This window comes from Triturus cristatus, chromosome 1_1 (assembly GCF_964204655.1).
Source record: "Triturus cristatus chromosome 1_1, aTriCri1.1, whole genome shotgun sequence".
In the NCBI taxonomy this organism is placed as follows: domain Eukaryota; kingdom Metazoa; phylum Chordata; class Amphibia; order Caudata; family Salamandridae; genus Triturus; species Triturus cristatus.
This window is the reverse complement of record NC_140579.1, coordinates 709959352-710031440: the sequence shown is the minus strand read 5'-3', so window position 1 is coordinate 710031440 and position 72089 is coordinate 709959352. Positions and strand designations below refer to the sequence as shown.

At 47.1% G+C, this 72089-nt stretch overlaps 1 long non-coding RNA gene across 1 annotated transcript; it reads left to right on the top strand.

The window, feature by feature from the left end:
• Nucleotides 1-35809: 35809 nt before the first annotated feature.
• LOC146870935 (uncharacterized) lies at nt 35810-39892 on the top strand. The gene is made up of 3 exons (XR_014959481.1): nt 35810-35854; nt 36636-36705; nt 36852-39892. It is a non-coding gene; the product is annotated as an uncharacterized LOC146870935 (long non-coding RNA).
• Nucleotides 39893-72089: the final 32197 nt, after the last annotated feature.

Below are 72089 nucleotides of genomic sequence, written 5' to 3'. Positions count from 1 at the left end.
AGTGGCAACCAGGAGGGATTAAAATGCCTCCGGTGCAATCATTACACTCTGTTTTGCATAATCGATGACCACAAACGACGCGCACAAATGAAAATTGCAGGCGGAGCAGAGACACATCTTCTGCAACCGTATAGATTGCAAGAAGCCATCGCATGGCGAAAGCAGCGCATGCGCACTGCTAACGCCAGGCGAGACCTAAAAAGGAGAAAAGAAACCATGTCAGTGGCTGAACGTGATGGTCACATGTCAAGCAGGTTAGTGACCCAGCTCCTTCGCGCTGTTCGTTCCCGTGCAGCAGGTTCTCCTTTTGTGCCTTCACTGCCTCTTGCCCTGTGACTTCTCTGCCTCGTTTCCCCCTTCTTTTTCTCGCCCTTGTGACCTCTCTGCTTGTTTTTTCCCTTCTTTTTCTTGCGCTTGGGACTTATCTGCTTGCCCTTTTACCCGCCATTTTTGCCGCGGTTTTCCTCCACCTTCCCACCTCTCACCAACCCTGCCCACCGCCCCTCCAGGAACCTTCTTTTTTGTTTTAACTGCTTTATGTTCAGGTTTTATCTAGTAATCAGGATATGCCTCCATAATAACATAGTCACTGTTAGTAACATATAACTTGCACCTGTGTCAATGCATTAAAGTTACAATGCGTAGTGCTGATAATTCCAGTCAACTACATACTGGGGCCTGGGGCATCCGCTTCTCCCCATAATGGGGTCTCGTGTGTATCCGTCACGCCCCCAGTGGAGTACATAGTGTCTCAGGCTTGTGCAGCAGGACCATGAGCAGAACCCCATTTAGCACCAACACTCATACTTGCCAAGTACCACGCATCAGGCATTACTCTAACGCATTTCACTGTGGTGGTCCGCATCATCGAGCTGAAATGCAAAATCACGCATTATAGCGCTTCCTCAGCCGTGAAGCTGAGCACTGCTATAATGCATGACTGAGCTGCAGTCTGCAAGAGTGCAGTGCGTGCTGCTACCGGCAGGCTAAGGGGGCTCACTCAAGATCTGCTGGCAGCTCGAGTACTCTGCTGCAAATGTATCATTTGTTAAAAACAGACACACCCGAGGCCCGACACACATGCATTATTGCTTGACCTCACAGGTGCCCTATGGCTTGACTATTTAGAATAGACATGAGTAAGTGAAAGAGACACCATTTAATAGGCTATGGTGGGGGTTAGTCACGGGGTCCTGTCTAGCTGGCTTGTGAGCGGTGCTAGGGGGTGGCATTTCATAAGGCTTTGCACTTTGGCAAGAGACTTGGTAACAGAAGGCTCACCATCTGGAGAGCTACACAAATCACTTCATTCCTGCAACTAAACAACAGAAGTATGGCCATAGCAGTGGTGGCCTTGCAATATATGTATCCACAACCAGTGCTATCCATTCCTGGTAACAAGACACAACACTACAGGGTTAAAAGTAGTGGGCCTATCTCTCAAAATAGCTAATGGCCAGACAAAGAGCATAACCTTGATAAATATTTACATCTGCCCTAACTCAAGTCCAAGGGCAGCTTTTTCCAAGAAGCTGATCAATATTATCCTAAACCTCAGAAAAGAGAATATCAGTATGGGCATAATGATAGACGATTTCAGTGTGTGGCTATTGAGTGCATTACCCCCAAATGAGATAATGGAGGCTGAAGATGGTGTTTGAGTAATCCTAACTCAGCATTCCCCCGGGTGGCAAAAAGAGGACGGGCACTCCAAGGAAACCTGGAACACCTTGGCCTAGGAGCCCTAAATGGTCGAATACTCCCTGACAAACCACCTAGCCTCTTATACTTATCAAACACTGGAGCTGTCTTAATTGACTACACCTTTGTCAGTCTTCCCTTAATGAACAACATCACTTTGTTTGGCTTTGTCGAAAAAATGGACAGTTACCACCGCCCTCAAGAGCTTACTCTCAACATAGGGTTAGACATGTTTGGCACTTGAGAAACGACAGTAGAGGCTTTTGGGTCTTTTCACATCAGTTTATTATTTTTGTAGGGTATAGAAGCACAGTTCTCTCTATCCTTCTTCTGTAACTGGTCCGCTGGGGATGATCCTTCCTGATGTCTGTGATCAGTGCATCCCTCAGGGAAAGAAAAGAGGACTTTGTAAGCGATTTGTCCCTTTAAATCGATAGTGCAGGGATAAGAAGTGAAGGGAGGTTCAATTATCATCCGCGTTTACCATCTCCAGTATCGCTCTGCGAGTGCTTTACGCTGCTGGTCTAGGACAATAGGCTGGTTTACGCAGCAGTATTGTTAACCCCCTCCCTTTTGAAACGGAGGACTGCTAGTGTCCCCGGAGCCCCTCTGGCACACTTTTCTAAACCGAGAATGTACCTCAGAGAGCCATGCACCTCCGGGAGCGTGGCGGGACAGCTATAGTGCTGGATAGGGTCCGGCTCCCTCCTTGTCTCTGCTGCCGGAGGCTTCGGGCTGAGGTGCTACTGCTGTTGGGCTTCTCTCCTGGACATAGGGACGTCTTCACTCCGTGGAATCCTCTTGAGGCTTCTCTCAACGTCGGTCTCGGAATCCTTCATGAAACTCCAGTCGTTGCTGCCATCACTGTGGGGAAAGCCACCTATGAAGTCGGACGCGGCCTCTGTCAGCTCCCTGATTGGCTCCTGTGACCAGGGCACGTGGGATAATCCAGAATCCAGGAAATCCCCTCGCTTAAAGGCACCGTCCTGGTCCTGAGTACTGGGGCCCAGCGCCATTTCAACTTTCCTATGACTCCTCACGTCTTCTCCTGCTCGGCTCCCTAACGATCCAAGTGCTGAATTTACCTGTGACCAATCAGCGGCCCCATTACAAAAGTCAGGCATATGTGTTATCACCTAATTTATGGACGATACATCTGTGAATGTTGTGCAGTCTTGTTTTACAAAGTAACATTACAACCCCCTTAATCGTGAACCAACCTTTTAATTGCATTTTCTAAAATCTTTTCCATTTCAAAGAAAAACAAGCAACTGCAATGCAATAGGTCTTGCATTTACGCAAGTTTGACCTATTCGCATTGTAAATGACATAGGGCCCGATGTAGGTGGCCCAAATACCGGTCGGTAATACCGAAAATCGGTAGATTTCTGCTTTACCGACCGGTATATAGCAATGCCCAATGTAGGAAAGGAATCGGTAATAAGGAATCGGTAAATACTGATTCCTTATTACCGATTTCTAATTTACCAATTCGGATTTACCGAACACCCAAATACCGAATCGATAAATAAGAAATGGTAAAAACGATAAAAGAGATGTCGAGAAATTCGGTAATACCAATTTTCCCAAAATTCGGTATTTAAGAGTCGGAAATTACCACTGATTGGAAGCAGGTGGTAATCAGCTGCAGTGTATTTAAACAGTCCCAAAATGCAACAGTGTGCCCTCTATGTGATAGCAAGGCGGCTATGGCTACAGGCAGCAGGAGTGAGGATCTGGAGACGGAAGGAGCGCATTTACAGACAGCGCATCACACTTTTCCAACTGACTGAGGCAGAGATCCATGAAAGGTACAAGCTACACCCCCAAACCATCCTGGACCTTATAAGGGACCTGCACCCACTCCTGGAGCATCCAACACCAAGGTCGCACGCTATACCACCACATGTGCAGGTGCTCTGTAGCCTACACCTACTTGCATCTGGCAGTTACCAGGGGGTGATAGCTGCGGTAGTTGGGGTGTCACAGAGTTGCCTGTCCCATTTCTTTAACAAATTTCTGGATGCCATGATGCAGAGAATGCATCACTACATAAGCTTCCCAACCACACAGCCGGAACTGCTGAAAGCCAAGACAGACTTTTACCAAAAGGCACAGTTCCTGCATGTGATAGGGTGCATTGATGGGACACACATTCCAATCTGCCAACTTGCAGCCACTGAGTACATCTACCGAAACAGAAAATCAACCCACTCCATTAATGTGCAGGTAATCTGCGATGCAGCCAACTTAATCACCGACATTGTGGCCAAATTTCCTGGGAGCACCCACGACTCATACATTTTCCAGGACAGTGGGATCTACACACGCCTGGATGCGGGAGAATTTGGAGAAGGATACCTGCTAGGTAAATCACTGTGACACACCCTGATGTACACTGCAGATGAATGTGTTGGTGACTGTTATTAATGGCACTGCCTCTCCACCTAGGTGATAGCGCTTATGCTGTGCGGTCATTCATCCTCACACCTTACCTAAACCCATCGACCCCAAGTGAGAGACGATACAATGTGGCGCACAAATCAACATGCAACGTTGTGGAGCGCACGTTTGGACTATTGAAAAGCAGGTTCCGCTGCCTCCACAAATGCGGAGGTGCACGTCAGTACACACCCATCATCTGCTGCAAGATCATCGCAACTTGTGCTATGCTGCATAACCTTGCCACTAAGAAAGGTACAGAAGTTGAATTAACTGACTCTGAGAGCGATGATGATGATTTTGCACAGCCAGAGCCCAACGCAGCAGGAGTGGCACCAGCACCAGATGGGTAGACGGGCTGAGATCACACGCAACGAGTAAGTAAGGAGACACAGCCAGTTGTTGCATTTGAATGACGTAGTTTAATGTATTGGCACTATGCCACTACACAAAGGGCTCAACATGGCAGTCCTATTTGTAACCACCCTACGAGGAAGTCATGGGTTAAGTCACCAAGTCAAGTAGACAAAGTGTGGCTTGAATTAACGCCTGCGGCCACGCACAACACTGCTGGATTCCCTTAGCAGACTGTCGTCACTGTGAATCGATCCAGTGCCAGCCCCATGACGTCTGCTGCTCCTCCTGGTCTCAGTTGCAGGGGGCGTTATACTGTTGCGACTTGTCGTCTCCGCACTGTCCCCCACATCACCTGCACCAGTATTGGCAGCCTGATTAGTTAGGAGCACTTCAAATGCATTTGTAACTTCAACAAGCCCCCTTGAAACATCACGGCTGCAGTGTGCCATCCCTTCCTGCATGGCCACGGAGCGCCTGCAGAGCAGACAAGTGGCTGTGGAGAGGTGGTTCACCGCCTTTATATGATTCTCCATCTTCTGCCTCTCCCTGCGCCGTGCCATCCTGTCCTCATCAAGCTTGCTGCAAAGCAGCATCACTGACTGGAACATGTCCCTCATGCCCTCTGCCATTTCCTTCATGCCCTCAGCCAGCGTCTTGTTCATTGAGCAGATGCCCTTCTCTATGTTCTGCATGTTTGCATTCACTTGTCTCATCTGCCGCTGTACTGATAGGATTGCTTTCCCTTGCAGGCGCTGAACCTTTACCATGCTCACCTCCAGCCCTGAAAACACACCATGCTCCTCACCCTGCAAATGTGGACTGGATTCCATAGCCCTGCGGCATCTGGCACCTGTGTGTGATCGCTCTGTGGGGGACTGCGATCCTGCATTATTGCCATCCAGTGGCACTGTTGACTGTTCGTCACCTCTGCTGTCTTCCAAGGACAACTCCATCTCTTGGGTCTTGTTACTGCCGGTGGTGACACTGCTGCTGCTGATGGCAGTGGTAGTGCTGATGGCAGTGGTGGTGATGCTGGCAGTGGTGGTGATGCTGGCAGTGGTGGTGATGCCGGTGGTGGTGGTGTGGTGTGCCCTGCAGTTGCAATGGCCTCCTCCGATCTCTCCCTCCGGGGTGCCCTTCCTGCCTTGTCATGTGCAGACCTGTGCGATGTCTCGCCTGTGGACACAAATAGTACATTAGCTCACTAGTCTGGCAGGACTACGTACCAATAATACATTTACATTTCTGCCAATCTATCTTTCTGTCCTCTGCTTGCTTATCACTGATGTGTGTCACATGCCTTTGTGTTCAGTGGGATTACTGTCATGATAGGTTTACACTGACTACATCTCCCATCATGCATTGCTGGTGTTTAGTAAAACCTGTACTGGAGTGGGATTCACACTGCCTCATTGGGGAATGGGGTTAGGGAGTGGGGGGCGAAGCTTGGTGTGCATGCTTCTTACCTTGATTATTGGCAGCTCTGGTTGAACTGTCAGCATCCCCGATTCCGCTGACGCTGTCAGGCTCTATGGTGGACTCCACCAGCTGCTCCAGTGCAGTCAGTGAAGGTGCCCAGTTTCTTCCTCCTTGTTGGACCTGTCAGCCCTAGGGTGGTCTCCCCATCTATTTTTGATCGCGCCTCATTTTTTCCACCCTCATTTTGATGTTGGACTTAGGTCTCCGGGCGCCTTTTCATTGCCAACCAATGTTAAGGTGCAGGTGCTCCCTTCTCCCATGATGGCTGCCACAGGCCCCTGCTACTGCAGAGTGGTCTTCATTAATAGCACCCTAGCTGCCAGGAGCTGGCTGGGACCCCACAACAATGTTGCGACACCAGCCCGCCTTTTTTGTCCCATTGGTAGAATGGGGAAGCTCCTGGAATGTGCTGGAACCTTCTAGAAGGGAGGTGTGGTTTTTACTTTTGCCGCCTTGGATAGAGGTCACCTGACCTAGGGCTACTTAAGTGAGGGAGGGAACATTTTCTAGTCAGTTGGCCAGTGGGGTAAAGCAGAGCTGGAGAATCCACGCAGGAGTTTTAGGCGGTAGGGCCTAGCCAGGGACTTATGCCTCTGAGAGTGACAGGATTTAGGTGCTGCCTCTTAAGTGAGTGAGGGATCCTGGAAAGCCCACTGATCTTGCCCAGCAGTAGGAGGACCCAGGGAACCTCTGCCCAGCCTGACTAGGAGGGACCTAGTCGCCAACTCAATCCCTACTCCCCAGGAACAGAACCCCCCAAGGGCGCCAGAGACATCTGCGCCATCACGCCTTCATATAGCAACTAATTGCCGAAACTGCATGCTGAACCCTCATGACACGACCGCATGCTGAAACTGAATGCTGAGACTTCGTGTCAAAACCTGAACACGGAAACCATATGCCAAGCTGATTGTGGAATTGCTGGGGATCGACCAGGTATTAGCGCTGTGACCCCTGCGCTCCCTGACCTGGGATCCCCTGCAGCAAGCTCCGTCGAGCGCTGAACTCTCCGCTTAATTTGACCCCCCCCCCACGGCGCGGGGGCTAGAGCGCGCTCACCGCCGCGGCCCGGAAGCCTGAAGTGTGCCCCCTCATTGTGTCGAGGCCCGCGGAGCAGCCCGGGGCCCCGTCGCTGCCGTCGCAGCTGCGGGAGAAGGAGCGTGAGGCTGTGGCCTGCCCCCGTCGCTGAAGAATCGACTGCGGAGACCGGAGCTGGGGTTGGACACCTCAAGACGTCGAGATCAAGGTAAGCCGGGAGGCTTGGGACGGACCCCGGTGCGCCCCCTACCGACCGGGAGCAGCACCGCACCCTGAGACCCTGGTTCCCCTCCGTGGGAGTTACCCCGTTCACCCCGGACTGTGACACCCCTCCGAGGGATTGCCCCGTCCTACGAGCCTGTCGAGTACTGTTGTGCTCCGTGAACTGCCCTGAAGTGCCGGATGCTTACACCTTACGAGCGGCGCTGTGATTGTAGGCTCTGCTTAGAAGTGCTTCATTCTGGTATATTACGAGCGGCGCTGTGGTTGTAGGCTCTGCTCAGAATTGCTTCATTCTGGTCTATTACGAGCGGCGCTGTGGTTGTAGGCTCTGCTCACAAGTGTTTCAGTCTGATAAATTACGAGTCGCGCTATGTTCGCAGGCTCAGCTCTGAAGTGTCCAATGCTCAGATGTTACGAGTAACGCTATGTTCGCAGGCTCAGATCTAAAGTGTTCACTGCTCAGATGTTACGAGTAACGCTATGTTCGCAGGCTCAGCTCTAAAGTGTTCACTGCTTCGATGTTACGAGTAGCGCTATGTTTGCAGGCTCTGCTCCGAAGTGTTCAATGCTTAGTTATTACGAGTAGCGTTATGATCGTAGGCTTTACTCAGAAGTGTCCACTGCTTAGTTATTACGAGTAATGCTGTGATCGTAGGCTTTGTCCACAGGTGTACCAGGCCCGATTGACGCGTATAGCGCGGAAACCGCCCACTGAGGCGTGAAGGGTACCAGGGGTAGCGGTAAGCCCGCGAATTCGGGCAGGGGATGGGGGTGCCTGGGGTGCGGAGGGCCAAAGGACCAGAACTCCGTACCGCCTTAAGGGCATGGGTACAGGCCCACCCAGATGGGAGAGAGGATGAGGGACAGGAGGCGCCAGATGCACCTCAGGAGGAGAGCGCCCAGGAAGTACTAGACATACTCAATGTGGATATGTCCGAAAATTTGCCCCCAGAGAGACGTTCTGGGGCCAGTAGTAGGACAGGGTCTAGTAGGAGCGATTCTCCAAAGGAGTATGAGGACAGGAGGGAGGAGAGGCAGTTAAAGTGGGAGCTGGCCAAGTTGGAACAAGAGAGAGAAAGGGAATTGGCCAAGTTGGAACAAGAGAGAGAAAACAAGAGATGGGCAATGGAGGAAAAGAAGCTGGCGCACGAGCTTCAGCTGAAGGAGTTGGAGCTGCGCGCCCTCCAGATAAATGCGTCCAATAAGGACAATGGTGGCAGCGTACCAAGAGAGTCCCATGAGTCAAAATTTTATTTACCCAAAGAAGTCATTGCCAGCTACACAGTGGGGGACGATATTGCCAAATGGTTGGAGGCATACGAGGTGGCCTTGACCGCCCATGGGGTACCCGAGAGCAATTTGGGAGGGGGCTTGTATCGCTATATACCTCCCAATGTCAGGGACACCCTGTTATACTTAGCCAAGGCGGATCAGGTCAGGTATGCCCCCATGAAAGAGGCCTTACTCAAGAAATTTGGTCTTAACCCCGAGAGGTACAGGCAGAAGTTCCGTGGCAGCCATAAGCTGTCCACACAGACGTGGGTGGATTTTTTTGACTATGCCCGTAAGGCACTAGATGGTTGGGTGCGTGGCAGCGAGGTGCAGGACTACCAAGGGGTATACAATCTTTTTTTACGGGAGCACCTCTTGGATAAGTGCTTTCCGGAGCTGCGCCAACATCTGGTGGACCGCAAGTTAACGGATCCCCGTGAGCTTGTGGAGGAGGCAGATATTTGGGTGAGCACCCGGGTGTCTCACAAGGGCCCCGGGGGAGATGGCTCGAAAGGCGGACAGGGTTTCCCCCAGAAGAAAGAGGGGGGAGATAAAAAGGTGGAGTTCTCAAAAGGCCCCCAAAATAAGTTTGGGAAAGGAGTAGGAACCCCACCCCCGTCCAATTCCACAAAACCCACTTACCCTGACAGGAGTCAGCAGCCAAGGATTGTGAGGTGCTACGAATGTGGGGAGATTGGACACTACAAAGGAGATCCCAAGTGTCGCAAACGACCCCCAGCCCCAACGGGCGGGAAGAGCCCCAGGGTAAGTAGTGTAGCGCTTGGGGTGGAGCTGCCCTTAGATGGGGAAGGGGAGTGGACAGGCCTGACCCTGGTTTCACTCGGGTATAGAGAGGTGGTCCCCGTAGTGTCCCTGCCCCCGAACACTGCTAAATATCAGCAGAGGGTGAGAGTTAACGGGGAGGAGGTGGAGGCTCTGAGGGACACAGGTGCCAGCATAACCACTGTAGTGAGGCGACTGGTGTCCCCAGACCGAGTAGTCCCCGAGGAGTTCCATACGGCCGTATTGGCTGACGGCAGTGTGAATCACTATCCAGTGGCTCGTGTTCCGTTTGAGTGGGGAGGAGTCAAAGGCCTACTAAGAGTTGCGGTGAGCCCTGCCTTGCCTGTGGGGTGCTTGCTAGGGAACGACCTGGAGCACACCAAGTGGAAAGATGTCGAGTTTCGAGTGCATACCGAGATGCTGGGGTTACCAGGGTGGACTTGCGTAGTCACGCGGTCCATGGCTGCCCGGCATGGAACTCACCCCGGGTTGGAGCCTGGAATCATGGCCCAACCCAACGCCAAGTGTAGAAAGAAGAAGGTGGTAGAGGACACGCCCTGTGAGATGGATGGGGAGGCCGTAGAGGTGCCCCCGGAGTCCGCGGAGGTGGATGTCGTTCCCGTGGGGGACTTGCCGACCCTTGCCGACTGGCATGTGGAAGGAGGACCTACCCGGGAGGAATTTTGTCAGGCACAAAGGGCGTGCCCCACGCTTGAAGGCATGCGGCGACAGGCCGAAGCCCAAGTGGCCAGTCAGGAGATGGGAGGATATCATGTGTATTGGGAGGATGGCCTCCTATACAGTGAGCCCAATGTGCCGGTACATGGATCTTCGAGGGCCATAGTGGTCCCCCAATGTTACCGGGCCTTCCTGCTGGAGTTAGCGCACGAGATACCCTTAGCCGGACATCTGGGCCAGGACAAAACCTTTGCGCGGTTGGTCCCACATTTTTATTGGCCCAGGATGAGGATCGCCTCAGACACCTTTTGTAAGACCTGTAAGTCTTGTCAGGCAAGTGGCAAGACTGGGACTAAATTGAAGGTCCCGTTGGAACCAATCCCGGTGGTCGGGACCCCTTTTGAGAGGGTCGGCATAGACATTTTTGGCCGTTGGACCCTCCGACCGCAGCGGGACACCGGTTCATTCTAGTCTTGGTGGACCACGCCACTAGGTACCCAGAGGCTATTCCTCTGAGGACCATCACTGCACCGGTGGTGGCCCGGGCACTGTTGGGGATTTTTACCCGAGTGGGATTCCCCAAGGTCGTGGTGTCGGACAGAGGCACGAATTTCATGTCGGCCTATATGCAGGCCATGTGGAAGGAGTGTGGAGTAACCTACCGGTTCTCCACTCCTTACCACCCCCAGACTAACGGGCTCGTAGAGCGCTTCAACAAAACCTTGAAGGGAATGATCCGGAGCCTACCAGAGGGCTTGAGGCGTAAATGGGACGTCCTCCTCCCCTGCTTGTTGTTCTCCTACCGGGAGGTACCGCAGAAGGGAGTCGGGTTCTGCCCGTTTGAGTTGCTCTATGGCCATCCCGTTACGGGTCCCCTCAGCTTAGTGAAGGAGGGGTGGGAGAAGACTTCGCAAAAGCTTCCCCGTGACATTGTCAGCTACATGCTGGCGTTCCGCAGCCAGATGGCCAAGCTGTGGAAGGCGGCCTCAGAGAACCTAGAGGCTAGCCAGACCGTTATAAAGGAGTGGTACGACCGCAACGCTCTGACGGTCGAGTTGGACGTTGGACAAAAGGTGTGGGTCATGGAACCTGGGGAGCTTTGTGCCCTCCAGGACCGGTGGACTGGTCCGTATGACATTGTGGAGCGACGAGGCCAGACCACATACGTAGTGGATCTAAAGACCCCCCGACAGCCCCTGAGGGTATTCCACGTCAACCGCCTGAAGCCGCACCATGAGCGATCAGAGCTTGCTCTCCTTATGGTGACGGATGGGAGCGAAGAGGAAGAGAGTGAAGCTCTTCCTGACCTTCTAGCGGTACAGGAGAAGGATGGCTCGGTAGAAGGTGTAGTCCTTTCCTCATCCTTGACCCCAGAGCAACAGAGGGACTGCCGCCATGTCCTGGGACAGTTCGCCTCGTTGTTCTCCCTCACGCCTGGAATCACTCATCTGTGTACCCATGATGTGGACACAGGGGACAGCCCCCCGGTGAAGAACAAGTCTTACCGGCTCTCTGACCGAGTGAAGGATAGCATCCAGCGTGAGGTAGCCAAGATGCTGGAGCTGGGGGGTGATAGAACCTTCCAGCAGCCCGTGGGCTAGTCCGGGGGTGTTGGTGCCGAAAGCGGCCCCACCGGGTACCACACCGGAACTTCGGTTCTGTGTGGACTACAGGGGGTTGAACTCTGTCACGAAGACAGATGCTCACCCCATCCCACGAGCAGACGAGCTGGTGGACCGGCTGGGAGCAGCCCGGTACCTCAGCACCATTGACCTGACATCCGGATATTGGCAGATTGCCATGGCCGATGGAGCAAGGGAGAAGACAGCATTCTCCACTCCCAAGGGCCACTTTCAGTTCCGAGTGATGCCCTTTGGGCTCAAAAATGCTCCGGACACATTCCAGCGGTTAGTGAATCAGGTACTATCTGGCCTGGAGTCCTTCTCAGCGGCATACCTGGATGACATAGCTGTCTTCAGCAGCACCTGGGAGGACCATCTGCAGCACCTCCAGGAGGTATTGCAGGCGCTGCAACGCGCTGGCCTAACAATTAAAGCCAGCAAGTGCCAGATTGGACAGGGATCTGTCGTGTACCTGGGACACCTGGTGGGCGGAGGTAAGGTGCAACTTCTCCAGGCCAAAATAGAAACCATCTTGGCTTGGGAGCCCCCCAAGACCCAAACAGAGGTCCGAGCTTTCCTCGGCCTCACTGGGTATTACCGCCGATTTGTCAAGGGATATGGTACCATCGTAACCCCCTTGACAGAGTTGACCTCAAAGAAACAACCTCGCAAGGTTATATGGACAGCTGCTTGCCAGGAGGCATTTGGCACGCTGAAACATGCGATGTGTACCGCTCCAGTACTCGCAACTCCAGATTTTAGTAAGGAGTTCATTGTACAGACAGACGCCTCAGAGCACGGCATAGGTGCGGTGCTCTCGCAACTCAACGCCGAGGGCCAAGATCAACCAGTGGCCTTCATATCCAGAAGACTCCTCCCTCGGGAACGGCGATGGAGCACCATTGAGAGAGAAGCCTTCGCGGTCGTCTGGGCTCTGAAGAAGTTGAGGCCATATCTCTTTGGGACTCACTTCCTAATCCAGACTGACCACCGCCCCCTTCGCTGGCTCATGCAGATGAGAGGCGAAAACCCCAAGTTGTTGAGGTGGTCCATTTCCCTGCAAGGGATGGACTTTTGGGTGGAACATCGGCCCGGAGTTGACCATGCCAATGCTGACGGTCTCTCCAGGTTTTTCCGCCTTAGCGATGAGAATTCCCTAGAGGTTGGGTAGCTCTCCCCTCTTTCGGCTGGGGGGGGGGACGCGTGTTGGACCTGTCAGCCCTAGGGTGGTCTCCCCATCTATTTTTGATCGCGCCTCATTTTTTCCACCCTCATTTTGATGTTGGACTTAGGTCTCCGGGTGCCTTTTCATTGCCAACCAATGTTAAGGTGCAGGTGCTCCCTTCTCCCAAGATGGCTGCCACAGGCCCCTGCTACTGCAGAGTGGTCTTCATTAGTAGCACCCTAGCTGCCAGGAGCTGGCTGGGACCCCACAACAATGTTGAGACACAAGCCCGCCTTTTTTGTCCCATAGGTAGAATGGGGAAGCTCCTGGAATGTGCTGGAACCTTCTAGAAGGGAGGTGTGGTTTTTACTTTTGCCGCCTTGGATAGAGGTCACCTGACCTAGGGCTACTTAAGTGAGGGAGGGAACATTTTCTAGTCAGTTGGCCAGTGGGGTAAAGCAGAGCTGGAGAATCCACGCAGGAGTTTTAGGCGGTAGGGCCTAGCCAGGGACTTATGCCTCTGAGAGTGACAGGATTTAGGTGCTGCCTCTTAAGTGAGTGAGGGATCCTGTAAAGCCCACTGATCTTGCCCAGCAGTAGGAGGACCCAGGGAACCTCTGCCCAGCCTGACTAGGAGGGACCTAGTCGCCAACTCAATCCCTACCCCCCAGGAACAGAACCCCCCAAGGGCGCCAGAGACATCTGCGCCATCAAGCCTTCATGTAGCAACTAATTGCCGAAACTGCATGCTGAACCCTCATGACACGACCGCATGCTGAAACTGAATGCTGAGACTTCGTGTCAAAACCTGAACACGGAAACCATATGCCAAGCTGATTGTGGAATTGCTGGGGATCGACCAGGTATTAGCGCTGTGACCCCTGCGCTCCCTGACCTGGGATCCCCTGCAGCAAGCTCCGTCGAGCGCTGAACTCTCCGCTTAATTTGACCCCCCCCCCCACGGCGCGGGGGCTAGAGCGCGCTCACCGCCGCGGCCCGGAAGCCTGAAGTGTGCCCCCTCATCGTGTCGGGGCCAGCGGAGAAGCCCGGGGCCCCGTCGCTGCCGTCGCAGCTGCGGGAGAAGGTGCGTGAGGCTGTGGCCTGCCCCCGTCGCTGAAGAATCGACTGCGGAGACCGGAGCTGGGGTTGGACGCCTGAAGACGTCGAGATCAAGGTAAGCCGGGAGGCTTGGGACGGACCCCGGTGCGCCCCCTACCGACCGGGAGCAGCACCGCACCCTGAGACCCTGGTTCCCCTCCGTGGGAGTTACCCTGTTCACCCCGGACTGTGACACCCCTCCGAGGGATTGCCCCGTCCTACGAGACTGTCGAGTACTGTTGTGCTCCGTGAACTGCCCTGAAGTGCCGGATGCTTACACCTTACGAGCAGCGCTGTGGTTGTAGGCTCTGCTCAGAAGTGCTTCATTCTGGTATATTACGAGCGGCGCTGCGGTTGTAGGCTCTGCTCAGAATTGCTTAATTCTGGTCTATTACGAGCGGCGCTGTGGTTGTAGGCTCTGCTCACAAGTGTTTCAGTCTGATAAATTACGAGTCGCGCTATGTTCGCAGGCTCAGCTCTGAAGTGTCCAATGCTCAGATGTTACGAGTTACGCTATGTTCGCAGGCTCAGCTCTAAAGTGTTCACTGCTCAGATGTTACGAGTAACGCTATGTTCGCAGGCTCAGCTCTAAAGTGTTCACTGCTTCGATGTTACGAGTAGCGCTATGTTTGCAGGCTCTGCTCCGAAGTGCTCAATGCTTAGTTATTACGAGTAGCGTTATGATCGTAGGCTTTACTCAGAAGTGTCCACTGCTTAGTTATTACGAGTAATGCTGTGATCGTAGGCTTTGTCCACAGGTGTACCAGGCCCGATTGACGCGTATAGCGCGGAAACCGCCCACTGAGGCGTGAAGGGTACCAGGGGTAGCGGTAAGCCCGCGAAGTCTGCCCCGAGTCCCTGCTTGTCCCCACGGGTGGCGCTACAATCCCCAGTCCTTACAACCAAGGTCAGGATATACCCAGGTGGCCTAGTGAATATGATGCTGGGGAATCCAATGCTATTCTATGTGAGCCATGCCATTGATATCGCATGAACTGCATTTATATCGCATGAACTGCATTTATATCTCATGAACTGCATCTATATATAAGGAACTGCCTTTACATCCACCTGCTGGGATAAACTTGAGTTATTTGCATACATTTTACAGTGTGGCGTCCCTTATTGTGTGCGTTCCTTGCTTCAGAGGATGTGTGTATTGTATGGTCGCTTTACACATAAGCCTTTGGGTGCCCAGCCGCTCGAGTCACGTTACCCCCTTAGGGCTTGGTGACCCCAGGTCTTACACTACTCCTTTCAGGCTGGCTTGTTTTTTGATCGCAGCCATCTTCTTTGTAAGACTCCTGACATCGTACCACCTTTTTTTTAGTTCTTCAATTTCACGGGGGGTCACTCCTACCGCATTCATCTGTGCATGGATTCCAAGCCATATTTTCCGCTTCTCTGATTCTGGCACTTGCAAGGACTGTTTTCCAAACAGCTTTGTGTGATGTTTAACCACCTCCTCAATCAGGATCTGCAGCTCCCTTTCGCTAAATTGTAGCTTTCTTTTCCTTTCTGCACCTTCATTTTCTGTCTCCTTGTTGGCCTAATGGCCAACAAGGAGACAGAAAATGAAGGTGCAGAAAGGCCTGTGCAGGCCTTCTTCTGCGACCGAAATGCCTCTTCTCCTCACCACTATGTCAGTCAGGGCCTACTCTGCCCCCTGCAGTCACAACACGGCCCTCCAGATCAGGCCTAGTTTCACCATCAGGGCCAGCTCTCTTTCAGCGTACCTGCCACACTGTCTGCGCTGTCAGGATGCTGCAAGGCGACCTTCAGTCCCGTTCCAGGGGCCCACACAGGATCACGTTGGGGTCACAGGTGGGATGTGCAATCTCAGTCCAAGACAACCCTGACTCCCCAAGGAAATCATGGAAACAGATCTAGAACTCTTTTGTTTGGTAACTCATGTCTACCTAAAGAGATTCACAAGAAATACACAACATGGTATTTCAATATTTATTGAAGCAATGTGATTCTTGTGTAAAATGTATGCTGCGATTATTACTAGAAGTAAATAAGCAAAGGAATCAGCATCATGAGAATGGCAAAGAAAATTAACAATTCGACCATTGTGCTGTTACATGAATTATATGCTTGCGTAGGAGTACTGTTATATTTTGTACTCATACCTAGCGCTACCTATACTAGTGAATCTGCCAGAATCCCTGTAGGGTGATCTAATTCCCCCGTTACCTGTGGGTAAGTGTCATCAGGGAGCCCGTCTTGATGCAGAGTTGGGCATCATCCCTTGCAGGAGGCAAACAGGAATCAGCTGGCTGGAATTCTGGCATGGAGCGACCTCAACAATGTCAGCGAAATGCTCTCAGTCTAATAAAAAAGTGATGTTGCTTATATAATAAACTTCACTCATATAATCATGTTGAAGCCCCAGTCAGGCTGCTATTGTTGATTCTTTTGTGATAGCTCTGTCGCAAAGTGGACAGTAACAAACAAACGCATTTGGCTTAGTGAACTTGGTCCTTGTACCGAATGTTCAAGGCACTCCTCGATAATTCACCTATAAAGAAGTGTAAATGTAAGCAAAGCCATTTCAAAGAATAGTAGCCTGCTCGGGCATGCAAGCAAATGTGTGTCAAATGTCAGTGGTTAAGAAAAGATTGCAACTTTACAATGGGTTGTACAAAAACACAAAGGCAACCCTATTGAACAAGAACCAGGACAATAAGTGATTACAAATAACTATCAGATTAATAAATGCAATCTGATAGTAATAAATGCAGTGTTTTTAAAGGAAAGTTCTTACTGTTGCTCCTGTGCTCTCCTCTGCACTCTCTGCCTCTCCAGAAGGTTCTGATTCAATGCACCTGCATGGGTGTGGCCACTTCCTGGTTGGGAGGTGGGGTGGATCCACAGGATTGGCTGATTCCTCAATTACTACTATTTTGAAATACCGATTCGGTATTTACCGATTCGGTAACACAGAATCGGTAATTCCGATCAGTATTAAGGATTCGGTATTGTTTTTTCCGAATTTTACCGATTCTGTAAAAATACAGATTCTTTACCTACATCGGAAATAACGAAATCTTAATACCGATTCGGTAATATTCGGTATTAAGAATTCGGTATTTCGCTTTTACCATCATATGGCCCATAGCCTTTTATTTATGTTTTAAAAACCAAAACATAAATAAAAGGCATTGTCATTTACAATAACAGTAGCTCAAAATCGCGCAAATGCGAGACCTATTGCATTGCAAATGCTTGTTACATACAGGAATCGGGAGGTAGTAGACTAGCCTTGACATCGGTAGTCTCCCGGCTGAATCGGGAGGGTTGGCATGTATGGCTGTGAATGCTGTTGGAGCTTGAGTCCTCCAAACGACTGGTGTCCCACATGTGTCGGGTCCTGAGCGAGGACCAGCCGCAGGCCGTCTACTGTGCTCACGATGAGTGGGAGGCGGAAATACCAGAGCCCCTCACTGATGCTGAGTGGAATAAGACCTGTATCTTGGTGAAGGAAGCGTCCTGTGATGCGTGATTCAAATTAGCTCATTTTCATGTCCTGCACCGCACGTACTTGGGCCCCGGCAAGACTTAGTAAATTCTACCCTACCCACATGGACGAGTACCCGAGATGCAGCAAGCTGCCAAGGTTTAAAATTGCTATGTGTGACATTTTCATAATTTCAGTGTAATTATGAGTGATATTTCAACGACTATGAGTGGCACTTTCTCGTGAGCAAAATCAAGTAATTAAGATGAGGGAAACATATAAAAAAAATTACACCCATTTGAGCAACGGGAAACTCCAAGAAGTTAACTGCAACAAAGTGCCAGAAATGGAACGGCACTAACTTAGTGCCGTTGTAATACGATCGAACTGGTAATGGCTGTATTATTTCAAACTAAGACACTCTCTGACTCTCTGTGAGCTGTATAAAAATCATTAATAGGACTGCGGCTGACCGCCTCGGGTCGGCACACCGCTTGCTATAAACTGAGAGTAAAACATTTTCTCGCATTTGCAAGAAGAATTTTGCATTATATTAAGGGCACTGAGGTGATGATTATGCTTCACAATCTTTACTGCCCATAAAACAGCAGCCAATAAAAAAACAGTAAACATATTAATACACACTACAAATCCCATGAGGCTTTGAACCACGCTTCTAATCAACCCACCAATAGTCTTTTAGCATTACATTCAAAATATAGAGGCACCATCTTTCCTGCCTCTTTCTTTGCAAAATACGCAGTCTAAGGATGAGGAAAACCATGTCCATAAAAGAATGAAAAAACAGGTCCAATGACACTCAACTGAAACTTACCACAAGTCAATAACATCAGCTCCCAAACGGAAGGAAATCCGAAAACTGCAACCAAGCATTGAACGCAGTCCACAAGAAACAGTCCTACACTGGCCTTTCTGGTTTGTTTGGACGCAACACTAATGGAAACAGCTGTGCACACGGGTTTCAGTTCTGTTTTGAGTCTGAACCTGACAATAGAAAGAACATGAATCTCATCACGAGAGTGGGTCAAAGAAATCAAACAATCAATTAGGGTTTTTTTAAAGAGCGCTACTCACCGGCGAGGGTCTCAAGGCGCGGGGGGTGCGCAGTTCGGGTCAGTTCGGGTCAGTCGAAAAGCCAGGTCTTGAGGTCCTTCCTGAATGTGTGCAGGGTCGGAGAGCATCTGATGTTCACCGGGAGCTCGTTCCAGGTCTTTGCCACGATGTAGGAGAAAGCTCTCCCGCCTGTTCTGGTCCTGCGGATGCGGGGGACCTCTGCAAGGGCGAGGTTGGCCGATCGGAGTTTCTCTTGGGTGAGTGGAAGGCGACTCTCTCGTATTTAGGTCCGATGTTGTGGAGGGATTTGTAGACGTGAGTGAGGAGTTTGAAGGTGACCCTCTTCTCAACGGGGAGCCAGTGGAGGTCTCGTAGGTGTTGGGTCATGTGCTTGTGACGCGGAGTTCGGAGGACGCAGCGACATTCTGGATGGTTTGGAGTCTTTGTAGAAGCGTTCTGTTGATGCCGGCATATGGGGCATTGCAGTAGTCGAGTCTGCTGGTTATGAGAGCGTGGGTGACGGTCTTCCTGCAGTCGGGGGGGATCCATTTGAAGGTCTTGCAAAGGATGCGCAGGCAGTTGAAACTGGTGGAGGCGACGGCGTTTATCTGGCACTTCATGGAGAGGGCAGAGTCGAGGATGATGCCGAGGTTTGGAGTGTGGTCTGTAGGGGTGGGAGGGTCTCCAAGGGCGGTGGGCCACCAGGTGTTGTTCCATGCGGAGATGCAAGGGCCGAGGATGAGGACCTCGGTCTTCTCCGAGTTGAGCTTCAGGCAGCTGGCAGTCATCCAGTGTGCCACGTTCTTCATTCCTTTCTGGAAGTTGAGTCTGGTGTCTTTGGGGTTCTTTGTGAGTGACAGGATAAGCTGGGTGTCGTCGGCGTAGGATACGATGCTGAGCCCATGCTGTCTGACGATGGCTGCGAGGGGGGCCATGTAGATGTTGAAGAGCGTGGGGCTGAGTGATGATCCTTGAGGTACTCCACAGATGATATCGGTGGGCTCGGAGAGGAAGGGAGGGAGTCTGATCCTCTGGGTGCGGCCGGAGAGGAAGGATTGGATCCATTTAAGGGCGGTGCCACGTATTCCCGCGTCGTGGAGTCTGGCTGTGAGTATGTGCTGTGAGACAGTGTCGAAGGCCGCAGAAAGTTCCAGAAGGAACAGGGCTGTGGTGTGTCCCTGGTCGAGTAGCACGCGGATGTCGTCGGTTGCAGCGAGGAGGGCGGTCTCCGTGCTGTGGTTGCTGTGGAATCCTGACTGGGAGGCGTCCAGGATGGAGTTCTCTTCTATGAATGTGGTCAGCTGAGTGTTTACGAGTCTCTCGGTGACTTTGGCAGGGAAGGGGAGTAGAGAGATAGGTCGGTAGTTCTTCAAGTCTGTCGGGTCAGCCGTGGGCTTCTTGAGGAGGGGTTTAACCTTAGCTTGCTTCCAGACGTCTGGGACGACGCCGGCCATGAAGGAGGTGTTTATGGTTCGGTGGACTTCGAGAGCGATGGCGGCGGCTGCCCTGTGGAAGATGTGAGGCGGGCAGGGGTCTGTTGGGGCTCCTGAGTGGGTCTTCTTCATGGTAGTGACGATGAGTTTGATGGAGGCGGGGTCCCATTTCACTATGGTGGGTAAATCGGTGGGTGTTCGCTGAAGTTGTCGTAGAGGGTCTTGATCTTCAGATGAAAGAAGGCGCTAAGCTTGTCGCAGAGCTCTTGGGAGGGAGTGATGTCCGTGGCCTCGCAGGGGGGTCTCGTGAACTGCTGTATGACGTTGAACAGCTCTTTGGCGTTTGAGGCGTTAGTCTGGACTTTGTCTCTTATGAAGGTCCGTTTGGTGTCTCTTAAGTGTTGGTGGTAACTTTTCAAGGCGTCCCTGTGGTTGTTCCGTGCTTACGTGGTCTTCATGTGGTGCCAGATCTCGAGGCGTCTGCAGGAGCGTCTGGCTTCTTGTAGTTCTGTGGTGAACCATGCGGCCTTCAGCGGGCGTCGTTTCGCGACTGTGACAACAATTATATCATAACTCTTATCTGTGTCATAGATCGCCATCAGGGCCGGACTGGCCCTGGCGGGCACCGGGCAATCCCCCGGTGCGTCGCACGGGTAGGGGACGGTTTTGGGCCCCTGGGGGCTGTTTTTCTTACAGGGCCGTTTTTGCAACATAGCTGCAAAATCGGCCCTGTAACAAAATCGGCTGAAAACCGGCCCTGGCAAAGAGCTCGGCGGCACCTCCAAGCCCCGGGGGGCCGGCCCTGCACTTTGCCAGGGCCGGTTTTGGTTCCCAGTCCGGCCCTGATCGCCATTAATTGTTGCCTGTGTATGCACCAGTTCCCCCTGATGTCTCCGCACCTCCGTGATTACAGGTGGGGGCCTCTCACGTATGTTGAAATGATACTCCCGGGGCAACTCATATAGACACACCCTTGACATACGTCGAATAGGTGGAAGAGTATAATTGGCCCCAACATTTTTTCTTAAGCCTAGTGGCTTCCTTGTCTATCATGCGAGTCTCCAGCAGCATTGCTATGCCCACCCCATACAGTATTAGGTTAGGTTGTACTCTGTATGGTGTAGTCCCCTGACATTCCAGGAGATGAGTTTCAACCCCCTGTCATGTTGCCATGTGATCGAGCGTCTCTGCCTCCACAGTCCCCTTCCACCAGGGGCAGGAGTCACTGGAGCCCCCCTCAACCTGACACCACTCATGCTCTCCTGCGCTTTCATCAAGACCTGTTGCAATGCCATGGTCCCACTGCTGAACAAAACATAACACAAACCCAACCAAAGCCTGTCCCCTCCCCCCGGGTAAACACATAGATACAACAAAAACCAATATCTCCCCATACCCATACTAGTCAAACACTGCACACCCACTCTCACCAGCTTTATCACATTAGGCAACTCCCAACCATAAAAAATTAACAACAAAGGTCGCTCAGGGACAAGAAAAAAAGAAAGGTACAAGAGCTGGGGAGACATGGCCCCATCCCCACCCTGTCAGCACTCCCCCTGGGGTTGCACCTAGGTGAGGAAAAGCTGAACACCTCAGCAGTCCCTGTATTGTTCCCACAATAGAGTCAGAGCAGGATGGGGGGCTGTCTCCCCCCCATTCCAGAAAACAATCCCTCCTCCTCCCCCTGCTACCCTATATGGTCCTCAGGCCCAGACTCCTCAAATGTCTGGGGTTTGGGATGATGCCAGAAAGGTAGCGGTTTTAAAGGCCATCAAAGCAATCTGGTCACTGTCTTCAGCTATGCAGATGGTGTTATCAGACTGCACCTCTATGTGCTGCACTTCACCGTTGTGGGTTATTCTTCGACACCGCCTCTCAGCCCAGCCACTGGGTCTATCCCTGGGCCTCACCCCCTCGTGAGTTCCCTTCCAGGACCCAGACAGATCCGGAGCCCTACTTCTTATCCAGCCAGTCCCAGGTGTCCTCTGGGGATCCAAAGAAGTGGGAGCGACCCCTGTAGGTAAGTACCTCTTTTTGACACGGACACACCAGGGCAGGTAAAAGGAAACTGCTGGTGGTATTTTGGACCTTGGTCCCCTAGCACCTTAAGTCCCAAAGGGTACCCTTGAACCGACTGCAAGTACCTTTTGCTACCCTTGTGTTTACTCCCATAGGTTAACATTGTGGAGTTTGAGGTGCATACCGCAAAAATGTTATTTGAACTATGTGACTGTTTTCATCTAAAAACGATATCTCCGATCTACTAAAGATATTCTAAAGATCTTGGTGTCTAAATTCCTATAAAATCGACTTTATTTTTCTAAATTGGTCTCAGATTTCTTTTTGAGCGTATAAACCATTTATGGACTGTTAGTGTACAACAAATGCTTAACACTCCCCACTGATAAGCTTAAGCTGCTCGACCACACCACCACAAAAAGAGCACATTAAAGTAAGCCCTGTAAACCAAAGAAGGGTTGTTTGGAGTTTTTGTATGGTATGCCCTATAATTGGCAACCTACATATAAACTTGCATCCTACAACCCCCCTAATCGACCCTTCAACTTGGCAGGGTACTGGAGCATATAGCATAACTTGAGTGTCAGCAGTTTCTGTTTGACAGCCAGAAAGAATTTTCTTTGGGCCTGAACCCTGCACGTATAGTCTGGGAAGATATACGTTGTGCTCCCTTCAAATCTGGGGTTCCTGTTCTTTCTGGCCCATTGTAGGATGCTGTCCAGATCTCTATAGTTGAGGACCTTAGCAATAATGGCCCTTGGAGGGACATCAGGAGGGGTACGCCACACCAACATCCAATGGGCTCTTTCGATCACAAAGAAGTCCAATAGGATCCCAGTCCCCACCAGCCTTGTATGACAGCGTTCAAGAAACAGTCCAGTGGCATCCCCCTCCGCTGCTCCTGGAACCTTCCAAACCACAGGTTACTGCATCTGGATCACTCCTGCACATGCTCCTCACACTCATCAAAGCAGGCTGCTCGCTCCAAGAATGTGCGCACCATATCCATCAAGTCCTTTACCTCCTGTGTTCACGCCTGCACCCTTCCTTCAGTCTCCTTGGAGAAACACCTCGAACATCTGTACGCAGCACATGTACATCTATCGTGATTGTGTCCATTTTGTGTTCCAGGACCTGCTTCAAGCCCTCAAGTGCTGCCAGTATTTGCAAACCGGAAAGCTCCGCAACCAGTGGAGGGGACACACTCCCTCCATCTGACTACCCTGTTCTAGCCCTCTGCGCCCATGTAAAATGTTCCATTCGCAGCTGTTGAGACTCCCAGTCAGTCTTCCTTCACACAATACTGACCCCACAGGTCGCCGGTCCTCTCGAAAGTAAATCTCATGCCAAGGCTCATCTGGGCAACAGGGGTGAATGTTACACAGAACACCAAAATTTGTATGCTCAGGGGGGAACAATCTTTAGTGTCCATCTGTGCCTCTCCACATCGTGTCCTTGAGGGGCGCTGCGTGGCCTCCCCAGATCCAGGCCGCTTCCTGGAGCAACTCTAGGAAGTCCTTTCCCACCCACCCAGGTCATTCTCTCATCAAGGCCCTCCACAGGGAGGTGCAGTCTGTCTGTTGGTCACCTCAGTTGGTGCATCACCTGGGTCCCTCTCTAATCGAGCTTCAGCACTGGACGCAGGCCGGCTGTTGCACACTATGGTGGGTGTCTCACCAGATTCGGGCATCCAGCCTAAGTAACTCTTCTGGAGTCCAGAAACAAGAGAGAGAGAGGGGGAGGAGGGAGTGGGGCCCCAGCCAGCCCTCCTCGATCAGGCACCTGTTCGCAGCCTCTGGCTCCGAGGTCTCAGCTGTCCCCATCTCCTGGCCACAGCTAGTCGTTCCGACCCTGGCCTTGCAATACTCCTTGCGACAATCCAAAGGTCCGCTCAGAGGGCGCCCAACCAGCCAGGCCGCATCCCTCCTTAGCACCTGTGCTCCTCTGTGCAGGCCTTCTTCTGCGACCGAAAGGCCTCTTCTCCTCACCACTATGTCAGTCAGGGCCTACTCTGCCCCCTGCAGTCACAACACGGCCCTCCAGATCAGGCCTAGTTTCACCATCAGGGCCAGCTCTCTTTCAGCGTACCTGCCACACTGTCTGCGCTGTCAGGATGCTGCAAGGCGACCTTCAGTCCCGTTCCAGGGGCCCACACAGGATCACGTTGGGGTCACAGGTGGGATGTGCAATCTCAGTCCAAGACAACCCTGACTCCCCAAGGAAATCATGGAAACAGATCTAGAACTCTTTTGTTTGGTAACTCATGTCTACCTAAAGAGATTCACAAGAAATACACAACATGGTATTTCAATATTTATTGAAGCAATGTGATTCTTGTGTAAAATGTATGCTGCGATTATTACTAGAAGTAAATAAGCAAAGGAATCAGCATCATGAGAATGGCAAAGAAAATTAACCATTCGACCATTGTGCTGTTACATGAATTATATGCTTGCGTAGGAGTACTGTTATATTTTGTACTCATACCTAGCGCTACCTATACTAGTGAATCTGCCAGAATCCCTGTAGGGTGATCTAATTCCCCCGTTACCTGTGGGTAAGTGTCATCAGGGAGCCCGTCTTGATGCAGAGCTGGGCATCATCCCTTGCAGGAGGCAAACAGGAATCAGCTGGCTGGAATTCTGGCATGGAGCGACCTCAACAATGTCAGCGAAATGCTCTCAGTCTAATAAAAAAGTGATGTTGCTTATATAATAAACTTCACTCATATAATCATGTTGAAGCCCCAGTCAGGCTGCTATTGTTGATTCTTTTGTGATAGCTCTGTCGCAAAGTGGACAGTAACAAACAAACGCATTTGGCTTAGTGAACTTGGTCCTTGTACCGAATGTTCAAGGCACTCCTCGATAATTCACCTATAAAGAAGTGTAAATGTAAGCAAAGCCATTTCAAAGAATAGTAGCCTGCTCGGGCATGCAAGCAAATGTGTGTCAAATGTCAGTGGTTAAGAAAAGATTGCAACTTTACAATGGGTTGTACAAAAACACAAAGGCAACCCTATTGAACAAGAACCAGGACAATAAGTGATTACAAATAACTATCAGATTAATAAATGTATATTTGATGCGTAAATAAGCACAATGGCATAATAGAACTGTTTGCGGACAGGGAAAACACTGAGTAGTCCAACACTGACAGTGGCAAAAGGAAAAATGAACTGTATTTGGCAATATCAATTTTTTGTCCTACGTGACGAACAAACCAAACAAATAAAAATGAAAAGAACAATACAATTATGCACAAAATAGGGAACAAAATACATTTTCCAAATTATGACAAAGAACACATTTACTGCACCACCAATACAAACGAAAGCAGTCTATCCATGAAGTACCTAAATTTCAAATTTCAAACTCCAAACAGATGGAAAATTCACCATCACGGGGCACTCTTGCAAACAGACCACCAGGACCATGCCCCAGCTTCATGAAACTCCATTCCTGGCTTCATTGCCCCACTCGCCATATACACAAGATACTACATCTTCCTCAGAGATCTAAAATTTCACGTTGACAACCTCAACAACGCTACCACCAACCTCCTAGAGAACATGAACAATATCAGTACAGGAAGCTGGCTTTTAATGTAGTAGTGCCAATGTGGTGGTTCACGATGCAAAAAGTCCAGACAACCTTTATTGGTTTACAGGGCTTACTTTAAGAATCCCAAGTGCTCTATTTCTGGTAGTGTGGTTGAGCAGCTTTGGCTTATCATATAGGAGTGTTAAGCATTTGTTGTACATACATAGTTAATAAATGAGACACACACTCAACAGGAAATCCGAGATCAATTTAGAAAAATAACACAGATTGTTATATCAAGATCATCGGAATCAGGCTAGTACTTTCGAAGTTATGAATTTTACAAGAACACTATAAAATACACGAATAACAACTTTTGAGGTATGAGCCTCGAACGCGGTAATGTTATCCTTTGGGAGGAAAGACATACATGGCAAACATATACTTGCAGCCGAAGTTCAGGAGTGCCGTTTGGAACTGAAGGTGCTAGGGGGACAAGGTCAAAAGAACCAACAAATGTTAGTTTACCTGCACTGGTGTGCCCAGGTGCAGAGGTGCCTCAAGCGCTACACTGTTGAAAGCAATGGCCACCTGAAAACAAATTCTGCAAGAGGGGACTTGGAGACAAGTCCGGCAGAACTCCACGGGGGGGCTCAGCTCGTGAGGTACTTTAGAGCAAGAGGGCGCAGTCGGTTGTCGTAAACCTGGGCTGTGGGGTTCTGGTGGTTTGGCCGGCTGGCCGCTTGCGATGGAGGCTCTCATAGTTCTCGGTCTGACCTGTAGCAGGGAGGAAAGCAAGACAGGAGGACCACTCTCGTGAGAGCCTCATTGGTACCGAAGAACCTCGTCATGCATATCAGCTTTGGCGGTGATGGTGTCCGGGCTGGACACTAGCAAGTCTTGGTTGCTGCAACTGCTCTGGTACTCAGGGTATTGGTACAGGGGAGCTCCTGTAGGGTCTAGCGTCTCAAAACTCAGTGGATAGATGGGGCTGACCCCCTGGAACCATAAAAACCTCCTTGGTGGGCCTGATGACCACCAAAGCGATGTACCAGACAAGTGCGGTTGGTGCCTACAGATGCAGGGGGAAGGCTCCTACACCCTAAGGAAGATGCTAAGTGGTTGTTGAAGCACTGGACAGTCTTAAAAGGGTTGGGGAGGATTGAGCAGCTTTTGGGCAAGTCGGTCTTTCTGCTGGCCAAGGTGCAAGCAACCTCGCAGGGTTTGGTGCCAATTTCAGTTCAGGTCCTCTGTTCTCACGATGTTGGCTCTTCTTTGTCCTTCTTCTGTTCCCAGGTAGACAAATCTGTTAGCAATCAGATAAGGAGAAAGAGAGGGAATATAACCAGGTAGCCCTCCACTCAGGCCCTCCAAGTTAAAATGGTTTAAAACATGCTGTTTCTTTTAAGTGAGTGTGGACACTCCTAAAAAAAGAATGTGTGGGATAGTTGTTCACAACTCATTTTTAATCAGGAGATGTATTCACCTCTTATCACAATACGGGGCTAAGATGTTTGATAGATGACACCATCATTTACACGTTATTATTTTTTCACCACTTCACATGAGCCTAAGAGTTAGGTCACACACCTTCAAGAAAGTTGGCAAACTGGTGAGTACCAACCAGTAGCTCCATGGATGGTGCTTACGTGAGCCACTTTCTGACTTCTCCCACATTTTTGATTTGGTGCGCGTGAGAATAGCTGTGGATGGTTGATAATTTTTAAAAGAGGAACACTTAAAGGGGGGCATGACTAGATAATTTAGCAGAGCCATACCTAGGAGTAGATTATAATACCCGTTTAACAATATTTCTAAAGACTACAATGTGTTCTTTATAACCAGCTTAGACAAATCTGTCACACTGCTGTTGACGGGACCACTAAATACTCAATTTAGGAGTGTTTAGGGGAGTATATGATAGTAGTCAATGGGCTACTTACTACTGGGGTGACTACACTCTCATATGACAACTTTCTGTGGGAGTGGGCAATACCCTGAGCCAGAATTCTCTATTTTCACCAAAGCCAAGATGGTGAAACTCTTCTCTGGCTGTCCACTTCAGGTAGCTCACATTAGGGGTGTGACTAGCCTGTAAGTGAAACATGCCTTCTGAATATCTCATTTCCTGCCTGCTCTGGGGCCAAATGGGCCTCATGGCAGGGAGTGTCATTCCCCAGGTCTAGGGGAAAGCTGGGGTCGCATATCAAGGGTGGCAGAGGCTTTGAAGCCTTTGCCCTTGATATGTTAAATTTACTAGCCATCTTTCTGGAGGAGGAGTGATCACCTTCCACCAGACAGGCATTGTTCCTGGCCTCTGAGAGCACGGGCTCTCACCTGCAGGGGGAAGCAAGTTGTCTGTGGTGGCAGGCTGGATGATACCAGTCAGCCAGCACACTAAGTAACTAGTAGAGATAGAGGGGCCCCCTATAAGGTGCTCTCTGAGTGCATGTCTTCATAAATCCGATACTGGCATCAGTACGGATTTATTAAGACCAGATGTTTAATACCAAACATCAGTATTTTCAGTGAAGCTTTTATGTAGCTGGGTAACACGTGATGACCAGTTCCTAGTACATATCTTTAAAATGTATTCCTGATCACTTGCAATATCTAGAAATGGAACTAGACATCACATGGGCATATCTGATCATGCAGATGTGCCCTCACATGTGATATAATGCACCCTGGCTTAGGCCTCCAAGGCCTGCTCTAGGGGTGACTTACTTATGGCACCTGCAGTGTACTCTGGCATTGCACACAGGGAGTAGGCAATTTTGTTTTCGGAATGGCTTGCACCATGCATTCTGCAATGGCAGTCTGCATGCAGTTTGTGGGTGGGTCTCTTATGGTGGCATAATACAGGCTGCAGCCTTTAGGGACCTTCTTTAGTGCCCATGCCCTGGGTACCAGAGGTGCCATTTACCAGGGACTTACAGGGGTGCTAACGTTCTTGCCAATTGAGTTACAATTAAGCATTTGTCTTGTTGTTAGGGAAAGAGCACTGGCACTGGGGCCTGGTTAGCAGGGACCCAATGCACTGCCAGTGAGCAAAAGGTGGGGGTGACCATGTCAAAAAGTGGCCCTTTCTTACAATCAGACCAACCCAACTTGTCACCAGCCCCACACATATTGCGGGTCACACGCTAGACCCTATCTTCACACCCAGGAACAGAGTCATGTACAGCCATGTCACCAAACTCCCCTGGATGGCCTACACCATCATCCACTTCTATATCACCACCCCCCCACCGCCTCTCTTGGGCCGCCCAGCACCCCCCACTGCTGCAGGGGAAAAGTGTCAGAAAGCCAAGGGGAAGATGCCCTCAACACATCCCACCTGGACACCACACTCAGCCTGGACCAGACTGTCAGAAATGTTGCCTCCTGGATTACCAACCCTACCAAGAACTGTGCGACACACTGGCTGACTTTTTTACACGACAAGAGCTCCACCATCTACAAAAACTTCAAACTCCAGCCCAAACCTTCGCGCACATACTGAAAGCAACCCGGACCACCGACTCACCACTTGGGACCAGCTCACCCCCAGGACACAACTTCCATCATAAAATCTGTCCACTCAGGAGCACCCACGGATCCTTGTCTGGACCACATTTTCAACCTCAGAAACACAAGGTTCTGCAGTGAGCTCACCACTCTCTTCAACTCCTCTCTCACCACAGCCACCTTCCCTGCAGACTGGAAACATGCAGGAATCAAGCCTCTATTCAAGAAACCTTCTGTTGACCCCCAGTGAACTCAAAAACTACTGCCCCATTTCTCTGTTCCCCTTCCCCGCCAAGGTCCTGGAAAAAGCCATCAACCTCCAACTCACAGAATACCTGGAGAATAACCAGATCCTTCACACCTCCCAATCTGGATTCTGCACCAACCACAGAATAGAAACCGCCCTGATCACTTACACAGATTACATCAGAACCTTCCTAGACTGGGGAGAAATGGTGGCGCTGATCATCCTTGACCTTTCAGCAGCTTTAGACACTGTGATCAAGAGGCTGCATCACGTCGAAATTCAAGGAGACACCCTGAAGTGGATCGCCTCCTTCCTCACCAGGAGAAGGCAGAGTCCACCTACAGCCGTTCACCTCCAAATCCAAGGACATCTTCTGCGGCGCCCTTCAAGGATCTTTCCTCAGCCCCACATATCCACATGACCCCCTGACCAAAATCGTCAGAACTCACAAACTAAACATCATCTCCTATGCAGATGACACCCAGCTCATCCTCAAGATCTCAGAAGACCCCACAACTACAAGAACCAACTCCACAGGTGCATGATGAGTGCCGCCGACTGGATAAGGGACAACTGCCTGAAGCTCAACACGGACAAAACAGTAGTGATGATCTCCAGCAACAACACCACCCCTTGGAATGACTCCTGGTGGCCCTCAGAACTTGGACCCTCACCCAAACCCACCGACCATGCCAGAAACCTGGGTTTTATCCTGGACAGCAAGCTATCCATGAAAACCCAGATCAATGCAGTCTCCTCCGCCTGCTTTATCACTCTCTGCATGCTACTTAGAATCTTCAAATGGCTCCCCATCAACACCAGATGGACTGTCACTCAAGCCCTAGTCACCAGCCGACGGGACTATGGCAGCGCACTCTATGTGGGAATTAACCCACACCTTCTGCAGAGACTCCAGACCATGCAGAACTCTGCTGTCAGACTCATCCTCGACCTTCCCTGGTGAACCCACATCACCCATCAACTCAAGAAACTCCATTGGCTCCCCATACAGAAAGATGTCAATTAAAGCTGCATATCCACACCTACAAGGCCCTGCACAAACAATGACCAGCCTATATCAACCACGCCTGAACTTCCACAACTATCAAGGCTCCTGTGATCTGCATCCCTCTCTCTTGCTCACACCCCCATATCCGCCGAATCTGCAGTGGAGGACAATCCTTCTCCTACCTCACGGCGAAAACCTGGAACAACCATCCCTTGCAACTTCGGACCTCTGCTCTCTCCTAGAATTACGGAAGGCACTAAAGACCTGGCTGTTCAACAGATTCCATCGTGAACCAGCACGACCCGCAGCGCCTGGATACCCTCCTGGGTAATTAGCCGCACTCTACAAATCCACAGATTGATTGCAATAAAAATTGTTAAGTTAAGATGTATTACCATTGCATATAATTTTAATAGAACAATAAGGGTTTTTTTTCTCAATTTTGCGTACTATTGAAACCCTTTTTAGTTTTAATGCACGTATTAAGAAAATAGGATTCCTGCTGGCACAATGAAAAGTTACCAGTGACTTTGAATTGCTGTAGCCTGAAGACATAGTTGAAACAAGCACTGACAAGGTCATTAGGTTTCACCTCTGCAAAATCTGTTGTTTTTGTCAAAGCTTTATAGACAGCTAGCAGCTGTGCAGCATGTCTTAGTTAAAAAAGCAATATGATGCGGTCAATGCATAGACATGTTGCACAGTGGTGTGAGCTGCTGTACAACATGATTGAAAGTTTTTTTTTTAAAAGATATGACGCGGACAGCGTTGACGGCTTCATACTGCATTAAAAAAATAACTTTAAGACATGCTGCATAGTGCGCTGCTATGTAACATATCTAAATTTATAACACACAAGGAGGGCCAGGAGGAGGTTTAAGGACCAGCGTGGGCACACTCCCCACTCTTCAATATAACACACACACAAGCTCACGAGTCCAGATTTGTGAAGGCACTAGAGTGTGACACACAAATAAAATGACACCAGAGGAGAAATCAACCAAACAGGGGAAGATATCCCTTTTAAGGCCAACTCCCCTCACACACCAAAGGTGTCATACTTCATCATAGGGGTGCCTCCTCGCGTTAGGAACATGGTCCTTAAGCGGGCTACAACCCCCTCTCTACGAGGGAGAAGCTCAGGGATGTTTTTCAAATTGAGCACATGGTTTGTCCTAAAAACCCTATGTGAGCGTGGTGTGTGGATGAGTGTAAAGTGTGAATGTGTGATAAAACTGCCTATAGAGCTAGCCGGCGAAAACGTTATTTTAAGTATCAGAGGAGAGTCAAATGGAGGGCAAAATGTTAGCGGGTCAAACAAAAACTAAACAGGAAAAAGCTTTAATAACAGAGATCGTTGACCCCAAGACTCAAAATATTATTAAAGATCAAGAAGGTATAGTTCAAGTATTCATGGATCACTACTCTCAGCTTTACTCCACTAAATACGAGGTAGGGGTTGATCTTATTCATAAATATCTTGATGAAGTTAATCTTCCTGTTTTACCTCCCTCGTTAGTTGATCAACTTGAGAGTGATATTCGGGATACAGAAATTTTAGATACAGTTAAATCTATAGCTGGGGCGAAAGCCTGTGGTGCAGACGGGCTCCCAATTGAATTTTACAAAATCTTTTCTAAAGTACTGACTCCTTTTCTGGTCAAATTATTTAATGTTGTTAAATCGGGAGGCATTGTCCCCCCGAGGTTTAAGGAGTCTATCATCGTCAGTTTTGTTAAAAAAGGGAAAGATCATAAAGATGTAAACTCGTACAGGCCAATCAGCCTTCTTAATGTGGATTTCAAGATTTTGATGAAAATATGAGCCCAACGTTTTACCCCGATTGCCCAGGCTTTAATCCACCCTGACCAGTCTGGCTTTGTATCTGGGAGGTCGATGTCGTCAAATACCGGGTTTTTAATCCAGGCCCTTGATTATGTTTCTACCAACAAAATTCAAATTTTGGTTTCAATGGTCGATGCCGAAACGGCATTCGACCTGGTAAACTGGGATGCTTTATTCCTCGGTATGCAAAAATTTGGTTTCACGGCCCAGATCACTACTATGTTGAAAAATATTTATCAAGGTGCCCAAGCCAGGGTGCTAGTTAATGCTAATGCGATAGGGACAATTAATATTAATCGAGGAACCAGACAAGGGTGTCCGATGTCCCCCATTTTGTTTAGTTTTTTTATTGAGCCCCTAGCAATAAGAATTCGTGAAAATCCTGAAATCAAAGCACCAATAGAAGGAATGGCGAAATTAAAATTATTCGCCGATGATATAATTTTATATCTACGTCCTGATAAATCTAATTTTGATCAAGTTTTATTTGAATTTGGCCAATTTGAACAGATCGGTGGATATAAAATTAATCAAAACAAAACGGAGATTCTAGTAATGAACGCCGATTGTAATTTTTTGCCTTTAAATCTCAGATCTCAAGCACTAAAAACAGAACCGATTAGATACTTGGGTATCTATGTTTCTAATCAGTTTGATCAACTATTTAGCTTGAACTATTTATTCATGCGCAATAAAATAAAAATTCTGCTTGATAGATGGACTCTTCTTCCTTTAACCTTAATTGGCCGTGTAGCATTAATTAAAATGTCAATACTCCCCTTATTAATTTTTCTTTTTATAAATGTTCCGTTAAAGATCAACTCCAATTTCTTTCGAGAAATCGAGTCATTGATCAGGGATTTTGTTTGGAATAAGAAATCATCCAGGGTTAAGTTGTCAGTATTGCAGTTGGGAACCGCTCAAGGGGGTTTAGCATTGCCTAATATTCGTTTTTATTATATGGCAGCAATTATGGATCTCGCAGCACGTTTATTAGATCCTAATGGGCTGCTTGATATGTTTTTTTTATCATAGAATGATACAAGAAGCAGGTTCGCAAGTTCTGATTTTTTTAAAAACAGTCAAACTACCCAAAAAGACTAGGTATAAGACCATCCGGGAATTCTCCAATAGATTACAGTCTTGTTGTAAACTGGTAGGGTCCGGAGGTTTTTATTACTTAAAATTGGACGAGTGTAAGATCTTTGGGTTGCAAATTCATTCCAGTAAGCTCAAAAAATGGAGAGATTCTGGATTGGGTGATTTGGGCTCGTTTTTTCTAAACCGGAAACTTATTACCTGGCAAGAGGTCCAGGTCAGGTCTACTCATCAATTAAAGACGGGGTTTTTGGAATACTTGCAGATTGTAAATTTAATAAATAATACAGTCTTTTGGAATGCGGGTCACCATCATCTCTGGCTAATGCCCTTTAAAAAGCTAAATTAAAAGGAGTGGGGAACTGGTATACCTTACTGAGTAAGGGCGAAGAGTCGTCTTTGGTTGAAGGTATCTTGGCCAAAATAACTTATGAAACTAACTGCTCCTTCTCGAGGCAGAAATGGGAGCAGATCGCCCAGTTAGGAGGCAAGGCTCTTAGAGCTGCTAATTTCAAAAGGATGTCGTTTTTATCCCGTTGGCTGGCTTATTTTACTCCAAAAGCTTTAAATAAACGCTTTCCGGGAGTCGAAAATAAATGCTTCAGATGCCAGCTTCAAGAGGGGGGCGACTGGCTTCACATTTTTTTTACTTGCCCGAAACTCGAAATGTTTTGCCGTAAAATGTTCCTATCAATAAGTCAGGCCATTGACAAAACGCTTGATCCTGAAGCTGAGGTTGCTTTATTTGGTATCTCAACAAAAAGACGTGATTTGTCCGAAGAGTTTTATACGGCGATTTGTTCTTTAGTAGCCCGCTCCTTAATCCATCAAAATTGGAGATCAGAGAAGATTCCTTCTTATCTAAAATGGGTGAATAAAATGAAAAGGACAAAAAAGTTTGAAGAGGCCTACGCCAAAAGAGTTGGGGCAATGAACAAGTTTACTAGAAACTGGAAATTTTTTAATAGTGATTAATCAACGACCGGCACCTAGCACCTTGGCACAGGACACTTTATTTATGTAAGAAGTCCAGGATTAATAAATATGCACTTCTCTTTTGGGTTGGCAAAGGGTAACGATAAGAATTATAATATAGGGTTATCTATATATCCCTTGTTTAAGTATTTTGCACCATCTGTATCCTTCTGGAACTGTGATTTTAGAAACGACTGCATGTTGCACTTTTTGTATCGGTTTCCTGCTCTGTATCAACTATAACTGCTAAATGTCATTAATTAATTAAGGATTTTATAAGATCTTGTTTGATGTTTTCATAAGTTTTACTATCCCTAATCATTAATTATTGTATAATGTTTTTTATGCCCATGTCAGCTGCTCAATAAAAAATTGTAAAAAAATCCAAAACAAAAAAAAGAAAACTTTATTTTAGCTACCCTATGACAGGATTAAGAACAACAATAAGCTGAATGATGCAGCTGTCAAGAATCAAGACAGGTACATCAAGAGGATCAACATGTTTCGGCCATCAGTGACCTATGAAAGTGGCTTGGCCTTCGTCAGGATCCAAAGGATTATAACAGCTACTGCAATAATGTGAAACCAAAAAAGAAAAACAAATGATGTATACTGAACCAGAAATTAATGTGTTCAGTAGGATCCACCGTTACAACCTGTAGTGGAGATAAAAAAACAAATACAACTGGTGTCAATATTAGTGGAGTGTCACATACCAAGTACAATCAGCTTGCACACAGATAGCGTCAAGTCCAAAATGTATTGCAGCTAAATTCGAGGCAATAGCAGAGCGGCACTTACCAAATGTGGTCTCAAAAGTTACCGCATCTGTCCGGGGCTAATTAACCAGGGGTACAAACACTAGCCCCACCTAAGAAGGAGAATGTGGATAGTCAGTGAAAGAGTAGATAAAAATAAGCGTGATGCACACAGAAAAAGACTGCACATGAGCAAAACTTAAGAAGAGATCAACATGTACATTCAATGATAGAAGAGAATCAACAAGTGCCTTGACTTAGTAACGGCACCTATGTATTGCTAATATTGTGTGCTAACCAATGTATGCCCTGTACTGAGTTATGTAGCTGAGAGATCATCTCTGGATCCCCAAAATACTGTAAAACCCCCGTCACTGGCGTCAAGACGACATCCCACGCAGGCTAGTCCCTGGCCATATGCTGTCCAGGCTGGTTCATCCTTTTCTGGGTTATCTTCTATCACCTGGTTTACATTCTTGGCGATGGCCATAGCTCACCTCTGTTGATCTAACGGTGTGATTGAACGCTATGTCATCCTGGAGATTGATCTAGACATCTCCTTGGATGCTAATCTCCAGCCCAACAAGCCTTGACACAAGCTGGATCTGAGGATGATTACCATTAATTTAATCATTTTTCCAGCCTCTCTTCGCGTGAATGTCTTTTTTATTTTCCTAAGTTGGACTCCTTGCCCTCACTAGTCTCTCGCCTAACGCAGTAGTAAATGCGTTTTGAGCACTTGTGTCTTTCTCTTGGCTAATGCCCAGATTTAAACATATATATTACACCTACTGCCCGTATAAGTGGTGAGTCCCCTTTTGGGACTCTATTTCCCATGCTTCTTGTTGTATTTACGGCGCTTAGCACGCACGACGCTAGGCAGAGTCCCGTTGGGACTCCATTTCCCATGTTATTTCTTGTCCCCACGTGACACGGAATGCCATCAAATACGGCATTCTCCCAGTATCCGGTTTCCCTTCCGGCAGGACAGACGCATAAGGAACTCGACGCCGCAATACAGGTATGTCCCTCGGCTTTGTGGAGCCTCCTTCGTTTATTTGTTCGGCGTATGTGTTCCGCTTGAAGCATTCTGTCGTTTTGGTTTCAGCGGTTTCTTTTTACTGCTGACATTCAACTGTGCCATACCAGACGATTTCACGGCTCGATTTCCACTCACTCCTCTCTCTTTTGGAATGCTAGATATGTGCGGTGTCCTATTCACCACTTCCTGCAGTGGCGCCATACTTGTTGTGGCACGGTTGCTGCTCACTCCCTACTTTTGACATGCGAGGTAATTGCGGTCTTCCATCTACCACTTCTTTCATGCCTGTCTGCCGTAAGACTCCACTTTCCAGGAACTCTGAGCCCCCTCCCCTACACCTTGTCCGCTTGTTTGATAAAACATCTAGCGCTTCACGCATTTCTCATGTTTGGTACTAAACTACCGTTATGGTCCCGCAGTTTGAGACAGCTAATGCAGTCCTTGTGGGCCTCCTTCATAGCCAGGGACTAGCATGCGTGGGATGTCGTCTTGAGGCCGGTGACGGGGGTTTTACACTATTTTGGGGATCCAGAGATGATCTCTCAGCTACATGCCTCAGTACAGGGCATACATTGGTTAGCACACAATATTAGCAATACATAGGTGCCGTTACTAAGTCAAGGCACTTGTTGATTCTCTTCGATCATTGAATGTACATGTTGATCTCTTCTCAGGTTTTGCACACGTGCAGTCTTTTTCTGTGTGCATCACGCTTATTTCTATCTACTCTTTCACTGACTATCCCCATTCTCCTTCTTAGATGGGGTTAGCATTTGTACCCTTGGCTAATTGGCCCCGGACAGATGCGGTAACTTTTGAGACCACATTTGGTAAGTGCGGCTTTGCTATTGCCTCGAATTTAGCTGCAATAGATTTTGGACTTGACACTATCTGTGTGCAAGCTGATTGTACTTGGTATGTGACACTCCACTAATATTGACACCAGGTGTATTTGTTTCTTTTCTCTCCACTACAGGTTGTAACGGTGGATCCTACTGAATACATTAATTTCTGGTTCAGTATACATCATTTGGTTTTTCTTTTTTGGTTTCACATTATTGCAGTAGCTGTTATAATCCTTTGGATCCTGACGAAGGCCAAGCCACTTTCATAGGTCACTGATGGCCGAAACATGTTGATCCTCTTGATGTACCTGTCTTGATTCTTGACAGCTGCATCATTCAGCTTATTGTTGTTTTTAATCCTGTCATAGGGTAGCTAAAATAAAGTTTTCGCCGGCTAGCTCTATAGGCAGTTTTATCTCACATTCACTAGCACTGCACTCCACACTCATCCACACACCACGCTCACATAGGGTTTTTAGGACAACCCATGTGCTCAATTTGAAAAACATCCCTGAGCTCCTCCCTTGTAGAGAGGGGTTGTAGCCTGCGTTAGGACTAGGTTCCTAACGCGAGGAGAAACCCTTATGATGAAGCATGACACCTTTGGTGTGTGAGGGTAGTCGTCCTTAAAAGGGATATCTTCCCCTGTTTGGTCGATTTCTCCTCTGGTGTCATTTTTTTTGTGTCACACTCTAGTACCTTCACAAATCTGGACCCGTGGTCTCGTGTGTGTGTTAAAATGTCTAAAAAACATTGACAAAACCAATATATTTCTCAGAGCCGAAACATATTGTCCTGTAATGCTTGTCGCTTTTTGCAGTTTTATCTAGTGCAAACTCCGTCCGAAGGATTTGTAATGCTTTAACTAAGCACCAGTTAAATTACACAAGGTCACATTCATTTGTTATAGATACAGGAGATTAAGGGCCTGATGTACATAGGCAAGCATTTGCGATTACCAAATGGCACATTTTTGCGATTCGCTATTTGGTAATCGCAAACACCCTTGTACAAATGTGTGCTTTATACATTTTGCGCATTCCTAGTGGGTCGCAAATACCCACCCAAGAATAGTCTCGGTTTGCAACCCATTGGGAATTTCAAAAATCACAGGCCACCATGCCTGTTATTGCTTTTAATTAAAGCAATCTTTATTTTTTTTAATGCATTCCGTTTTCCTTAAAGGAAAACAGTATGAGTTTCAAAAAGAAAAATACATTTTTTTCGTTTTTAAGAGTAGGCAGTGGTCCATGGGACCACATTTCGGTTGCAAAACATTTAGACATTCACTGCAATTTGGTATTAGGTAGGGACACCCTAAACACGCCCCTTCCTAATACCGTATTGCAAACCCAATTTGCAATATGGTAATAGGTTATTGACTCACTATAAAGGATTTATATAGTTAAAAAAGCCATCTGGTATTATGTGATTTGCCAAAACCCCTTCAAATCGAACTAACACTAGGAACAGCTTCATGTATGCACGCTATCAGGGTAAGTCTCAATGAAGCTCGGCCTAATTTAACATCTGCTCTGCTGGATGTTCTCTTTTAACGGGAGGAAAATATGAATGTGATTTCAGAAGCCGTAAATTAGAGTGACATTGAAATAAACAATTGGAAAGTTCAGGTAAGTAAGGGGTGGGTTCTAAGCCCCTTTTAAGATTCGTTTTTTTTACTCACAGAAGACTTCCAAGAGCAGCACAAGTGCTGTGCAGGCGAAACCTAAAAAATAGAGGATAAAGAAGGGGAAAAAATGATATTGGTAAAGGAAAGTATTGGTCCATCAGCCCTGGTGTCAAAGTGCACTTCTTTGTAGGGAGATGCACATATGTGGTAAGGGAAAATTCTATCCCTCACAGAGCAAGAAAGTTAATGGTTCAAGTGATCTGACCCACTTCACGACGCTCTATGCTGTAGTCGTCGGAAATAAATGGAAATCACCTTTGAACTAATCCATGGATGAAGCTGGCTCACCCACACAGTCACATTGTCAACCAGAAGGACACAACTGCAGTCAAAGCAGTCTTCAAGAAGTGCCTGCAAGCTTCACCCAATGGGCCCTCAGATGATGTAATAGGCCTACAAAAGTCAAAATGATTAGAGTTGTGCAAGAAAAAACGGGCATGTGTATGTTTTATGTTTATGCATTATATTTGAGTATCAATTTCAAACATCTCAGTTCACTGTGGAGTGCTCCCACCTCCTGGGAATCAGCTTGACTTTCCCACCTAGTCATCTGTGATAGTTTATAATGTGATCAGCCTAGTATTCCTCCCAATTCGTTGCAATGCACTCACCTTTCTAAAACATTCAGCTTGAAGTTTTAGTGGGCTGGGAAATATGCTGCCCCATCAGGAAATATATAGAATGTGTCACTAGAGTCCCATTCACTGGAAACCGTGTCAGGCATATACCGGAGGCCACTTAAGGGCTGTGTGAAAACAGCAGCAAGGCCATGGGGAACACTATGAATATCTATATGGGAGAACAGGCACACAATGGAATATTGCAACAGGTGGGGTGTTACACATTTGAGATGGGTCTCTCGGTCTAGAGCAGTTCAGAAGCTGCTGTATTCCTCCCCCCCCCCCCCCCTTAAGACAGCTTTCTCACACACTTTGAGAGAGATGAATCACAAACACACAAGCAGACTGGGCCACACAAATGCAAACAGACAGCTCAGAAACGCACCCTAGGATAGATGGGTCACATTAACGCACTTATTAAGCAGTCCCGGACGTTTAGATAGCAGGGTGAAATACCAGGGTTCTGCAAGGTCACAAACTCACAGGTGGACAGCCATTACCAACCCACTGTAGTAATATGGGCACGTAAGCAGGTGCAGTAGGCTAACAAAGAAAATAAGATAACAAAGACCCACAACATAAAAAGGTGAGAGGCCTACCATCAGAGGCTTGATATAGAGCCAATGGCTGAAGTGGGCGGACGCATTGCCCCATGCTGTATGCTGCGCTGTGCGTAAGCAAAGAGAATAACAACGGAACAAGCCAATGGGTGAACCCCGCTGACCAAAGCCCCGATATGTAACAACATATATTTTTTGTAAAATAGTCCGCCAAGAAAGTTAAAGTTGTCTCAAAAGCCAGGTCTAAAGGACGGTATACCGGCGCTGAAAAGAATGCATTCCCTTCTCTGAATGAACGCCCAGATCGCGCCTCCTTAGCACCCACAATCTCAGCTCGTGCCACAGCAGACATATCTCTCGTTTGAATGCAGCCCAGGATGGCTCCTATTAGTGAAACGCATGCTCAAGTAAAGAAGTCGATGCACACGCCCAAGAGAAACACTTTCTTTAAACAAATGTTGCATGAATATCTTTTAGAGTACTCAGTCATTACCCACAGCACTCAGAAACAGCAGAAGAGCGGTATAAAGCAAGGACTAGTTGGCAGTGTTGACCTAATTTTACATGAAGAATGCCTTCATTTTTACAAAAGAAAAACCAAAGAAAAGGCGTCCTTGCTTTTATTTAGTAAATATGTCCTTAACGTACAGCAGTTACTCACACATCACATCGGCCCAGGTTGCCAGATTTTTTCACAACTTTCAAGCCCAAAAGCAACGAAACGGTAGCCCAAAGTAGCCCAATGTTGCCACTCCATTAACCTACGTGTAGCCTGACTACAACATTCACAAATATACTTCTATTTCAAGGATTATATGTTTACCTCCCACATTAATCAGAACTTTTATTTTGTACACTGAAATCAAAGTTGGTCTGTCTGGAAAACTGTAAATCACTTGATATTGCATGGTGTGGAGCAAGCTGGCCAAATATTTTCTGGGTTCAATGTGGGGGACCGCAAGTGCGGAAACCTTCTTCTTGGGGAAAGGTGCTCTTCAGCTTGCATACTCATGTCAGGTCCCCCAGAATAACAGCATTATAGGCCAATGCTCCATGTTTTTTCACACTTGTTTAAATGCTCCCAGAGCAATGCTGAACATCTCTTTACATACGCAAATTACGTATGTTTCGTACTTTTTGGTACTCATCAGAAGAGAGCAGTTTGTGGCATGGGGTGTAGGGCTTGCTGCTTGATGCTCCGATGAGCTGATACCTGATAAAGTGCAAGTGCATTCTGCAGACTCACCGAAGCTCCATCTCCTGTTTTTTGCCAGGCAACAGTATGGTGGATCCTTGTTCAATTGTGCCTAAGAGTTCTTCTGGGCCAGGCACTGGCAAGATTAGCAACAGCCCATAGTCTGGCAGTGGCACGGTGAAGGCTAGCAGCATCTCAGAGTCTGGCAGTGGCACTGCCAAGATTAGCAGCATCCTTCAGGGTCTGGCAGTGGCAGGTTGAGGTGTGGAAAATGCTTCTGACAGTGCAGAATGTAGCAGCACCCTTCAGGGTTTGGCAGTGGCAGGTTGAGGTGGGCAACATTGTTCTGACTCGTTAAGGTGCACAAACTTCTTCTGGGCCAGGAACTGCCAAGATCAGTAGAATTCCATAGTCTGGCAGTGGCACTGCCAAGAATAGCAGCATTATAGTCTGGCAGTGGCAGGTTGAGGTGTGGAAAATGCTTCAGGCAGTGCAGAATGTAGCAGCACACTTCAGGAGCACACTTCAGGGTTTGGCAGTGGCAGCTTGAGGTGGGTAAAATTGTTCTGACTGGTTAAGGTACACAAACGTCTTCTTCTGGGCCAGGCACTGCCAAGATTAGCAGCAGCCCATAGTCTGGCAGTGGCGTGGTGAAGGCGAGCAGCATCTCAGTCTGGCAATGGCACTGCCCAAAATAGCAGCATCAGAGTCTGGCAGTGGCAGGCTGAGGTGTGGAAAATACTTCAGGCAGTGCAGAATGTAGCAGCATCCTCCAGAGTCGGTCAGTGGCAGGTTGAGGTGTGGAAAATGCTTCACGCAGTGTAGAATATAGCAGCACCCTTCAGGGTTTGGCAGTGGCGGGTTGAGGTGGGTAAAATTGTTCTGACTGGTTAAGGTACACAAACGTCTTCTTCTGGGCCAGGCACTGGCAAGATAAGCAGCAGCCCATAGTGTGGCAATGACACTGCCAAGAATAGCAGCATCACATAGTCTGGCAGTGGCAGGTTGAGGTGTGGAAAATGCTTCAGGCGGTGCAGAATGTAGCAGCATCCTCTAAGGTTTGGCAGTAGCAGGTTGAGGTGGGTAAAATTGTTCTGACTGGTTAAGGTACACAAACGTCTTCTTCTGGGTCAGGCACTGCCAAGATTAGCAGCAGCCCATAGTCTGGCAGTGGCACGGTGAAGGCTAGCAGCATCTCAGAGTCTGGCAGTGGCAGGTTGAGGTGTGGAAAATGCTTCACGCAGTGTAGAATATAGCAGCACCCTTCAGGGTTTGGCAGTGGCGGGTTGAGGTGGGTAAAATGCTTCAGGCAGTGTATAATGTAGCAGCATCCTCCAGAGTCTGGCAGTGGCAGGTTGAGGTGGGCAAAATTGTTCTGACTGGTTAAGGTACACAAACGTCTTCTTCTGGGCCAGGAACTGCCACGATTAGTAACATCCCAGGGTCTGGCAGTGGCACTGCCAAGAATAGCAGCATCCTTCAGGGTCTGGCAGTGGCACTGCCAAAAATAGCAGCATCCTTCAGGGTCTGGCAGTGGCAGGTTGAGGTGTGGAAAATGCTTCAGGCAGTGCAGAATGTAGCCGCATCCTTCAGGGTTTGGCAGTGGCAGGCTGAGGTGGGTAAAATTGTTCTGACTGGTTAAGGTACACAAACGTCTTCTTCTGGGCCAGGCACTGCCAAGATTAGCAGCAGCCCATAGTCTGGCAGTGGCACGGTGAAGGCTAGCAGCATCTCAGTCTGGCAGTGGCACAGCCAAGAATAGCAGCATCCTTCAAGGTCTGGCAGTGGCACTGTCAAGAATAGCAGCATCCTTCAGAGTCTGGCAGTGGCAGGTTGAGGTGTGGAAAATGCTCCAGGCAGTGCAGAATGTAGCAGCATCCTTCAGGGTGTGGCAGTGGCAGGTTGAGGTGGGCAAAAATGTTCTGACTGGTTAAGGTGCACAAACTTCTTCTTCTGGGCCAGGCACTGCCAAGATTAGCATCAGCCCATAGTCTGGCAGTGGCACTGCCAAGAATAGCAGCATCTCAGAGTCTGGCAGTGGCAGGTTGAGGTGTGGAAAATGCTTCAGGCAGTGCAGAATGTAGCAGCATCCTCCAGAGTCTGGCAGTGGAAGGTTGAGGTGGGTAAAATTGTTCTGACTGGCTAAGGTACACAAACGTCTTCTTCTGGGCCAGGCGCTGCCAAGATTAGCAGCAGCCCATAGTCTGGCAGTGGCACGGTGAAGGCTAGCTATATTCATTAGAACAAGGGGACCCAAAAAGGTAAATGAGTACCTTGGGTATTCGTTTAGTGTAGACAACAATGGTCCTCAAAACATAGGTGATGCAAAAATAAATATAGTTCCGGATCGATACTATATTCCGGAAGTCCAGCCGGACAACCGATTTAATTATAAACAATTGAAGAATGCATACATATAGGAACAAATGTACGTGGGACACAGTCCTGTGCCCAAGGTAGAACAAAACATTAACAAAACAAACAAGGCATTTCAGGCAAGATAAAGAGTTAAGCTTATTTTGAGATAGTGTTATAAGCTTTTTTTGAAAAATAGCTGTTGCACTTTTTAACACATTGGAGTAACGTGCATGCTATTTTTAGAGGGGGTCGACGGCGTTTCGATCCTTTTTGTAGGGTGTCAGGATCATCATCAGGACTTAGATATGTACATGCCTGATTGTAAACGAAATTGCCTGTATGAGTGGGGAGACGGCGACCGTACACAGACGGCGACCACTACGGTGAGGGCTCCAAGGAGAATACTCGTGGAGTAACCGCGATCGGTTCAACGATGGTGGAAGGTTCTGCTATTTTCACAATGGAAAACTCCCGTAATGTGGGAATGGATATTAACGATACTTCAATAGATGGCGGCGTGGCAATGCACAGTGCTCCGCAAGGTCCTGGAGTTAGTAGTGAATCGAGCTAGCAGCATCTCAGAGTCTGGCAGTGGTACTGCCAAGATTAGCAGCATCCTTCAGGTCTGGCAGTGGCACTGCCAAGATATGCAGCATCCTTCAGGTTTTGGCTGGTTGAGGTGGGTAAAAATGTCCTGCCACTGCCAAGAATAGCGTTTACAACCAACAAGAGCAACACTATTCCCCAAACCTGGGGAAAATAAACAATGTTATAGCTATAATAGTCCAAGAAAATTATTAAAAATTAAAAAATTCACATGCATGAAAACACAGAAAAAAATTATCTAAGCAAGAAATCCTGAAAAGGTACCCAACATAGAGACAAATATTTATACAAAAACATATTTTTACTAAAACAGCAAATATAGAACAGCCATTACAAAACAGTTTAAGAATACTTAAAATGTGCTCACATGGTTACACAGGGGACATCACTAAAGGCTTATCGTACAGTTTCTTACTGAAGTATTTTACGCAGATGCACAGTTGTTTCTTTACAGAAATGTCAGTGGATTCATCAATGATCAAAGAATAAGGTGAACTGCCCATATCTTGAAGGAGCTCCCCTTTGAAATAGGGGCCTAAAAGTCCATTTATTAAAGCTGTGCACTTTGTCCTGTGCATACGGAAAGGAGGAACTTCTTCACTTAAAATTTCTCCCAGTCTGTCAATGCTGTTGATTGATGTGCTACATGCAGTTTGCACAGCAATCCTAAGTGCTCTCCTTTTCTGGTCATTTGATAACTGACAAACTGGTTGTGCAAAATATGCCATGGTTAGGCTAGGTGTGTCCATGCGTGCACGATGTCTTGTTGTGGATGCATGCAGCTTTAAATCATGGTAGTGGGCCCGCAGCTGAGTGACAGTATTTACAGTTTGCCTTTGCTTCATCTGTTTTTACAGGGGCAATCCACTTTTTTAGTTCGGGATCAGACTCCTCTTCCTTTCTGTACACTTTCTTGTACTTTGACCACTTGCCCATTTTGAAAGTTAGTTTGTAGCTTCTTGGGACCTGGTAGAGGACTGTACAATCTCTGGTGTGTGGTAGGGCAAGTATCTGCAATTGGAAGAGATAGAATATCCATCAACATCCCTGGTTCGATAAAGTTAGCCAAAAACCATAACATCACTTAGTCCCAAGCGTCTGTGTAGCAGTGAGGAGCTTAACCCAGTTTATGGTCTGGTGCATGGTCTCCTGCATTGATCACCCAAAAAACCCACACAAAAGGACAGTCAAATCATAATTGAACCTTAAAACGCATTGCACACATCACCAATGGCCAATGTACTAGCCATCTCCTTAGCATTCTAGCTCAGTTTATCACTCATCCCAATATGCAATGCAAAGTAACCTTCAACATATCTCCACCTGTGTTTGCCCCTGTAAATATTTGGTCATAGGCTGGACCACTGGAATTGTGAGACTGCGAGGCAGAGGCATTTTTCCACATAATTATAGATTTGACATTTTCGCCGCAAATTGATCTGCTGCATAATCTGCAGATAGTACCAAAATAAATTATTTCCACCTGAAATGGAGCAAAAGTTACCAGAAACAGACAGCTGTTGCCACGCAGTTACAGACCCATTGCGATGGTTGAATCATCAGCTTTCTGTTGCTTACTGCTAGCTTTGGGTGTTAAACTGGTACTACTGGAGGTGCAAATACCCAGATAGTGTTAACAATGCACAAATTACAATATGGCACATCATGTGATTAATCCGCTTAGCTGGTTACTGCACCGGGCTGCCCATATGAAATTTGTATATAATTGTGTTCCTGAGCTGGCATGGTTGGAGAGATCTGTGGGGTGGTCATTTTCAACATAAGCCCATATTGGAGCCTTTTTGGGAGTTGTAAAGAACACATTCTTTAGGGAATTTGCAGGCTATAGTGCCCAGCCCTGTTGCAAGCAGTCTAGGGAAAATAGGGCCATTGATCAACAAGAATATTAATAATTAAGTTATGCAAGTCGTGTGAGAAAGCCCATGTTCACATTTGACTTAATTTGCTTCCCTAATAGCATTTCTTTTTGTTTAGCCACCACATTGCATGTCTGTAGTTTTTTTTCATACTGTGCATTAATCTTGTGCTGTGACCTTGTTGCTCGCAGGTATCCGAGTTCAGGTTGTGGGCTGGCGTTTCCCAATGGGACACAATTCAAATATGTGGGCCACTGCGGAGTTTAGATTATTTTGTCTCTCTGCAGAGTGCAAAGAGCAATGGTTGCAAGTGTCAATTGTGATTTATATATGAAAGTGTGTCATGGTGCTATAAAGCTGCCGAAATATTAACAGAACCAAAGTCTCTTTAGGGAACTGAGAGGCAAGACAGTCATGTAGACGATGTAGGTGGCCCAGATTATTATAGAGACACATTATAGTCTATTAAATTAAACACAATAGGTTTTCATACAACAAATATTCTGAAATCATATTTAAAAGTACCTGCATACAAGACAATAAAGAAAGTTTTGGCAACAAAATATTTGCCGAAGATCACACCATTTAAGCAGGAAGCCGTGATTTATCCAGGCATTCTGGTTTCACTTTGTACCTCTGCATTTGTTGACGGTTTTGTATAGTGTGAACTGGCACAGAAGGTACTTAAACGCTTTACATGAGCACCAGTTTGATTACACAACGTCAAATTAATGTTTGCAGGCACCAGGAACACTATATGCGCTCCATTTCAGAACCACTGCTCCACTTTAAATGGGTAAATATTAGGCAACACCTGGAACATACTGGTGAGATAGTAAAGATACATATTCTATAGGAGGGGAGAGATGCCCATTATAAGGCACTGGACAACTGGTATCTACAGCCATATAAATCATGAGTACACAATTCATTTGCCCACAAATAAAACCCTTCTAAAACAAAACAACTGCCATGAAAACAATATTAAGAAACCCACTCCCAAGGAAGATAGGCGTCTAACTTGGGCAGAGACCCCTCTGTTGAAACATCAAACAGAGGCCGGCGGATCACTGATGTGGAATTGCTTGCCATTGGTGGTAAACACTCTGGCAGGTTATTTGGATAAGGAAAACTGCCCTTTCTTGACATTGGTACTTAAGACTGGAATACTTTAGACATGGAATGCGTTTCAAAAACAGCCACTATTATCAATAGAGACTGAATACCTACGTCATCCTTTGCTTGATTACCCAGGCAAATATTACATAACTATAAAGTAATAGAACCACTTCATTATTCTTGTCATTTATGCTGTTGGGGGGGGGGGGGGGGGGAATTAAGATATTATGACCTTTAACAGGATGCATTTTGTAACTGACTGCATGAACCACGTGGTGTGGTACAACCTTGTCATCTATAGAAATGTATGGTTCATCATGCTGTTTGAATGAAAACCAAATAGTTATAATAATTTAAAAAACTAAGTTTAACCAAGATGCAAACACAGGAGGAAGACTGCAGGCAATGGTGGGACCAGGTAAAATAATGTAAAGGTGGCACTGGGATAACTGTGCTCATGTCAAGGACACGTTGGGTCATATTCAGCTTCCGGAAGGTATGTTAGCAGTGAAGGAGGAACATTCCTGGTTCGCTCCATGCCTTCTATTCACATTCAGAGCCGGCTATGTTACTTTTGCTCTTCCCTCCTGTTAGACTTGTGGGTCTCTAGTTGGCACAGGTATGCACTTGTTACAAATAGGGACCCTCGTCTCTAGTCAGGGTAAGGGGGTACACTCCTAAAATAACCCCTGCTCACCCCCTTGGTAGCTTGGCACGAGCAGACAGGCTTATCTCAGAGGCAGGGTGTAAAGCATTTGTGAACACATACAGTAATCAAGTGACCACACTACAGATGGACACCACACAGGTTTTATATCAAAAATAAATATTCTTTATATAGATTTATCACAGGACCATTCATTAAACGACAAAAACACACAATACTGTTACTTTTAGACGGTAGGATTTAGCTTAGTTCTCTTAGTTCTTAAATGCGACACTTTAAGTCAATGTACCTTTTAGATGCGACACGCAGGGCAACGAAAGTGTTGCAACGATGTTGATGTGTTGAAGATTTTGGTGCAAAGAAATAAAGACGTGAAGATCTTCCAGATGCGGCACGCTTATCTGATGTTGCGAGAAGACTCGATTCGATGCTTCAGCTGCAGCGGCGACAGACTTTACGCGATGCGACAGCGCGCTTGGCAGCGACACTTCTCCGACGTTGAGAGACGCTTCCGCTCGATGCGATGTTGCAGCGGCGACACCCCTTTACGTGATGCGACAACAGCAGCTCCGACGGCGGCACACTTCTCCGTGGATGCGAGGCGCTTTTCTTGATGCGGTGCAATGTGACAACTGCGATGGCGACACGCATCTTCCTCGATGCGAGACTCTTCTCTTGATGCGGTGCAATGCGTCGGCTTCGATCGCTGCAATGGCGACACGCTTCTTCGGCGTTGCGAGACACTTCCTGGATGATGTGAGACGCTTACGCTCAATGCGATGCTGCAGCAGCGACACACTTTACGTGATGCGAGACAACAGCTCCGATGGCGGCACGCTTCTCCTTGAGTCGCGCTTCCAGCTCCTTGCGACACGCAGTCCCTCAGAAGGCCCAAACAGCAGAAGCAGGCACTTCCAAAGGACTCTGGGGAGCTGGAGGGTGAAGTCTGTTGTTCCTGAGACTTCAGCAGGAGGCAAACTATTTTCCAAGCCCTTGGAGATCCTTCACAAGTTGAGCAAAAGTACACAAAGTTCATTTCTCCTCTTTGGCAGTAGGCAACCCCTGTCGGCCAATCCCCCAGTTTCAGGGATAGTCTCTCCTCAGTTTATTCTTGGTTCCTCTCCTCAGCAGAGTTTCTTCTTGTTTCCCAAAGTGATCTAAATTCTTGGGATCAGGGTCCCAATACTTGTACCTCAAAATCCTTTGTCCTCTGTGGACAGAGGGGCCTTTGGCTTGTTCAAATCGGTTCTGGTCAGTCCTGGAGCACTTTGTTTACCTGACTCCTTCTTTCCTTTCAGAGTGCAGGGCAGAGACATCAGACTCACCACAGGAGGTGGAGCCAGCATTGTGGAGGGAAGGCACAGCCCTATTCAAGTCCCAGGTGCAACTCCTCCCGCCCATCTAGATGCAGATGTCTCTATTCACCACTGGGACACCTCACCCTGTCTCCTGGAATTCCCCAGCCCTGTCACTCAACTCCAGACAGGGAATACACAGCCTAGCAGAGGCAGGTTTGAATGGTTAGACAAGAAAATACCTACTTTCTAAAAGTGGTATTTTCAAACCCAGAATGTTAAAACCAACTTCACTAAAATATGTATTTTATCATTCTGAGTTCAGGTATACTAAATTTGAATTTCCACCATGTTCCCTGAGTCAGTTAAGATTATAAGATGTAATAACCAAACTGCCCATTCTTGCCTATGGAGAACAGGTAACCTTGCAATAGAGAAACTAAAATCGTTGTAGTTCACTATTAGAACATGCCACACACACCAGGGCATGTCCTACCATATCCTTACAATGCACCCTGCCCTTGGGCCTACCATAGGGGTGTCTGATGTGAAGAAAAGGGAAGCTTTAGCGACTGGCAAGTGGGTGCACTTACCCAGTCAGCATGACAGTACCAGACTGCACGCAGGCTCTGCAATGGCAGGCCTTAGACACACTTTTACAGGCTGCTTCTGTGGGTGGCACAACCAGTGCTGCAAGCCCACCAGCAGCATTTGGATTTACAAGCCCTGGGCACTCCTGGTGCACTGTACTAGGGTCTGACAGGTAAACCAAACCAACCAATCATGGAATTACTAATTGATACATCAATTTACCATAGGGAGAGCATATGCACTTTAGCACTGATCAGCAGTGGTAAAGTGCCCAGAGTCATAAAACAGCCAACCGGTCAGAGAAAATATAGGAGGAAGCCAAAAAGTTCAGGGATGACTCTGCAAAAAGGGTCAAGTCCAACACCTCCTATCCTGTAAGGCTCTGCTGCTCTCGGGGTAACTGCACTGCTGAGTGCAGGCCCATTACACAGAGCACCACTGGTCCTCTCTCAGACCACTTCTCTGCTGTTCCACCACCTAGAACAGTAGGTGAGACAGATAACCCAGTAGGTTGAGCGTGATAACCCAGTAGGTTGAGCGCTTGTGGACAATAATGTGTAATCTGCAAGCCCGCATTCAGGCAGGTCCACATCAACTCTTTAGGTTAATGAAAACCTTACCCTTGGTTTTTTGATAATAGGACCTCTTAATGATTCAGTTTGTTGTGTGCATTGTGCACTCATACTATCTATATAAAATGTCCTGTCCCAAGAGGCACTTCTACAAAGGAATCTTTTCTACAGCTATTTAGCAAAATTAAAAAGTTTGTTAGGTAGTGGCACATATGGATACTTTTTTATGTGTCTTCTGTAATCCCAGGTAAGAAGAAAGAAAACAAGGGCTGATTTTAAAACTATTATGATAGATAGATACCCATGTCACCAGCATCACTTCCCGAAACAGACCAATGTCTTAGGGCATCTGCGTTACAAGTGTACCCGTTTATCCATTTGTGGCAAAAAAACAAACAAAAAAACACACGCAACCACCGAGGTGGTCATCAGTGACAGCTACTTTTTGCAACGTTAGGATAATCAAAGGCTTAGGGAAAAAAACATAAAGCTCTAGTTTATATCTTGCAGTTTGTATGCAGCTCTTAGATGAAAGTTAATAGCTCACTGTTCTTTGTTAGGATTTTAACTTAAAAACTGCAAGTAGCAAAAGGATCTTACAAAAGCAGTAACCCACTGACCTATTTTAAATATGTGCACTTTGTGATGGGCATGGTACATTTTCTTTGCAGCAGGCACATTAACCCTCTGCGCTGTCTTTCCATGAGTCAAAACTTCCACTAGCCAAACTCCGATCTCGCTCTAGGAAGAAGTTTATTCACCGGAGTTGCTATGACATTTTTATTATTGCCGAAAATTGCTGTAGGCCAGGAAGGAGGCAGCAAGTGCTTTTAAAACCATAATTTACAACGCCCCCACTCAGTCAGCACCCGTTGCAGTCACACCGGTCGCACCGCCCTAGAGCCAGCTCTTCTCAGGGGTCCTGTGACCTCAGTGACAGTCACTGTTGCTCTAGGGTCTGCTAATTCGTAGGCCTGCCCGCTAGACTGGAGGTGAACTTCAGTATGGATTGTGGTGGGCAAGACTTCAAGGTGAACCCACACTTGCCACTGCTAGGATCCACCTGCTAGTGCTGAGACACCAGGGCTTTTCCGGTGTTGCGGTTCTGATAAGGTCTAGCATGGGAATGTGCTCCCTCAGGATAGTGGTCTGGGGGATTGTTCATAAAGGCTGAACCTGGGCTGCAGCGTGGGCGCGGCAGCGCCGCACAAAGCTTTGAATCCGCCGCACACTCTGCGGATTCTAGCCCAAATTTCGGCAGCCCGCCCAACACTATTTGTTCTCGTACAATCGGGCAAAACATCGCCCAATTGTGCGAGAAATAGCCAAATCTGGCAACCCTGCATCAGCCCCGCACAAGTTTCCATCCCAAATGCTGTTGTGCAACACTACCCACGCTTGTATAGTGCTGGGAGGATTCCCCCCCCTGAACTCAGGCCTCATTAACTCACCTCCTACCATTTGCTAAGCCCGCCTTAAAAGGAGGGGCGTTTTATCCTCCTGCTCACAGATTACATATGGTCAGCCAAGGTGTCTCGTGGAATATACTGGAGTATATCGTATCCGGAGAGATCCGCTTGACTCTGAAATATGCATCATCCATATCCATGCCGACTTCCACAAATTTTATTTTAAAAAATCATATACAGTTGACAAAGCATTGGATTATCGTTTCGAAATGGCGGCCCGAAAACTGACATTTTATGACGTTCTGTGTCTAATGTTTTGTGATATTTCCCGTTAGGCATTTGCAATGTAGATCTTTTATTTTCACAATTTGCCAAAGATCATCTTACATTACTTTGGCACCCTTGGGGTTCCTTTAATACGATCTACGGTTGAATAAAACATTGTTTACATAAATTGTATCGTGTCCATAATCATTACGAAATGGCGGCCATGAAAAACGGCTGTGTAGATTCGTTGTTGTCATAATTGCCGCAGATTACTTAGTAGTATTATCAAAGTACTCTTTGCGCCTCAAAATAGCCGTATCGCGATTTGGATCGCATGTTTTATTAACATTGTCTTTCTACGAAGCGGATCCAAAGACTAATTCAAAATGGCAGACGTCAAAACGTTCTACCAAACACTTCCGTTATCATGATTGCTTACAGGTGACTTGCGTAGCGGGCTATTTAAACGCTACACATGGGACTCCTAAAATGTAACTATTTTGGCTACGCGGCGGAAGCGGCTCTTACAGATAACAAGTAGGGAGGGCTCACTCTCTTTACCACTTTGATGGCATAGTGTATGGTATAACGGTACCACGCATTCTTTAACCCCTTCGATGCTCATGACGGAGCGGTCCCGTCATGAGCATCGGTTGGGCTGTTCTTATGATTGAACCGCTCCGTCATGAGCACAGCCCCTGGGGCTCCCCCCCCCCCGGGGGGCATCGATCTTGCCCCCACAGAGGGGGATGGCAGCAGAAGAGTTTCTGCTGCCACCCCGAGCCCCCCCACGCTTCCCCATGACGTCAGCACGCACAGCAGGCGCTGACGACATCCGGAAGCGCTGGGACGCCTGGAAGCCATTTGCTTCCAGGCGTCCCAGCGAGCAGCAGGTGAGTTTTCTTCTCCGGTAGGTCCGCGGGGGCATGTTTGCAAGTATTGAGGCATCGGGGGAGAGGAAAGAGTATTTCCTCTCCCCTGATGTCTCAATGCTGGGCGTTCCTGCTTCACGATCGCGCACAGCGTCGCGATCGTGGAGCAGGGATGCCCCACTAGACACCAGGGATGTCTTTTTCTGCATTAAGGAAGCGACCCCTTGGGCAAGGGTCGCTTCTTGGGGGCAACAATAATGTTAAGACTTTTCTGCCCCCCCTGGGGGTAGATCGGTCGTGTTTGTATCCGTTTCTGCTCCCAGGGGGTGCAGAAAAGCTCAATAGACACCAGGGATGTCTGTTTTTAGACTTAAGGAAGCGCCCCTTGGGAAAGGGTCGCTTCCTGGGGGCCCAAATTTTTATTAGGACTTTTCTGCCCCCCATGGGGGCAGATCAGTCTTTTGTGTAGCCGTTTCTGGTCCCGGGGGGGGGGGCAGAAAAGCCCACTAGACCCCAGGGAATTAGTTTAAATAAAAATGGAAGTGGCCCCTTGGGCAAGGGTCGCTTCCAGGGGGCAATTTTTTATATGTATTTTGCCCCCCCGGGACAGATTAGCCTGTTTTTTTTTCCTGCTGTTTTCTGCCCCACCTGGCACACAACCCGATTTTACCATTTGGGTAGTAACCTAGCATGTTATGTTTGTTATATTTTTTGTGAATTGCAATTGTAATTGTTTTTTTTACTTTTTTGTTCTAGGTGAAGGCTTTTGCTCTTTTCAGTTTGCGGTTTCGTTACTGGTGGTTCTGCTGTTTGTGTAGTTTGATAAGAGACTTTTTGTTGTACAATGTAAATGTGTTTGATTTCTCTGCATGAATTTATTTTTGCAAATGGTGTAATAGCAGTATATTTGTTTTTTGAGTGTCAAACTGTTTGCATTTGTGCTCGATGTGTATTTTATTGTCTTGTGAGTAATTTGTCTTTTCTTCTTTCTAGTTGGATATCGTTTGGTTTTTACTGTCACTGCAGAGTAGGTTCTGGTGAGTGTAGCTGTCTCTTGTAATTGAATTCTATAGTTTTTGAGTACATTGATCTTTGTGATAAAGGTACACATTTCTTTACTTACTTGGTTTGCACATTGTTGGTTGTTGACTTGTTTGTGCAGTCTTCTATCTTAGTAAGTATAATGGCTAGCCGCAGGAGCTTTTTGAGTCTTCCTCTGACCATGGTTCAGAGACTGACTCTGCATCTGAGTCAGAGGAGGCAGGGGACGATTCTGGCAGTGAGTTTTCTCTCCATATGGAGTCATCAGATGATGAAGATACTCTTAGTGCGGATGAAGTGCCTGTGTTAGAGGAGGAGACTGATGTGCTGATAGTGCGGCTGCAAGGTATCTGGGCTGCAGCCTGGGGCTGCAAGGCTTCCCGTTGGTGTAGTGCGGCAAGAGGCTTCTGGGCTGCAGCCTGCGGCTGCAAGGCTTCCCGTTGGTGTAGTGCGGCAAGAGGCATCTGGGCTGCAGGCTGGGGCTGCAAGGTTTCCTTTTGAAAGTGATGACCTCTGGGTTGCCCCTGGCATGGTGCAGCCGGCATTGCCAGACTTTACTGGTGTTCCAGGGTGTAGAGTGAATACTGAATTTTTTGCCGATAAATTTTTTTCAGTTGTTTATGGACGATGTGTTTTTGGCAGAGATTGTTGAGCAGACTAATTTGTATGCCGAACAGTTTTTGAGGGACAACAGTGCCAGTCTTAAGCCACACTCTAGAGCTACCCGGTGGACTCCCACAAATCTTGAAGAGATGAAGAAGGTCTTGGGTTTAACTTTATTGATGGGCTTGCTAAGGAAGCCATCAATGTCTTCATATTGGTCTACTAGTCCCTTGTTGGCAACTGCTATTTTTCCGGCAGTCATGAGTCGTGACAGGTATTTGCTTCTGCTTCGGATGATGCATTTTGTTGATAATGGTTTAGCGTTGCCACGAGATCACCCGGAGTGTGACCGTCTTTTTAAGATTAGGCCTGTCCTTGATCACTTTGTTGATCGATTTTCTGAGATCTATGCTCCTGGGAAACAAATTGCAGTGGATGAGTCTTTGGGGTTGTTCAAGGGCCGCTTGGTTTTTAGGCAATACATTCCTAGTAAGAGGGCACGCTATGGAATAAAGCTGTATATGCTGTGTGACAGTAGGACTGGATATGTCTCTAATTTCAGGGTGTACACCGGTAAGGAATCCAGGATTAACCTCCCTGGTTGTCCGTCCACTTTTGGAGTGACTGAGAAAATTGTTTGGGAACTTGGTAGAGGATTTTTTAAAGGCTACCATTTATATGTAGATAACTTCTACACTGGTGTGCGGTTGTTCAGGGAATTGGCCAAAGTGGACACTCTTGCTTGTGGCACAATCCGCTCTAACCGTAAAGGTTTCCCGAAAGAACTTGTTTGTCAAAAGCTTGTGCGGGGACAGTGCAGTGCGTTGCGTTGCCAGGAGCTTCTTGCTGTGAAGTTTTCAGACAGGAGAGATGTCTACATGCTGACTACCATCCATGATGAAAGCACTGCACCTGTGACTGTTTGGGGTCAGGTCGCTGAAGTGCGCAAACCTGTGTGCATTTTAGACTATAATAGGCACATGGGTGGTGTTGACAGAGTAGATCAGAGGTTGGAACCTTACACTGCTCTTCGTAAGGCTTACATTTGGTACAAGAAGTTGGCTATCCATCTTTTCCACATGGCAATGTTTAATGCTTTTGTTGTGTTCCAGGATTCTTGCCCTGAGTCAAAGATGACTTTTGCTAAGTTTCAGGAGTCTGTAATAGGCAGCCTTGTTGTAGTGGAACAGGCAAGTGTTCCTAGAGTTGGAGTGGTGGAGGATGTTGCTAGATTGAAAGCGCCACTTTCCAGATCACATTCCTCCCACACCCTCAAAAGGTTTTCCCAGTAGGAGATGTAGAGTCTGTTGGCGAAGAGGTACGCGGAAGGAGAGTCGTATGTACTGCCCTGACTGTCCTTCTCAACCTGCACTGTGTCCCTGCATGTTTTAGAGCGTACCACACGCGAAAGAATTTTTGGGAGCATTCATGAGTGGTAAAGTGAACTGCCTGGTCTGTATTCTTTTGAAAATTTGATTCTGTTTGAAGGTTGGCGTTAGTGCAATGTATTTAGTTGCTGATTTTGTGTTTGTTTGTAGATTTGTATCTATTTGCGATTTGTTTGTGTTTTTATTTTTGTCTAAAAAAAAATCCTAAATGTGATGGTGTGTGTAGGCTGGCGCTTGGCTGTTGGTGTGTGTGGAATGGTGCTTGTTTGGCGGTGTGCGTGGAATGGTGCTTGTCTGGCGGTGTGCGTGGACTGGTACTTGGCTGGCGGTGTGCGTGGACTGGCGGTGTGCGTGGACTGGTGCTTGGCTGGTGGTGTGCGTGGACTGGAGCTTGGCTGGCGGTGTGTGTGGAATGGTGCTTGGCTGGCGGTGTGCATGGACTGGCGGTGTGCGTGGACTTGTGCTTGGCTGGCGGTGTGCGTGGACTTGTGCTTGGCTGGCGGTGTGCGTGGACTTGTGCTTGGCTGGCGGTGTGCGTGGACTTGTGCTTGGCTGGCGGTGTCCGTGGATTGGCGATTGGCTGGCGGTGTGTGTGGATTGGCGATTGGCTGGCAGTGTGTGTGGACTGGCGCTCTGCTGGCAGTGTGTGTGGACTGGCGCTCTGCTGGCAGTGTGTGTGGACTGGCGCTCTGCTGGCAGTGTGTGTGGACTGGCGCTCTGCTGGCAGTGTGTGTGGACTGGCGCTCTGCTGGCAGTGTGTGTGGACTGGCGCTCTGCTGGCTGTGTGTGTGGACTGGCGCTCTGCTGGCTGTGTGTGTGGACTGGCGCTCTGCTGGCTGTGTGTGTGGACTGGCGCTCTGCTGGCTGTGTGTGTGGACTGGCGCTCTGCTGGCTGTGTGTGTGGACTGGCGCTCTGCTGGCTGTGTGTGTGGACTGGCGCTCTGCTGGCTGTGTGTGAGTAGTGACTTGCTGCTTGTCACTACACACACTGCTAGCTGAGTGCCACTCCACGCAATCCATCAGCTTGTGTAGTTGCTGTCAGGAATGTGGGCGCGTGAAAGTGATGGGCCCTTGAATGGCGCTGTGTGCTGGTGTGAGTTTTGTTATGTGATGGGCTCGCGGCTGGCGGTGTGAATGGTTTTGTTTGTCTCACACGTATGAAAGGTGTATGAATGGCCTGTAAAGAGGTTGGTGCCTTGTCGTGGCTTTACAGCTCACGAGCTGTGAGTCAATGGTTCAGTTTCTCGCCCTTTCAATTAACAGTGCTTTTCATTTTTGTGAAATCACTTGCTAATACAATTGTATATACTGAACCATCACTCGCCCTCGTGGCAAATCCAACCAGTATATGTGTGCTTTAGGATTAGATGGCTGTGCAGTAATATTTGTCTTTCTGAAGCAGGGTGTACCTTGTCCCTTTTTGTGAATTTTGTAATGTGTTGCTTTTGTGCCTGGTGGTGCGAATGGTCTTGTTTGTATCACGGTTGAAAGGTGTGTGAATGGCCTGTAAAGTGGTTGGTGCCTTGACGTGGCTTTACAGCTCACGAGCTGCGAGTCATTGGTTTGGTTTTTTGTGAATTTAATTATTGACAGTGCATTTCATTTTTGTGAAATCTCTTGTTAATAAAATGTAATACACTGAACCATGACTCGCCCTCGTGCCAAATCCAACCAGTATGTGTGTGTTTGAGGAATAGATGGTTGTGCAGGAATCTTTGTCTTTAGTTTCTCTGCCAAGGTGTACTTTCCATGTAAGAATAACCCACCAACTGTAGATATTGTCAAACCCTTGGGAGTTCATGGTGATGTCTCTCTTGTGAATTCAAAAAGTTTTTTTTATCCCCAATGTCCTGCAAACCTCAAAATGTCTGTCACATTTTCATTGCAATATTGTTCCAAAATTCTCACGCTGTAGAAACAAACCAACAATTATGTCTAAACAATCTGGTTTTGTAAGGGGGGTCACTTGGGTTTTTGGCCCGGTGCTTGACCGCCATCTAGGGGAACCTACCAAACCCATACATTTCTTAAAACTAGACACCCGGCGGCTTCCAGGGAGGTATGGCTTGCGTGGATCCCCCAACGTTTCCTTACCCAGAATCCCCTGCAAACCTCAATTTTTGCTGAAAAAATCACTTTTTTCACACATTTAGGTGTGGGAAAGTTGTGGCATCACCGGGTTTCACACAAATTTACCACCACCCAGCGTTCCCCCAGGTCTCCCGGTAAAAATGGTGCCTCACTTGTGTGGGAGGCCCAAGTACCCGCGGCAGGCAAGGGCCCAAACATTTTTTTGATAGGCAATGTTGATTTCGCCTCACAACGTTTTGAGCCCTTGCCTGCCGCGGGTACTTGGGCCTCCCACACAAGTGAGGCACCATTTTTCTCGTAGGACTTTGGGGAACACCGGTTGGGTGGAAATTTGTGGATCCACGCAGATTCCAGAACTTTCCACCACAGAAATGTGGGGAAAGTTTTTTTGTTAATTTTTAGGTTTGCAAGGGATTCTGGGTAACAGATCATGGTGGGAGGCAGTCGAGTCACCCCATCCTGCATTCCCCTTGGTGTCTAGTTTTCAAAAATGTATAGGTTTGCTAGGTTTCCCTAGGTGCCGGCAGAGCTAGGGTTCAAAAACTACAGCTAGACTCGTCGCAAAAAATGTGTAAATTTTCAGTGTGAAAATGTGGTGTGTTCACCTTAGGTTTTGAGCCACTTCCTGTCGTGGGCACTATGCCTACCCACACAAGTGAGGTACCATTGTTATCGGGAGACTTAGGGTAGTTCAGATTTGTAAAGCAACTGTTATTACCTATTGATTTTTGATGCATTTCTCCCTTCCAAATGAAAGACATTGTAAAAAAGAAGTCATTTTGAAAAATGAACAATAATTCTCATGCTAGTATGAGTATTCCCAATTTCGAAAATGTGCAAATAAGCACTGTTTCTAAACACTGTTCCCATTGCAGAAATACATAGGTCTTTCATTCCAATTTTTCCATGTAAACATTTTCCCACAATAATTGCTATATACCCGGAACAAAAAAAAAAACATTACAAAATGCTGCTCAGTTTTTAATCTGGGTTCGTTGGGCTCTTGGTGAACCTACAAGTCCTATATATCCCCACAACCAGGAAGGTCCAGCGGATGTAACGGTACATTGCTTTCAAAGAGATGTCATAATTAGAAGAAGTTACAGGTGAAAACGTTGACACAAAAGGCTGCTTTTTTCAACTAATTTTTAATTTTTCCTATATTTAACTATTAGTTTCTATAAAGAAACCTTGATGGATCTACACAAATGACCCCTTGCTGAATTCAGAATTTTGTCTACATTTCACAAATGTATAGCTGTCCAGGATCCATTATTGCTTTTGTACCCATTTCTACCAATAACTGGAAGGAGGTTGAAAGCACAAAAAATAGCAAAAATAGGGTATGTCCCAGAAAAATGTCAAAACTGTAAATTTTTTGGATTTCTGACAAAAATCGGTCATTCCCTAAAAGCTGGAGAAATGGTGATTTCAGCCCCACAAACCCTTTTTTGATATCATTTGCAGAGAAAAACCCAGACGCTTTCATTTGCAGCCAGTTTTTCCCATTTCTCACAAAAAAACACAAAATGTTGCTGTATTTTGACTAATTTCTGGGAACCATCTAGGAGAATCCACAAACTCTGGGTACCTTTAGAATCCCCATGATGTTGGAAGAAAAGGACGCAAATTTGGCGTGGATACCTAATGTGGTCAAAACGTTACAGGGGCCTAAGCGCGCACTACCCCAAATAGCCCAAAAAAGGCTTAGCACAGGAGGGGAAAAGGCCTAGAAGCAAAGGGGTTAAGACTACTAAACTTGGTGGATGAATGTTTTTGCCCATGTTGATGTACCGCTTAGGTGGGGTATCGTGCTTTAAACTCTTAGGTCACCCTTTGCATCCTTTTTTAGGTCTCGCCTACGCGTAGGACATACATGCCAACATTTCAGAAGAGCAAAGTGGGAGATTTAAAAAAAAAAAATACGGAGGATGGGGCCTTGAATTGTGTTAGTCATGTATGGGCTTTGGAAGTGAGCTGCTGCACGATCGGACATTTGAAACGCAAATGCACGTTTTTTTTTTTACCTTTCAGAAGCATGGAGCACAATGGCAGGCAGAGAGAGGGTGATGCAAGTGTTGTGCACTGGCCTGGCAGGTTGCTGGCACTGCATACACCCCATCCCCCTGTGTGACAGCCCGGGCTGAGACATTCACTTGTGCAAGGCTATCATTTACTTTGTGTTTTGCTTTTACTGCGACAGTTTTCTCATCACTTCTTCCCTTGTGCTCTATCTTGCTTTCTTTTGTTTTTATCATTCACTATTTTGCTTTTACCTTTTCTCACTATGTCACCATGTCCACCACCATGTCCACCACCACCACCATGTCCACCACCACCACCATGTCCACCACCACCACCATGTCCACCACCACCACCATGTCCACCACCACCACCATGTCCACCACCACCACCATGTCCACCACCGCCCATCACCACCACCACCGCCCATCACCACCACCACGCCCATCACCACCACCACCACGCCCATCACCACCACGCCCATCACCACCACCACCACGCCCATCACCACCACCACCACGCCCATCACCACCACGCCCATCACCACCACCACGCCCATCACCACCAAGCCCATCACCACCACCACCATGTCGCCCACCACCACCACCATGTCGCCCACCATCACCACCACCACCATGTCGCCCACCATCACCACCACCACCATGTCGCCCACCACCACCACCATGTCGTCCACCACCATCACCACCACCATGTCGTCCAACACCACCATGTCCTCCACCACCACACCCCCACAACCACATCCACCGCGTTCACCACCGCGTCCACCATAACATCCACCACCACCACGTCCACCACCACGTCCACCACCACGTCCACCACCACGTCCACCACCACGTCCACCACCACGTCCACCACCACGTCCACCACCACGTCCACCACAGCACGTCCACCACAGCACGTCCACCACAGCACGTCCACCACAGCACGTCCACCACAGCACGTCCACCACAGCACGTCCACCACAGCACGTCCACCACAGCACGTCCACCACAGCACGTCCACCACAGCTCGTCCACCACAGCTCGTCCACCACAGCTCGTCCACCACAGCACGTCCACCACAGCACGTCCACCACAGCACGTCCACCACAGCACGTCCACCACAGCACGTCCACCACAGCACGTCCACCACAGCACGTCCACCACAGCACGTCCACCACAGCACGTCCACCACAGCACGTCCACCACAGCACGTCCACCACAGCACGTCCACCACAGCACGTCCACCACAGCACGTCCACCACAGCACGTCCACCACAGCACGTCCACCACAGCACGTCCACCACAGCACGTCCACCACAGCACAGCCTCCACCACCACCACCACGTCCACCACCACCACCACGTCCACCACCACCACCACGTCCACCACCACCACCACCACGTCCACCACCACCACCACCACGTCCACCACCACGTCCACCACCACGTCCACCACGTCCACCACCACGTCCACCACCACCACCACCACGTCCACCACCACCACCACCACCACCACCACCACCACGTCCACCACCACGTCCACCACCACCACGTCCACCACCACGTCCACCACCACCACCACCACCACGTCCACCACCACGTCCACCACCACCACCACGTCCACCACCACGTCCACCACCACGTCCACCACCACCACCACCACCACGTCCACCACCACCACCACCACCACCACCACGTCAGCCACCACCACCACGTCCACCACCACGTCAGCCACCACCACCACGTCCACCACCACCACCACGTCCACCACCACGTCCACCACCACCACGTCCACCACCACCACCACGTCCACCACCACCACGTCCACCACCACCACCACGTCCACCACCACTACCACGTCCACCACCACTACCACGTCCACCACCACCACCACGTCCACCACCACCACCACCACGTCCACCACCACCACCACGTCCACCACCACCACCACGTCCACCACCACGTCCACCACCACCACCATGTCCACGTCCATCACCACCATCACGTCCACTACCACCATGTTTAGCCATGCAACACTTTATGTTTTTGCACCAAGGATATTGTGCTGTATAACTAAACACTTATAAGGTCTCAAAGGCGAGACCTATTAGCTATGCCAATGCTTGTTTTGGTTTATTATGGGTGCGTGAGACTCGTTGGGCTTTTTTGTAAGTTAAAAGGTTCCTGTTTCTGCCATAATATGCAGTTATTGGGTTTGTATCATGCACACATGCGAACTTACCGCCAATAGGCATACATGGTCAATCTAGGAATTGGGGCAAACTGGACATTGAAAAATGTAATTTAATATTGTCTAATAGCGCCCCTCATTTTGACTCTATCACTCACATCCGTGGAAAATATTTATAATTGGATTACAGAGGCAACTAACGCCTGTCTCCCACTTTCTATTAAAAAAATGAAAAACCACCGATCCCCTGCTCCTTGGTTTACAGAGTTACTGAAAATTGAAAAAAGTAAATGCAAGGTCATGGAAAGACAGTGGAGGAAGAACTACTCCCCTGAATCTAAATGCACTTATAAAACTGCATTAAAAAGATACCAAACTCTATGCAAAACAGCTCGAACATAGTATGTTGCCTCTTCTATTTCGAGGGCACAGAATTGCCCTCGTACCTTGTTCTATGGTCAAGAAGCTAGCCGGCTCGGATACGCAACCTTGCTCTCCGGTTTTGGATGAATTGCAATGTAACATTCTTGCTAACTTCTTTATAAATAAAGTGGAACAAATTTACCTGACGCTAGAGGGAACTAAGCTTGCGTCCCCTATTCAGGTTACTCCCTTTGTTGAGGATGTTCTTTCTACAAATTTAGAAAAATGGGTGCCTCTTAATAGAAGTTCTTTTAAAAAAAATCTTAGCCAGTATTAAATCGAGCTCTCCTTCTGACCCTCGTCCGGCTTCTGTGCTTCTGCAATTTGAACAGCCATCTTTGAATCTTGTTATGGAATTACTTAATGCCTCGCTTGGCGAGGCATTGGTGCCGCCGATTTGGAAACATGCAATGGTCCTTCCCTTGTTAAAGGCTAATGCAGATCCTTCCCAGTCGGCTAATTTTAGGCCTATCTCTCTTCTTCCAGTATTCTCTAAAGTTCTGGAAAAACATGTAAACGCCCAGCTGTCTCTGATTGTTGAATCTTCTAACTTTTTACACCCCTCTCAGTCTGGTTTTAGAGCAGGGCTCTCAACGGAGACAACCCTTCTTGGCGTAACTGAAATGCTACGTCAACGTTTGGATGCAGGAAATACAGTGGCATTGATATTGCTTGACCTAATTGCCGCATTTGATACGGCTTCCCACACCGTATTAAGCCTTTACGATCCCTAGGCATCTCGGGATTGGCACTTGTTTGGTTGTCTTCTTTTTTAGCCAACCGCACTTTTCAAGTATTTTCTTCTAGGGCTTCCTCTAAGATTTATCCCTCGTCCTATGGGGTACCACAAGGTTCAGTTTTAAGCCCACTTCTTTTCAATATCTATGTACAACCTCTGGCAGTGATTGCTGAAGAAGCGGGGCTGTCGCTCTTTTCTTATGCCGATGATACTCAGATCATCTTTTCCTTATCGGCTGAAAAGAGTTCTGGACCGTCTACCCTGCAAGTGGACCTGCGCAATATTGAATCTTGGATGCAATCTAATTTGCTCAAGCTCAACGTGGAAAAAACGGAGGTCCTTATTCTAGGAAAAAATAAAGATCTCTGGCACTCGCAACATTGGCCTGTTAAAATGGGGCCTCTACCTGTGCCCTCTTCTCAGGTTCGCAATCTTGGCTTCATCATAGACAATAAGTTGTCAATGAGACAACATGCAGAAAAAACTGCAGCCACCTGTTTTACTATTCTTCGATGGTTAAGAAAAATCATTTGGATGCTCCCTGCTGTTACCCAAAAGACTGTAGTCCAGGCACTGGTAATTTCACGACTGGATTATGGAAACCTTCTCGTTTTGGGTATAAACAAGGATGTGATGCGCAAGCTTCAGATGGTACAGAACACTGCAGCGAGACTACTTTGCAGAATTCCTAGAATGTGTTCCACCTCTAATGCCGTGAGATTTGCATTGGCTCAGGGTGGAAAATCGAACAAAGTTCAAGGCCCTGAGCTATATGTTTAAAATCAAGAATGGCACTGCACCTAAATATCTGCAAAATCTGGTACGCCTTTATCAACCTGCCGTTCATTGCGCTCGTCCACTCAGGAAGTCTTTGAGATTCCCAGAATCAGGCTGACAAGAATGGGCAGCCGCTCCTTCTCCTATCTTGGCCCACGATTGTGGAACTCTCTTCCTCTCTTGATGCGAAAGGAACCTTTGTATTTTAACTTCCGTAAACAGCTAAAAACGTGGCTATTTAATCAATAATATATTTCATTCCGTTATGCTTTCTTCTTAGTCTCCTTCTAGCTCTGCGCTGGGAAACCCTTTTTGGGTAGCTGTGCGCATTTTAAAAATAAATTAACATAACACAAATATTCTGATCGTCCTCTCAAACAAACAGAATACATTTCTTATGTGTCCTGGAGCTTTGACCATGCACCCAGATTTGAATATAATTTTCTTGGCTGGCTCTTTTAATAAGCCTTTTGCCTTTGTCATGATATGGGTAATGTAGTTCTGAATATACTCTTTGGATTGGCCGTTCTAATATGCCATTTGCCTCCGTCAAAACATGGGTATCCCCGCATGTTTTTAAACTCCAAGAGTGAGCATTTATACAAATTTGATTTGGTAATGACAAAATTGACAAATGACATTATTCGAACTTTCCCTTCTATATAAGATTGAGGCGGGGGGGTCTCATCACGGTCTTAATATGCATTTCCCTAATAGAACAATCCATCTATGAGCCTGAAAAATCCCTGATAAACTTGCAATTCCTTTTTGAATTGCAAATAGACATGGGATAAAAACCCATGTCCGCACTGAAACAAACTATTTGAAATAGGCGACTAAAGAAGTAACAACAAGCGATATTTACTTTGTTGGTGTACTTAAGAAATAAGTGGTATGTTAAACTATTTATTCCTTTTTTGAGCAGGTTGCGTTAAATGCTAGCGCATTTGCAATGGTTTGTCCATCTTTCCTTTTTCACTCGGGTCCAACTGGCACGAATACTTTGTAGTTAGGGACCAAGTTGAAAACCTAAAAAGGATAAAAAAATGTAACCTTACTGAACTAAGAGACTATTGTTATTGTCATTGGTAAGCCTCTCTGACGTATTTCATGGCACCTTGAGTTTCTTTCTTGTTGCGTGTGTTGCATATGCATAATTATGTATGCATTTCTTCATATGAGTTGAATGACTATTTCCCTATTCCACGATAAAATGTTTTTCTGGATGAAAATATTCTCTGTGGTTAATGTCCCTTGTTTTTGTAAAAAGTTTTTCAACAGGTTGTAATTATGCAAAATATGGAAAAAATCTAAATGATAGTGTTTCAACGTAAATATTTGTATACACTGTCTTTTGTGATGAATTATGGAAATATTGTTTTTCACCCCTTTTTTTGTGGTCCAATTATGAGCACTTGTTTTAAATTGTAAATATTTTGTGTATTTGTTCAAGTTTTAATGTATATATTGTAGCCCTGAAGAAGACCTCTTGGGTCGAAACGTGTTGGCTACGGTCGTTTTTAAGATTTTTTTCCAATAATTACCAGGCTGCCACCCCTGGCTTTCCCATTGCGGCTCCAGCCACTGTTCTGGTGACCCCTGGCCTCAAAGCTGGCAGGAGTAGGACCAGAACACAAACAGGGCTTAAGGATGTGTGTATTTTCTTTTATCAGTGTCCCTGCCTACATCTCAACATGTCCCTGTATACTGAATGTTTGTGAGTCAAAGAGCATGAATTCCCTCTGAAAATGACCAAAAGCACGCATAACTTCAGTGTCTCTATATGCACCCACTCTCCAGGTGCGGAGGAGAAATGCTTAAATGAATGCCTGGATTTTCTTTGACCAATTATTCTTGTAAAGTACCATTGTAATATTCTATTTAGCTACGACTGAAAAGCAATGTGAAATGATTATGGGTACAAACAGTCACACAATAAATGTGAGCTAATTTTAAAATGAAAACAAGCTCAGTTTCATTTTAGAATCGATCATGTAATACTTGGTTACTGTACATAACAATTTAACCATGTATTAAAATAGTGCTTAACAAGCACTGTTTATTGAAAAGGAAAAAAGAAAAAACATTATTTTTCCAGTACTGAAGTGAATAAAGCATGCATAATCCTATATTTATGGAAACCAATCAGATATAGGTGTCCTTGGATTAAATCACACATTTATCATAAACAAATAAGTTAAGGGTTAAAGATAAAAATGAGCAAACATTAACGTATTCTATTGTCTTACAATGAAGACATTCATCTGCCGCAGTCTGGTTACTAAACTCTGCATTAAGAAGGAAGCGGAACTGATGTTGTTTGGCAATGTTACTCTACCCTCCCTACCTTTGACAGCATTTAAAGTCTGTTACCGGATGGAAACCTCTGCAATATGAGGTCTGAGCGTCTAAGATCTGTTTCATCTTAGAGTTAGATCTACTATCTTAACCCCTGAGATAGTAAAATTTGGTAGAGGACTGAGTCTGCAGCCCAAAGCTCAGCCTGTAACACACGTTTAACCTAGGGAAGAGCTGTGTTGTCTGAAGTTTCAAAAATCTGCTTAACTTTATGGATACATATGTTTTCCAAAGTCTGCAAGATCTGAGTAGATGAGCAATAAACTCTATTGATTGCTGGAACACTCCAGGGTAGTCCTGGGCCTGGGCCTGAGCATTTGAAACTATGTTTGGACATTCAACCCAATGCTTGAATTAATGATGCCTGTGCCTAGGCATTACAGGCTACAACTGGTTATATGTAGTTGCGCTTATGCATTCAATTATTGTACTGGTGTATATGATAGCTGAATAAGGAGAGGAGGATATGGCTAGGTTTGTCCTCCTAGGTACTAATAACGCAAAAAAAGATCCAAAATCAGGGATCAGAGAACCTAGCTAGATGGGAAGGGAGGGGTGTACTTAGTGAGTAAGACGCACCTAAAACAGAAAAAAGAAAATACTTTTCTTGAGTCCCCTCACTCACCAAAGGTTTCCCCTAGGTGACATGCTTCATCATTGGGGCCATCCCAAGCACCTACTGCTTGGGGCGTGCTGCGACTTGTGACAGTCACGTAGCACTTTTTAGTGAAGACTGTGTAGTGCAGTGAGAGGGGAGTGGTGTGGGTTAAATTAAAAATTACCTAGCTAGTGAGCGTAAATGAGTTTATTTGTGCTCCTAGTTGGTAAAGGATAAAAAGGGGGGGTTAATAAAAGGGAGGAATTAGGTAATGTGCTAATAGTCCCTAATATTGAAAGCCAACATGTTTCGAGGTTATCCCCTAAACCTCTTCTTCAGGACCGCATGGGGACCAGCCCCATGTGTACCACTCCGTGCAAAGACCTATAATAAGGTGATAAAGTAAAAAGGAAAAATAAATGCGCACATTAGTGTCAGCGTAAATCAACTACATATGGTTAGATTGAACGCGTAGTATCTGGAGAAATACAAAAAACATGCATGTTAATACGCTGCCTGCCCAACGATGATGTGGGCAGGTGATTCATCGAAGGTCAATTTCAACCGTATGTGATGGTGCTCATGCCTGTAACTTAGAATAGGTGTAGACATCCAATTTAGTCTGGTAAAACACATATGAAAAGACATTACACTCCTGATGGGACATCTGACATAACAGACACAACATAAAACATATATAGTGGCGTTTGGACCTACTTAGTAGTTAATCAAAATTTGCCTCATGGCCTGCCGGGGTGGAGGAGCCTAAATAACCCTAGGAGAGAGTGGGGGTTATAAAGCTTAGAGTTGGTATGGCATTACAGCCCTGCAGAATGGAAAAAATTTCAAGTTAGTGAAAAAAAGGAAAAAGGGGCTCAAGGTTGCAAGTTAGCCCCAGGCACAGGAGAGAGAAAACGTACTTGACTCGGCTTGCCTCCGTCAAATTGACCTATTGGATCCCATCGGCGGACCGCATCTTGGCGTGTCCTGGGTTCCAGTGGTTTAAATACTCTGAGAATGTTAGAAAATGCTTAGTCAACGGCTCTTGGAAGAGAAGAGCTGGGCGGTGTGTAGCGCTTCGTTTGTAACGGCCATCTTGAGTGTAGTAGGCAATGCGTTTTGAGTCTATGAAAGTTGGATAAGGATTGTAAAATAATTGTGAAGGGTGCGGAGCACACTAGCATTGAAGGGGAAGAGTTAGAGAATTATTAGGAAACAATTATTGAAAGCGGACAATGGCGAGTCTCGAACCTGGGAGGTCGAGAGGGAGTTGTCTTAGTAGTAGGAGGAAACACAATAATGTGGTGGCCATTTTAGCCTAGTCGGCTAAGGAAGGGAAAGATAGGGAAAGACATAGTCCAAGGCACAATTGAGAAGGGTGGGCACTGGCTCATTGCTAAAAATGGGAAAAACATGACTAATGAGGAAAAATTTAAGGTAACAAAAGAAAAATTAAAATTAAAATAAAAAATTAATGGAAAGGAATATTAATAGAATTAAGGACAAAATTAGAACGATGCAAGACATTGGCAACAAAGGTGTAAAAATGATGCACATGGTTTTCTTAAAGGAAAGATTATTAAGCAAAAAAATAATTAAGAAAAACAGGTAATAAAAATTAGGAAAAAGGAGTAGGGGTTAGGCAAAAATCAGAATATACAACAAGTTAAAAAAGAAAAAATGAAAAAAGCAAAATATGTCCGTGAGGTTATGCCTGTTTATCTGACAAATTGGCCCCACGGGATATTGTCATTTAATCCTTTGGCATCGGTGCGCAGTTTGAAGACCCAGCGATGTTCTTTTTCTAGCAGTCTATGCTCGAAGTTGTCACAAGGCTTGATATGCTCCAGGACCACCCACCTCATGTCGTTAGGTGTGTGTTGCATGTCGTTAAAATGTGCTGTCATTCTGGTACTTGCTCTGTGGCATCGGATGTTGCTGCGGTGTTCACAAATCCTTGTGCTCACCTTCCTAGTTGTCATGCCCACATAGTGGAGATTGCAGGAGCATGTAATCAGGTAGACTACACCCACTGTTCCCATGTTGTGCCTGTATTGAATTGGACCGTTTTTGTGGTCGAGGTCAGGTGGTACACACAAGTTATGACAGGGGTGATGGCCTGTAGGTAAGGTGCTTATGGTCTTTTGCATGTTCCTCTGGTTTGCTTTTGGGCGTGTGTGTACCAAGAGGTCGCGTAGATTCTTTCCCCTCCTATGTGAAAACATGGGTGCTGGGATATCAAGGTTGCCGCTGTTAAGGATACTCCAGTGTTTTTTTACCATCTTGGTGATTTTGTCCGACGCTGTGCTAAGTGGTGATGCAGATGGGTCTCCTGTCTTTTTCGGTTTCCTGTTTAACGTAAGTTTCTAGGAGGGCATCTGTTATTTTTTGCTTTCTTCTTTGCTTTATTGATGACATGAGGGATACTTTCTGTCTTTCAGTTTTTTTGCCAGGTCTCTGGCCTGTTCCTCATAGTCGCACGTTTCCGTGCAATTTCTCCTTAATCTGAGGAATTGGCCAAACGGTAGGTTCTCTTTGAAGTGTCTTGGATGGAAACTGTCGTAGAGCAAGAGACAGTTCTTCACAGTGGGTTTAAAATGAGTAGTGGTTTTGAGGTGTCCTTCTGCGGCGTAGGTGTTGAGGTCTAGAAAGGTAAGCTCAAATCTGCTCATTGTGTGTGTAAGGGTCTTGTAAGTTCAACCATTCTAAAAACAGATTAGCCTCTCTTTCATCGCCATTCCATTACTAGGATATCATCTATGTATCTCTTCCATTCGGTGCTCAGGGGCCGATAGGTGTTGTTGTCCGAAAGGATCTTATGTTCTTCCATGTGGTAGACATATAAACCCGCTACACTAGGAGCGAAGGTGCTGCCCATAATTATTTTTTTGCTTAATAATCTTTACTTTAAGAAAACCATGTGCATCATTTTTACACCTTTGTTGCCAATGTCTTGCATCATTCTAGTTTTGTCCTTAATTCTATTAATATTCCTTTCCATTAATTTTTTATTTTAATTTTTCTTTTGTTACCTTAAATCTTTCCTCATTAGTCATTTTTTTCCCCATTTTTAGCTATGAGCCAGTGCCCACCCTTCTCAATTGTGCCTGGGACTATGTCTTTCCCTATCTTTCCCTTCCTTAGCTGACTAGGCTAAAATGGCCACCACATTATTGTGTTTCCTCCTACTACTAAGACAACTCCCTCTCGACCTCCCAGGTTCGAGACTCGCCATTGTCCGCTTTCAATAATTGTTTCCTAATAATTCTCTAACTCTTCCCCTTCAATGCTAGTGTGCTCCGCACCCTTCACAATTATTTTACAATCCTTATCCAACTATCATAGACTTAAAACGCATTGCCTACTACACTCAAGATGGCCGCTACAAACGGCCCAGCTCTTCTCTTCCAAGAGTCGGTGACTAAGCATTTTCTAACAATCTCAGAGAGTATTTAAACCACTGGAACCCAGGACACGCTAAGATGTGGTCCGCCGATGGGATCCAATAGGTCAATTTGACGGAGGCAAGCCGAGTCAAGTAAGTTTTCTCTCTCCTGCGCCTGGGGCTAACTTTCAACCTTGAGCCCCTTTTTCCTTTTTTTCACTAACATGAACTTTTGTCCATTCTGCAGGGCTGTAACGCCATACCAACTCTAAGCTTTATAACCCCCACTCTCTCCTAGGGTAATTTAGGCTCCTCCACCCCGGCAGACCATGAGGCAAATTTTGATTAACTACTAAGTAGGTCCAAACGCCACTATATATGTTTTATGTTGTGTCTGTTATGTCAGATGTCCCATCACAAGTGTAATGTCTTTTCATATGTGTTTTACCAGACTACATTGGATGTCTACACCTATTCTAAGTTACAGGTATGAGCACCATCACCTACGGTTGAAATTGATCTTAGATGAATCACCTGCCCACGACATCGTTGGGCAGGCAGCGTATTAACATGCATGTTTTTTGTATTTCTCCAGATACTACGCGTTCAATCGAACCGTATGTAATTGATTTACGCTGATACTAATGGGCGCATTTATTTTTCCTTTTTACTTTATCACCTTATTATAGGTCTTTGCACGGAGTAGTACACATGGGGCTGGTCCCCATGCGGTCCTGAAGAAGAGGTTTAGGGGATAACCTCGAAACATGTTGGCTTTCAATATTAGGGACTATTAGCACATTATCACCCAATTCCTCCCTTTTATTAACCCCCCTTTTTATCCTTTACAAACTAGGAGCACGAATAAACTCATTTACGCTCACTAGCTAGGTAATTTTTAATTTAAACCCACACCACTCCCCTCTCACTGCACTACACATAGTTTTCACTAAATAGTGCTCCTACGTAACTGTCGTAAGTCGCAGCACGCCCCAAGCAGTAGATGTTTGGGATGGCCCCAATGATGAAGCATGTCACCTAGGGGAAACCTTTGGTGAGTGAGGGGACTCAAGAAAAGTATTTTCTTTTCTCTATTTGAGGTGCGTCTTACTCACTAAGTAGACCCCTCCCTTCCCATCTAGCTAGTTTCTCTGATCCCTGATGTCGGATCTTTTTTTGCGTATATGATAGCTGACCCGGTGCATAGTCTGGCATTCAATTGATATGTGCTTGAAAACTAAAATACACTTTTACAAGCTTTCATAACGTTGTAGTGATTTCATTGATCTTGCACTTGACTTTACTTGAGTGTCCGCAAGTGCATGGTCATGTGACTTCCTGTAATGTCATCAGGGATGAAAGGGCATGATATGTCACTTCCGCAACCACATGCATTTTGGTGAATCGGCGCATATGCTGCATCCACACTGAAGGGATTGTTGCCTTTATGACAAAGGATGAGTGATGGAAGAGGTGTCTAAAAGAAAGGCAACGGAGACACAAGATGGGGACCATGTGACGGACAAAAGAGGCAGACCTATCAAGTCACCCGCAATTGAGGGTGCCACATACATTTGGAGGTGCATACCCTCACACCGGCCATTTAACCTTTTCGCCAACAATTAGGGTGGAAGCTGGCTACATTCAAAAACTGATGTGTAGGGGATGGCTGAGCATTAGGGGTTTGCGGTTATCCCGCTAGGTACTATTTAAAGTAAAGACAGGTGAAAGTGACAAAACTTTTCACAGTGCACCAATTCAGGGCAAGTGTTGATGCAGGTGCTCAGGTGTTGTATCGGCACTAAGTGAACCTGCATCTCTGACTGCTGAGGTAATCCAGTGCACATCAGCCGAAAAACAAGTAGCTGCAGAAAGCCTTGCTTACCAAAGCACTCCTCTTCTAATAGAGAACGTAGACCACCATCTCTGCTTGATGCTAGAGGAATAGAATCTGGAAGGTGAGATGGGCCGTGCAAAAGAGGGCTGCAGGCTGAAGAGGGAAAGACCTGGGGCAAAGGATTGCTCTAGCAGAAGGAAAGAAGAGCTGAGCACAA